Genomic DNA, 72,089 nt, shown 5'->3' with positions numbered 1-72,089 from the left:
AGAATGGAGTAAGTGGTCGATTTTTGTACGCTCAGAAAAACCTTGCCTGCACTTTATAAATTAGGCGCAGGTAGCGAGAGATTTGGGGGGTGGGGGGGAGGGGGGGAAGGGAAGTTAGAGGATTTTACAAAGCATTAAACACTTCACTTTTACCAATAAAGAGCCATTATCAATAATAAATGATAAATAAATCAATAAATCAACCAATAAATCAATCAAAAAAAAAGAAATAATAAAAAATCAATCAATAAATAAAAAATTTAAAGTTTCTACTCACCTACTGCAGCACTGGGAGTCCTCCAACAGCCTGCTGAAGAGCTGGTCAGACGGGCCCCACCGTCGACGAGGTGCTGGTCAGGCGGGCCCCGTCGCCGAGGACATAAGGGCAGGCAGGCCACACGGCTCGGGATAGGGAAGACGTCCCTTCAGCCAGGGATAGGGTCGCCCGGAGACAGGATTTGCTGGGAGGGCCAGGAGCTACTGCGCACATGCGCAGCCTCCATTGCGCATGCACGTAGCTGCCGGCACTCTTTTTGGCGCAGGGCTGTAGCTCCGCCCCCAGCTGCTTGTGTTGCGCTGCGTTGACTGTGAAACAGGCCTGCTGGACTCGGAGAATCGCGAGGTAAGTTTTAGGTGCTTTTTTAATTCTAAAAAATAGGTGGGCCTCTTGGAGGACATCTGAAACCTGGGCCCAAAGGGTGATAGAAGTTTGGAACTCTCTTCCGCAAATGGCAATTGATGCTAGATCAATTGTTAATTTTAAATCTGAGATTGATAGCTTTTTGTTAACCAAAGGTATTGAGGGACACGGGCCAAAGGCGGGTACATGGAGTTAGGTCGCAGATCAGTCATGATCTGATTGAATGGCAGAACAGGCTCGAGGGGCTGAATGGCCTATTCATATTCCTGTGTTCCTATTTGTAGACATTGTTTCTTTTTCATTCAGACTTTTACTCTCATTGTTAGACAAATAAATTCAAAATAAAATGAAAGAATAAATTGATTCAAAAATAAAAGCAATAATGTGCAACATGATACCGGTTGCATAGATGTTCACATTTACTTTTAAATGAGTTTTTATATAGACTAGAGTGCAAACCCAAGTGAAAGCAAATATAATGAAAATCACTAGTACGCTTTACACTTTATACACTTTCAAGCAGGAATAATTGGATAGTCAGATTACTTATTGCTGCAGAGATAGCAATTCTATTACAATTGGAAATGTCACTCCTAATTAGTGTTAAGAGGCAGTGGCCTGCATTTAAGTCTGAAACAAAAGCAATGCAGAACCATAGTGTTATAGACAGAGGTTTGTCAATATTAGGGTGATTCTTCTGCTTCTTCTATCCATTCTTCTCCATTGAAAATCACCTAATCCAAATGATCTGTTTATATTTTTCAGATATCCACTCACTCAGTATCCTGTACCGATTTATTATTATCTTTCTCCCTGTTTATGCCACTCCCCATTTGAAGGCGCAGGAGCACAGAATAAATCCTTATAGTCACTGTATGCTTCTGTAAAGCATGTTTTTTTAAATGTTGCAATGTAACAAATTGTTTAAGATCAGCAAAATTTAAAAATCTGGCCCAGAATTTCCTTGGAGCTGCTCCCACGCCGCTGCTGTAAATTTGTCAGTTTCAATGAAATGAAAATCCAGCAGGTTCTGTAAAGGGCGGATGAGATGCTCTACCAGATTACTGCCCAGTTGGTGAAGATGAAAATCTATCCCAATGTATCAATAATATATTAAAAATCTTGTGTCTGCATACACATCTGGTCTACAAATTCTTATTTCCTGTTGTCATGTTTTTCATGTCAACTTATCCATAATAAATTCCTTTGTCGACATTGTATAAAGCCCTGGTCAGCCTGCACTTAGAGTACTGTTTACGGTTCTGTGTCCATACAATAAAATGACATAGAAGCACTGGAAAAACTGGAAAAAAGACTTACAAGGATGGGACCAGAATGAAGTAAAGATTGAACAGATTGGGGTTTTTTTTCTTTTGATGAGAGAAGACTGAGAGGAGATCGACTGTTGGACTTTAACATTATGGAGAGATTGGACAGTGTAGATGTGGAGAAAATGTTTACACTTGTGGGAAAATTCGAAACTAGGGGCCATAAATACAAGATAGTTACGAATAAATCCAATAGGAAATAAAGAGAAATTTCTTTACTCAGAGAGTGATTGGAATGTAGAACTTGCTACCACAAGAAGTGGTTGAGATAAATAGCATTCAAAAAGGTAACTAGATGAGTACATGAGAAAAAAGGAAATAGAGGTCGTGGGGTTGGGAGATGCTGTCGAAGAAGCTTGGTGAGTTGCTGCAGTGCATCTTGGAGATGGTACACACTACAGCCATGGTGCGCCGGTGGTGGAGGGAGTGAATGTTTAGTAAGATAAGAACAAAAGTAGGTTCAGGAGTAGGCCATATGGCCCCTCGAGCCTGCTCCGCCATTCAATAAGATCATGGCTGATCTGATCGTGGACTCAGCTCCACTTCCCTGCCCGCTCCCCATAACCCCTTATTGTTTAAGAAACTCTTTTTCGGTCTTAAATTTATTCAATGTCCCAGCTTCCACAGCTCTCTGAGGCAGCGAATTCCACAGATTGACAACCCTCTGAGAGAAGAAATTTCGCCTCATCTCAGTTTCAAATGGGCAGCCCCTTATTATAAGATCATGCCCTCTAGTTCTAGTCTCCCCCATCAGTGGAAACATCCTCTCTGCATCCATCTTTTCAAGCCCCCTCATAATCTTATACGTTTCAATAAGATCACCTCTCATTCTTCTGAATTCCAATGAGTAGAGGCCCAACCTACTCAACCTTTCCTCATAAGTCAAGGCACAAGTAAGGAGTGTGATGGAATATTCTCCACTTGCCTTCACTCAGAGGGTTAAGGTGGTGGATGGGGTGCGGGCTGCTTTGTCCTGAATGGTGTCGAGTTTCTCGAGTGTTGTAGGAGCAGCCCTCATCCAGGCAAGTGGAGGGTATTCCATCACATTCCTTACTTGTGCCTTGTAAATGGTGGAAAGGCTTTGGGGAATTAGAAGGTGAGACACTTGTCGCAGAACGCGCAGCCTCTGACCTGCTCCTGTTGCCACAGTATTTATGTGGCTGGTTCAGTTAAATTTCTGGTCAATGGTGACCCCCAGGATGTTGATGGTGGGGGATTCGATGATAGTAATGCCTTTGAATGTCAAGGAGTCTTGGTTAGATACTCGCTTGTTGGAGATAGTCATTGCCTCACACTTGTGTGGTGTGAATATTACTTGCCATTTACCAGCCCAAGTTTGAGTGTCGCCCAGGTTTGCTGATTGTGAGCATGGACTGCTTCATTTTCTAAGGAGTTGCGAATAGAACTGAACACTGTGCAGTCATCAGCGAACGTCCCCATTCTGACATTATAAGAACATAAGAACATAAAAAATAGGAACAGGAGTAGGCCATACGGCCCCTTGAGCCTGCTCTGCCATTCAATAAGATCATGGCTGATCTGATCATGGACTCAGCTCCACTTCCCCGCCCGCTCCCCATAACCCTTATTCCCTTATCGTTTAAGAAACTGTCTATTTCTGTCTTAAATTTATTCAATGTCCCAGCTTTCACTGCTCTCTGAGGCAGCAAATTCCACAGATTTACAACCCTCTGAGAGAAGAAATTTCTCCTTATCTCTGTTTTAAATGGGCAGCCCCTTATTCTAAGATCATGCCCTCTAGTTCTAGTCTCCCCCATTAGTGGAAACATCCTCTCTGCATCCACCTTGTCAAGCCCCCTCATAAGCTTACACGTTTCGATAAGATCACCTCTCATTCTTCTGAATTCCAATGAGTAGAGGCCCAACCTAATCAACCTTTCCTCATAAGTCAACCCCCTCATCTCCGGAATCATCCTAGTGAACCTTCTCTGAGCTGCCTCCAAAGCAAGTATATCCTTTCGTAAATATGGAAACCAAAACAGCACGCAGTATTCCAGGTGTGGCCTCACCAATACCCTGTATAGCTGTAGCAAGACTTCCCTGCTTTTATACTCCATCCCCTTTGATGGCGGGAAGGTCATTGATGAAGCAGCTGAAGATGGTTGGGCCTAGGACACTGCCCTGAGGAACTCCTGCAGCAATGTCCTGGAACTGAGATGGTTGACATCTAACAATCACAACCATCTTCCTTTGTGCTAGGTATGACACCAGCCAGTGGAGCATTTTCCCCCTGATTCCCATTGACTTCAATTTCACTCGGGCTCCTTGATGCCATACTCGGTCAAATGCTGCCTTGATGTCGAGGGCAGTCACTCTCACCTCACCTCTGGAATTAAGATCTTTTTTCCATGTTTGGACCAAGGCTATAATGAGGTCTGTAGCCGAGTGGTCCTGGCAGAATCCAAACTGAACAATGATGAGCACGTTAATGGTGAGTAAGTACCACTTGATAGCACTGTCAACGACACCTTCCATAACTTTGCTGATCATTGAGTGTAGACTGATGGGACAATATTTGACTGGTTTGGATTTGTCCTGCTTTCTATGGACAGGACATACCTGGGCAATTTTTCACACTGTTGGGTAGATGCCAGTTTTATAGCTGTACTGGAACAGCTTGACTAGAGGTGCAGCTAGATCTGGAATGCAAGTCTTCTGTATGACAGTGTCAGCTGTGGCTCAGTGGGTAGCACACTAACCTCAGAAGGTTGTGGGTTTAAGTCCCACTCCAAGGAATTGAGCACATAAATCTAGGTTGACACTCCAGTGCAATGCTGAGGGAGTGATGCACTGTTGGAGGTGCCATCTTTTGGATTGGACGTTAAAGCGAGGCTCCGTCTGCTCTCTCAGATGGACATTACAGATCCCATGGCACTATTTCAAAGAAGAGCAGGGGAGTTATCTCCAGTGTCCTGGCCAATACTTACCCCTCAATCAACATAACAAAAACAGATTATCTGGTCATTATCACATTGCTGTTTTGGGGAGCTTGCTGTGAGCAAATTATCTGCCGCGCTTCCCACATTACAACAGTGACTGCACTCCAAAAGTACTTCATTGGTTGTAAAGCATTTGAGACATCCGATGGTCATGAAAGGCACTATATAAATGCAAGTCTTTCTTTGTTCATTGGGCAGTACGATGTTTCGGGGCCCAAAGCCTTTGCTGTATCCAGTGCGCTCAGCTGCTTCTTGCTACCATGTGGAGTGCATCAAATTGGCTGAAGGCTGGCTTCTGTAATGATGGGGACCTCAAGAGGAGGCTGATATGAATCATCCACTTGGCACTTCTGGCTGTAGATGGTTGCAATTGCTTCCGCCTTGTCTTTTGTTCTGCCAACGTTGAGGATGTGGATTGATTTAGAACAGATCTAGTAGCTTAAAACTGGGCATCCAGAGGAGCTGTGGGCCATCAGCAGCAGCAGAATTTTATTCCACCACAATCTGAAACCCTCATGGCCCAGCATATCCCTCACTCTACCATTACCATCAAGCCTGGGACCCACCCTGGTTCAATGAGGAGTGCAGAAGAGCCTGCCAGCAGCAGCACCAGATGTCCTAAAAATGAGATACCAACCTGGGGAAGCTGCAACACAGGACTATCTGCATGCAAAGCAGCAGAAGAATATCGATGATATTATTTGCGCTGAAAAGCATTTCTAGCCGCTCCACATACGCTCTAAAACTTTCACGGTCGCATTGAAACTCCCCCAAATGCCCTATTATTCCCAAAGGTGCAGCCATCTGGACTCTGGCAATTCAAACAAGTGTGCTTGTAATTTACCTTGGATTTGTAGCTGTTAATCAAAACAGAGAAGCTCTCAAAGTTTCTCTGTCGGTTGGCTGAATCCTCCACCAACAAAAATTGCAGTTTTTTTTTATCCACTTTATCCCATCTTCATCACCATTATTATATCTTCAGTAACTCACAAACACGCACAGCCTTAAGATGGCAGAACACACCGGAACTCAGTCAGATGACCTGTTCCCCTCTTTATTATAAACAGCACTGGCTACAGTGCCACAGGAGTCACAGGTGGAGCTATATATATTACATTGACGTTTAAGGTTGATGACCTTTTATCAGAACTGGACAATATTACAGATGTAATGTAAGGTTTTAAGCAAGTACAGGGGCAGGGAAGGGGAGTTGGGAGGAAAGAACAAAAGGGAAGGTCTGTGATAGGTGGAAGGTAGGAGAAATTGAATGAGAAAAGGGATGATGGTGCAAGGTGATGAAAAGCGGGTGTTAATGGGACAAGTAAAGAAACAAGCAGTAGGGGTCCCAAAATCGTGGAGGTTAGCACCACTTAAAGCTAGCCTGCAGCACTTAAAGGCAACCTGCACTTCTTAAAGGGGAGGTATATTGTGGCTGGAGCAGGTCATGGAAGTCTTCTACAACTGATTTTGACATGGGAAACACTCAATAATGGCACAACATGGGAGAGAGCATACTCTAACGTTTTCCGACACTGCACTGAAGGCCTTGGTGGAGGAGGTGGAAAGGAGGAGAGAAGTGCTGTATTCACAGGGGGGTCAGGAGGCCCTCCAGACAAACTATGAGAACTAATGACTCCTGGCAATCAATGCCAGGAGTCAAGCCCCGAGGGCCTGAATGCAATGTCGCAAAAAGTTCAGTGGCCTCAAATGAGCGGTCAAGTTCAGTGAATGCATCTTCCATATCCCACCAACTGCACCGCTAGCCTCAGCAACTGTTCAATGCATCACATCCCCATCACTCACCTAACAACAATCTTTATCAATCAGGACTCATACATAACATTCATAGCTTCACCTCACCGTCACACAATTAGCACTGCTGCAAGTCTTACACCACATCTTATAGCTTGCACACATTTATTCGTTCATGGGAGAGGGTGTCGCTGGAAAGGCCAGCATTTACTGCCCATTCCTAATTGCCCCTGAGAAGGTGTTGGTTGTGGGAGCGAAGGTCCCTTTTACCCACATACCTCGTTGTTCGCTCTGCGGACACTGTGAGATAGCACATAGAAACATGGAAAATAGGTGCAGGAGTAGGCCATTCGGCCCTTCGAGCCTGCATCACCATTCAATAAGATCATGGTTGATCATTCCCTCAGTACCCCTTTCCTGCTTTCTCTCAACACCCCTTGATCCCTTTAGCCGTAAGGGTCATATCTAATTCCCTCTTGAATATATCCAATGTCCAATGAACTGGCATCAACAACTCTCTGCGGTAGGGAATTCCACAGGTTAACAACTCTCTGAGTGAAGAAGTTTCTCCTCATCTCGGTCCTAAAACCCCTTATCCTAAGACTGTGTCTCCTGGTTCTGGATTAAAAGTTCAAATGGTAGGATGTGCAAGAGTCATTCAGCCATATCTGATTGTGTCAACTTGATAACTCTGTTTAGCTTTTATTGCAATAGTAAAGCAATTAGAAGAGTTGGATGACTAGTTCTTAAGTTTAAGATGTTATTCTGTGGCATTTGTATGTACATTTGAGGTGCCATGATTTATTGGTAGTATGCATGGAATGTAGTGCTCAAAGGCAAAATGTAGTATAAGAAATGTAAGTGAACACTGTTTTAGTAGCATACACTGGAATCATGAATAGTGTGATGTCTCAGCAGCTAGCATACACTGGTTTTGTGAAGTTTGTGTCTCAGTAGCTTGCTCATACTGGAATGATGTAGTATGAAAAAGACCCGAGTTCTGGTTTTGTGTAGTAAGAAGTTTCAATAAAGATCTACATTACTACAACTGAGTGTGTATATAACCAGATATTTAAAGCAACAAAACGAAAAAGAATAAGAAAGCAGTCCAACAGTGGTGAGCTGTCTTTTTGAACCGCTGCAGTATGTGTGGTGAAGGTACTCCCACAGTGCTGTTAGGGGGAGAGTTCCAGGATTTTGCTCCAGCGACGATGAAGGAACAGTCATATATTTCCAAATCAGAATGATGTGAGACTTGATGGGGAATTTGGAGGTGATGGGTTCGCAAGTTCCTGCTGCCCTTGTCCTTCTAGGTGGTAGAGGTCACAGGTTTGGGAGGCGCTGTCGAAGAAGCTTTGGCGAGTTGCTGCAGTGCACCTTGTAGATGGTGCACACTACAGCCATGGTGCGCCAGTGGTGGAGGGAGTGAATATTGAAGGTGGTGGATGGGGTGCCAATCAAGCAGCTTGCTTTGACCTGGATGATGTCGAGCTTCTTGAGTGTTGTTGGAGCTGCACTCCTCCAGGCAAGTAGAGATATTCCATCACACTCCTGACTTGTGCCTTGTAGATGGTGGAAAAACTTTAGGGAGTGAGGAGGTGAGACAATCATCGCAGAATACACAGCCTTTGACCTGCTTTTGTTGCCACAGTATATATTTATACATATGTATACATGCCACAGTATATACCAGGCCAACATCCCCAGCATCGAAGCACTGACCACACTTGATCAGCTCCGCTGGGCAGGCCACATAGTTCGCATGCCAGACACGAGACTCCCAAAGCAAACGCTCTACTCGAGAACTCCTACATGGCAAATGAGCCAAAGGTGGGCAGAGGAAACGTTACAAGGACACCCTCAAAGCCTCCCTGATAAAGTGTGACATCCCCACTGACACCTGGGAGACCCGGGCCAAAGACCGGCCTAAGTGGAGAAAGTGCATCCGGGAGGGCACTAAGCACCTCGAGTCTCATTGCCGAAAGCATGCAAAAATCAAGCGCAGGCAGCGGAAAGAGCGTGCGGCAAACCAGTCCCACCCACCTCTTCCCTCAACGACTATCTGCCCCACCTGTGACAGAGACGGTGGCTCTCATATTGGACAGTACAGCCACCTAAGGACTCATCCTAAGGGTGGAAGCAAGTCCTCCTCGATTCCGAGGGGCTGCTTATGATGATGATGATATATGTGGCTGGTCCAGTTATGTTTCTGTTCAATGGTGACCCCCAGGATATTGATTTTGGGGGATTCGGTGAAGGCAATGCCATTGGATGTCAAGGGGCGGTGATTAGATGCTAGAGAGAGCTATACAGATTTCACTTAGCAACAGCCAGGGTTCGCAACCAACCGGCCTTGGATATTTTCAGAATAGAATGATTAGATTAGAAATGTTATGTTTATGATAAGAATATCTAGAGAAGGGTTATGCATATCACAGCAAGGCCACGGTATTTTACATACATCTAATGTTGTTGATGTACGTTGAAGAAAATGTAGACTTGTGTCTCTGCATTATCCAGTAGCCAGAGACTACCATTAGGCAATGCCAGTTCCAGTTTGATAAGAAAATAATGTATAAATATAAGCTTTATCCTTTATTCTAGCAGTACGAGTAGGAACGCATGTCTACGTTCGGGGTGTTATATTTGTGACTGTACTCTGCTTGTAAATTGCTTTTTATGTTGAAGTTAAGGAATTAAATTATTATAACCAGCAGATTATTACCAATCAAGTGAACAACAGAAGGAAAAAGCTAATCATGAACACCTTTCAGAAGCTAAATTAACCGAGTTCCATATGCCAACATGTTCTACTTTAGAAAAATATTTTATATCCTTCTTTGTCTCTAATAATCCTGGCTTCTTCTTAGTGGCATTGCTATCTGTTTACTTTGCCTTTTATTTTCTATGGGCTAGAAATTCTGTTGCTCCCCATTTGGGGCGATAACTTTTGAAATCTGAGAAAAATATCACCAAGCAATAATTCTTTTTTGCTCCCGGGAACTTCAGCCTTAGCACTCCGAGGGAAGTGGAGCATTAAATCAAGCGCTAACCTCTTCTCCTAGGGTGCTAAAGTGTGTGAGAGCGAGCGCTGAACAATGTGCAGTACAGTGCTACTGGCATCAGAGGCTCCTTCCCTTGCTTAAAGGGAAGGGCCAGTGATGGTTTGCAACATTCTTCCAGTCAGACCTGCGTGACTGCCATTACAGCCCTAATCACTCTCAAAGAGTGGAGGGCTTGGACATCGCGCAGCAGTACGGCTTCAAAAACTTTCAGCAGGCACCAGACTGGTGCAAAGATCAAAGTTTGGCCTACCTGAATACCACTGCCTTTAATTATCGCTCCACAAGCAGTCAGCCATGGTGACAACACTGCCTCATAGGATCATAGAAATTTACAACACAGAAGGAGGCCATTTGGCCCATCGTGTCTATGCCGGTTGACAAAGAGCTATCTGGCCTAATTCCACTTTCCAGCTCTTGGTCCGTAGCCTTGTAGGTTAAGACACTTCAAGTGCATATCCAAGTACTTTTTAAATGTGGTGAGGGTTTCTGCCTCTACCACCCTTTCAGGCAGTGAGTTCCAGACCCCCACCACTCTCTGGGTGAAAACATTTCCCCTCAAATTCCCTCTAAACCTCCTACCAGTTACTTTAAATCTATGCCCCCTGGTTGTTGACCCCTCTACTAAGGGAAATAGGTCATTCCTATCCTCTCTATCTAGGCTCCTCATAATTTTATTGCTGGTGTTGTTGACGCCCAGCAATGCAGCAGGGGGTGGGAGCGAATTTCACATCCAGGGCAGTAACGGGGCGCTGTGCACTTGACGATGTCACGATCTACACAGTACTAGAGACCAAGGCTGAATTCGCCGCCCCCAGCCGGTAACCCCTTAGTGCCCCGTTACCGTCCCCCTCAGGGGCTAACGGGAGGCGCAAAGCAGCCGAGTTTCTCCCCCATGTCCCTTATCAACTTCCTCATACAGGATAACGCAATGAACAGAATCCCAAAAACCATTTCCCCATCTGACAGATAGCAGTGTGCTTAACTCTATCCTGATTATTTCAAAGTTGGTTTCTATATGGAGTATGTTTTAGTGCTTTCATGAATTAAAAACTTGTCTCACTCTCTTGAGCCACATTAGCCATTTCATGTTGTACTGTTGTTGATAACTGAGCTTGTCTGAAACACGTTCATCAGTGCAAATTCATCATGCATTCACATATGGCAGATGATTTAGAACAGGTAAATTGGCCAACCCTCCTCAGTGGTGATGCGCCCGATGTTGAATATAAATGGAAAGTTTTTAAGAACAAGATTAAAAATTTGGAAAACAAACATGTACCCAAAATCAAAAGAAGGAAATGTGGTAAGAAAAAGCTAAGTTGGCTGACTGGCTATGTACAAAGTCAAGTAAGATGTAAACAGAAATGTTTCTATAAATTAAAGACATTTAGCACTCAAATAAATGGGTTGAATACAAAGAACAACTAAAGAAAACAAAGGCTGCTATTAGATCAGCTAAATGGATAATGGAGAAAAGGATTGAAGACAACTGTGGCAGTAATGGGAAGAGCTTTTTTAGTTATGTTAAGAGTCAGAGAACTATCAAAGACTGTATCGGGCCACTGAAGGGTGTTCAAGAACAGGTTACAAAGGACACTGAGTATGGCGGAAATATTAAATGAGTACTTTGCATCAGTATTTACCCTTGAAGATGATGCTCGAATATTAGAATTTAATAATACTAGTTTTATCAGTAACGTTAACATAGATAAGCATATTGTTTTAGAAAGAATTAAGAACTTAAAAATAGATAGAGCAGCAGGGCTGGATGATATCCACCCGAGGGTCCTCCGGGAGATGGGACATGTTCTGTGCGGCCCCCGGCCTGTATTTTTCATAGCTCACTGCACTCTGGAATGGTTCCTACAGATTGAAGAGAGACTAATGTTGTCCCCATTTTTTAAAAAGGTGACAAGGTAGACCCGGGTAACCACAGGCCCACTGGTTTAACTTCAGTAATAGATAAGATGCTTGAATAATCAGAAGGGATGCAATATATGAATACTTGGATAGGGAAGGACATATTAGGGACATCCAACATGGTTTCATAAAAAAGAGGTCAAGTCTCACAACTCTAATTGTATTTTGTGAAAAAGTTACAAAGTTGGTGGACAAGGGAAGCCCAGTAGACATTGTCTAATTAGATTTCCATACAGCATTTGACAAGGTACCACATAAGAGACTTCTCTATAAGATCGGAGCCTATGGTATTAATGGAAATATATTGAGTTGGATTCAGAACTAGCTGGCAGGATGCAGGCAAAGAGTAGTTATTGATGGATTTAGATCTGTTTGGAGACCGGTCATCAATAGTGCTTTTAAAATTTTTTAATAATGATCTGGATTCTCGGGTTGGGGGCACAATTTGCAAATTTGAAGATGCTACCAAGATCTGTGCAAGTGTTAGAACTGTAGAAGAGGCTTGTCCGTCTGATTCAGGCAAATCTTAATGTGTTGGGAGATTGGGCTCAAGACTGGAAAATGATGTATAACTTAGATAAGTGCAGTGTTATGCATGTGGGCAGGGCAAATGCTCAACATTCATACACCCTCCAGGGAAAGGCATTAAAGATGGTGGAGGTAGAAAGAGATTTGGGCATTCTAGTGCATACATCCTTAAAGGTACACCAACAATGCCGTGCAGCAATAGCTAGGGCAAATAGGTTGTTGGGGTGTATCCATAGGACAATTGAGTATAAGAGGAGGCGTACTATTTTGTCCTTGTACAAGATTTTGGTCAGGCCGCACTTGGAATACTGTGTCCAGTTTTGGTCTTCTCACATGGTGGTTGATAATGAGACTCTGGAAAGGGCACAGAAGAGGGCCACTAGACTAATTCCAAGTCTAAAGCATCTTAGTTATCAAGGTAGGCTAAAAGAGTTGGACTTAGGGGGGATATGGTACCTTAGTGCAGTATAGACTTACAGGGGATATGATTGAGGTTTCTAACATAATGAAGGGAATAGACGGTGTTCCAGCTGAGATTATTTAAATTAAATAGGTTAGGCAGGACCAGGGGTCACAAATTTATGTTGTATTAGGCTAGATCAAGGTTAGATGTCAGGAGGTGGTTCTGTTCCCAGAGAATAGTATACCTCTGGGACAAGCTGCCGTTCCGTGAGGTGGATGCAGACTCACTGAATTCCTTCAAGCAAAAGCTGGATTTGTTTCTGGCTGCGGCAGAGATCACCTCTTACAGAAGATCGGTACTGCAGGGAATTTAATGGCCAGTGTGACCTCCTGGACTAGTTTCGATCGCCTCGATGGGTCGGAGAGGAATTTCCCAGTTTTATTCCCCCAAATTGGCCTGTTTTATTTTACCTGTTTTTTTGCCTCTCCCAGGAGATCACATGGTTTCGGGTGGGATGGAGTGTATATGTTGTGATACACAAGATATTGCAATTGTGTGGGATAGGCTTGATGGATCAGATGGTCTTTACCTGTCTGTCATTGTTCGTATGTTTGTTTGTATGTTTGTACTTCATATGTAACACATTTACATTTGCACACGCACACACATTATTATGTCAAACATGACATCTGATCCAAGCCATTCTCGGGCTTTCAGGTGATCTTATCAAAAGATCATAAAGATCATGCGGTGCCTGGAGATCTTTGCTCATCTTCCTCTCCATGGTCCCGATGTCTCGGGTAATGGCCAGGCTATGAAATGCAGTTTTCGTATTGTCTCTGTGCTTATATTTGACAGTGAGACGATTTGTTCAAAACAACTGGAAGGGTTTATTAAAAACATACATACATGCACATTAGCAGCAGTGATCAGTTACTTAGTTACAACAGATGAGGTTATAATAAAAATGATATACGTTACTTCCCTTTGGCTGGCTGGTTAGACACACGGCTTGTGTCCAAGAGAGAGAACAACCTGTGTGGCTTGAGTTTTTAAATCCCTTAAGTCCATTGTCCCTCCGAAAACCTCATGATTGGATCTTGGCTCCAGGGCAGCTCCTTATTGGCTCTCCTCACACATGTGGCTGTCTGGAGGCCAATACACAAAAGCCATGCGGCAACCTGTGGGGGCTTTCATTTTGTTTCTTTTGTTTCAAAATTCAGCTCATGCTGGCAACCTGTGAGCTTCCATTCTGTTTCAACACAAACAGGCCTTTCTGTATAATCTACACCTTCAACATTTACACATATACAGAATCAATTAATAAACACTTTTATTCTTACAGACTCCCCACCTTGAAGGGGAAATATCCTTATTGACCCCTCATATTGAGAGGGAGAAAAAGAAAAGTGGGTGGCCTGACTTGGTCCCCACCTCATAAGGTGTAGGGGATTTATTATAGTCCATTACTATCTCCAGCGGAGACTCTCCCCTTCCCGTATCTTCAGTGCACCGTCGCTTTTTGAAACACATTGATGATTGATGATGTTCGTGAGTCATGCTGCAGCTCCCGCGTCTCCATCTTCCCTCGGCTTCGGTCTTGGCCGGTGTCGTCCTGACAATCGTGAGAATCCGTAACATGGTCTGTGGGAAACAAGATCGGTACAGTATTTATTCTTTGGTAGTTTTTAACTGATTAATGTGAAACCACTTCTTGTACTTAACGCCCTTTTTCCCCGGTAACTGAATCAAATAGACTGCGGGGTTCAATCGGTCTATAATCTTATGGGGTCCCCACCAACTGGGCTCAAAGGCGTGCTTCTTTTTCCCATAATTTGGAATCATTACTGAGGCTCCCAATTCGTATTCAAAGGGACGCACTTTCTTGTCAAAGTACTTTTTAATTTGTCTTTTTGACTTCTCCAATTTGGTGGCCACAAATCGATTGATCTGATCGGTGTGATCTACCACTTGTTCCAGCCACTTGGAACTTGATGTTTTCATTGTCAGGGGACTCATCTCTGTTAGTGTTAGCTGGCCTGGTGTTCTCATGAGCCTCCCTGTCATGGCCTGATGTGGGGAGACCCCTGTTGTTCTATGAGGTGTGGACCTCATTGCCATTAAGCACATTGGCAGCATGTTAGCCCATTGAATGGGGTGGTCTGCACACAATTTTTTTAACATTAACGAGGGTCCTGATCGCCCTTTCGACCCCTCCGGACAACTGGGGGGTGGTGAGCACTATGTAATTTGTGTTTTATCCCCAACATTTCCTGCAGGTGGGTAAAAATTTTACCAGTAAAGTGTGAACCTTGATCGCTGTTCACTTGTACTGGTACTCCCCACCTACAAAACACATGATTCAATAGTGTTTTGGCTGCTGTGATTGCGGTGTTAGAGCAGCAGGGGAATGCTTCGATCCATTTAGTGGATTGATCCACCACCACTAGGGCATGCTGAAAATTGCCTTGTGCCTGTGGAAGTGACCCAATGAACTCTATCTGGACGTGAGTCTATGGCCCTTGAGGTGGGGGTGCGCTTTGAAGCAACGCTCGGCTAGTGCATGCGGGGGGATTGTATTGCAGGCACAGTAGGCATCGTGCCACCTATTGGTCAATTGTTTCCCTCATGGAAGGCCACCAAGCTGTGCAAGCTTGTAGAAGATTACCAGGGCCGAATAGTGCCCTGCTGTGGGGTGTGAGTGAAAGAGGGAAAGCAGTTCCTGACCTACCTCTGGTGGAACACACATCACCGGGCAGGCGTTTGGCTTTCTTTTGAACATCAGCAACTGCTCATCTGAGTCAGGGGCAGTGGCTAGTATGGTATTGGGAGCCCAGGATTGGAAAGCAGCTAATGTAAAGCCTCTTTTTAAAAAAGGGGGCAGACAAAAGGCAGGTAACTATATGCCGGTTAGTTTAACATCTGTAGTGGGGAAAATGCTTGAAACTATCATTAAGGAAGAAATAGCGAGACATCGAGATAGGAATAGTGCAATCAAGCAGATGCAGCATGGATTCATGAAGGGGAAATCATGTTTAACTAATTTACTGGAATTCTTTGAGGATATAACGAGCATGGTGGATAGAGGTGTACCGATGGATGTGGTGTATTTAGATTTCCAAAAGGCATTCAATAAGGTGACACACAAAAGGTTACTGCAGAAGATAAAGGTACGCGGAGTCAGAGGAAATGTATTAGCATAGATAGAGAATTGGCTGGCGAACAGAAAGCAGAGATTTGGGATAAATGGGTCCTTTTCGGGTTGGAAATCGGTGGTTAGTGGTGTGCCACAGGGATCGGTGCTGGGACCACAACTGTTTACAATATACATAGATGACCTGGAAGAGGGGACAGAGTGTAGTGTAACAAAATTTGCAGATGACACAAAGATTAGTGGGAAAGCGGGTTGTGTAGAGGACACAGAGAGGCTGCAAAAAGATTTGGATAGGTTAAACGAATGGGCTAAGGTTTGGCAGATGGAATACAATGTCGGAAAGTGTGAGGTCATCCACCTTGGGAAAAAAACAGTAAAAGGGAATATTATTTGAATGGGGAGAAATTACAACATGCTGAGGTGCAGAGGGACCTGGGGGTCCTTGTGCATGAATCCCAAAAAGTTAGTTTGCAGGTGCAGCAGGTAATCAGGAAGGCGAATGGAATGTTGGTCTTCATTGCGAGAGGGATAGAGTACAAAAGCAGGGAGGTCCTGCTGCAACTGTATAGGGTATTGGTAAGGCCGCACCTGGAGTACTGTGTGCAGTTTTGGTCACCTTACTTAAGGAAGGATACACTGGCTTTGGAGGGGGTACAGAGACGATTCACTAGGCTGATTCCGGAGATGAGGGGGTTACCTTATGATGATAGATTGAGTAGGCTGGGTCTTTACTAGTTGGAGTTCAGAAGGATGAGGGGTGATCTGATAGAAACATTTAAAATCATGAAAGGGATAGACAAGATAGAGGCAGAGAGGTTGTTTCCACTGGTAGGGGAGCCTAGAACTAGGGGGCACAGCCTCAAAATACGGTGGAGCCAATTTAAAACTGAGTTGAGAAGGAATTTCTTCTCCCAGAGGGTTGTGAATCTGTGGAATTCTCTGCCCAAGGAAGCAGTTGAGGCTGGCTCATTGAATGTATTCAAGTCACAGATAGATAGATTTTTAAGCAATAAGGGAATTAAGGGTTACGGGGAGAGGGCGGGTAAGTGGAGCTGAGTCCACAGCCAGATCAGCCATGATCTTATTGAATGGCGGAGCAGGCTCGAGGGGCTAGATGGCCTACTCCTGTTCCTAATTCTTATGTTCTTATGTTCTTATGTAGGCTGTTGGTTGAGGAAGGGGTTTGCCTTCCTCGTGCTCGGCGCTTACAACAGCATATGACCAGTATTGCTGCTGCAGGCATTTTAAATCTAGGTGATCTGTTGGGGAGACCTTGCTAAGAGCATTGCAGGGCTCAACAACTATATCCTCTATCTCCCCATCAATCACAGCATCCTTGGCTGCTCTGTCTGCTCTGGAATTTCCCTCACTACATGGATCCCCTTTTCTATGGGCTGCTACCTTTCCTATGAAGCAGGGCTGGGATTGCTGTTTAAGATATGACCAGAACAGGGGTAGCCAGGACCCATGGACCAGGGCCTTACCGTCTATCGTACAATAGTCATTTTTCTGGTATGGGGCAAGGAGAGCATGGTGTTTATAGCATAGACACTATCGGACCAAATATCCACGGGTCTATCTGAGCTTTCCTTCACAGCAGTTAGAAGTGCGGCGATTTCTGCATATTGTGAAGACTGTCTGTTGCATCTTCGCTGGATGTTTCTGGCAATACCATAGCATATCCGGTGTGAGGGGATCCTTCAATGTGATATGAGGACCCATCGATGTAGACATCTGGGGCACCCTGTTTGGGCTCTTTCTGCACAGGATGGGTCTCAAAGTTAATCAGGGGTAACGGACATTCATGCTGGTCCCCCTCATAGATCAGAAATTGTGGCAGCAAGGTGGTGGGTTTGGAAATGGTATTAATGTCTCTTTCCATAAATTCCAATATCCATTTGCAAAGGCGCTGCGAGGAAACTAGCAAATCTGCAGGTTTCATCAGTAGTTTCAGTGGTGTGTGTCTGCTGTGCAGGATTGTAGCTTGTAACCCAGTAATAAAGGTAAAGTGATGTATCGACCAGGAGACGACCAGTAGGTGGCGCTCGCATGCGGTATACGTCTTTTCTGCCCCCTGCAGGATTCGAGATGCATATGCAATGGGCTGCAGTCGATCAGCTCGCATTTGGCACAGAACTGCAGTGAGGCTTTGCTCTGTGGCCCCGACCTCCAAATGGAAGGGCTACGTGGGGTCAGGAGGGATCAGACATGCGGCCTGTATCACTGCAGTTTTTAATTTAGCCACAGACTGAATGTGGGTATCAGTCCATGCCGGGCGTATGTCATCACCCTGCAGTTTTATTAACTCATACAGGGGCTTTGCACTCTCTGCAAAGTCTGGGATAAAGTTCCTTTGATACCCCACCGAACCCAAGAATGATCGTAAGGCTGTTTTCGAAGTGGGTAATGGCAGTCGCTGTATTACCTCCACCTAGTGAGAATCGGGGGATGATCCGTCTTTTACTAATTGAGCCTAACGGGGATTCACCTTTAGTCCCGCCTGAGCCAACAATGTCAATAGTTCGTGCAAAAGGGACAGATGCTCCTCCATGCTGTCGGTTGCCAGCAGTAGGTCGTCTATGCACTGCAGCAAGCAGATAGGGCGGGAAAAGTCTTTTAAAATTGCAGCCATTCTTTTGTGAAATATCGAGGGGGCATTGTGGAACCCCTGAGGCAAGCATGTTCAGGTGTAGCTCTAGTCCTCAAATGTGAATGCAAATTTGTACTCTTCTTCCCCTTTAACAGGGATACTCCAGAATCCATTGGCGATGTCAAGGGTCGAGAAGTACTTGGAACCAGCAGGTATTTGAGATAATATGGTAGGAGTTTCTCTTACTATCGGTGAGCAGGCTGGTGTTACAGAATTTAACTTTCTGTAATCAATAGTCAGTCGCCAACTGTTATCAGGCTTTTTAACCGGCCATGTGGGTGAATTGGTCGTGAAAGTGCCTGTCCCAAGAACACCCTGCTCGACTAGGTATTTTATGGTGTCTCGGATGTAAGGGTGACTCTCCCTTGGGATGGGGTATTGTTTAGTGAATGAGTGGGGAGGTTCCTCAACAGATTCCTCACCTGCCATTTTTCCACAGTCATGCTTACATGTGGCAAACACTGCTCGGTGTTCCCGAAATAATTTCGCCACAGCTTCATTTTCACTCCCTGGAGCGCCATACTCAGATGGCTTTTTAATAGCAAAAACCGAGTGAGCATCTGAAATTTCTATCACTCCTGCTTTATCTCCCAATCCCATCCAAGCACAGTCCTGATTATAATCTATCACCGCACCATACTGATCCAACACATCAGTCCCTAAAATTCCCCTTCCATTGGGGGTGGTCATCAGCATAGGTGCTGGGACCTTACAGGTGAGGCCTCCCAACTGAAGTTCAGTGGCCTTCCCTGTATGCGCGGTGGTTGTATCACCGTTAAACCCTTTAAGGGCCATACAACCCTTGCCTGCTGCCGCATGGCATTCAGGGTATGGATTGTGGATGATGGTAACGGCTGAGCCAGTATCGATAAGCATAAACTGCTATGAGCCCCCTTTTAAGACAACAAGGACTACTGGTCTCCCGCTACCATTATGTCGGAACCCCACTTCCGACCAATCTTTGGGGGGCCAAACCCAGTCATAGGGTCGATCCTGGAATGGATCCCTCTATTGTCGATTACATGCACCGGTAAATAATTTTGCATCCTCCCCGTGGCAATTTGTGTTTGTTCAAGGGTTATCAATTTATCCAATCTTTGATCCGTCCCAGAGGGCTTGGATTCGTCCCTCGGGAGGTATCTATACATTGCACCATGGTTCGATACTGGTCTGGGTCTACTGCAGTCTTTTGCTAAGTGGCCTACCTTCTTACAATTAAAGCACTGTCCCTTCAAGGGGTAGTTTTGAGATCCCTCCATCATTGACACTGGTTTATTTGCAGTGGGTGGTGACTTCCCCCTTAACTGGTTTTTTACCATCTCCCAGGCTATTTGAGCGCTGGTCTCTATATCTGTCCACTGATTGGTGGGCCTCATGGCTATTTCCAGGATGGTTTTAACTAAAGGGTGGAGTTGGGTCAGCAACATCGATTTAAATTGTTCCTGATTCTTTCCTACTGTAGCATTTGCGGGTGCCTAGTTCTGCGTACGTTGATAGATATCATACAGACGATTACTGAAGGCTCTAGGGGTCTCTTCTGGGCGCTGCTTGGTCTGATTAAGCAGAGCCACCGTTCAAGTTTCGGATCCCTAAATGGTTTAAGATCTCGGTCATGAGTGCATCAGCCGCTGCGGCAGGCTGGAGGACTGCTTCTGTCAGATTATGTTTTAGGGAAGTGGAACAGGCCAAGAAGAGGACTCATGTTAAGTCTCTCTCTTCGAACTCGGGGTGACCCCTCCTGAAATTTGCCCACCTCCTATTAACTTCCAGTGGGTTGTCCCTATTATTAATGGGCCCCAACTCGTGGCTACATGTCGTGGTGTCAGCGCCAGATATGGGTCGTGAGTTGGTATGGTTACTGGTAATATTGCCGTGCACATTACGTCGTGAAGAAGTGGTTACTACGGCTACGATTGGCTCTTGTGTCTCCAAGGTAAAATCCCCATTCTACACCACCACCCTGGGGATTTTACTGACTTCCTTCCTCTTCCCAATCTGTTTCCCCCTTTTCCCCTTCTGCTGTCTCTGTTATGGCTGCCTATGTTACTGCGGTTACCAGGGCCTGCTGCTCCCCTAACTTACTTTTTAGCCTCGCTATTTCTAGTTGGCACTGGGAGTGATCTGCCTCCCTCTGTGGCTTCTTAATTACTTCCCTTAATGCACCTCTAGCATCTTCTATCTCTTGCTGGAGCCTCAAGTTTTCAAATTTATATTTTTTTAACTCTAATTTGTTTTCATTTCCTTCAACAACGGCTGCGGTGGCATTTAAGTTTGAGAGACTTTGTTGCTGTAGCAGTGAAGCTGCCTCTTTCTAATTGCTTAATCCTGTGGTTTAAGTGGCCAATTTCCTGTCTTAAATGCTGTATTTCTCCCTCTTTTAACTGCTTCACAAGTTGGAGGCCTTCTTCCTTTTGCTGTTTTATACCTTCAATCTCTCTTTCTTTTAACTGAATCTCTTTTACTTGCAATTCTTTTAAATCTTGTAACACTTTGATGTCTTGCCTCATTAATTCTCCTGGCACAATAAAAAGTGCTAAACGCCACGAGACTGTTTGCCCGTTTTGATCTCAGCTCTCCCCTATCTACTCTCTCCTGGATGAGTTTCACCATCTCCCCAAATGATGCAGGTCTACCCTCGTGTTGTGCCTGTGCCCTTAACTCTTCTGCGTCTTGTATCGGGAGCTTTTTGGACAACCTCTCCTGATAAACAAACTCACCATTACTTTTTATTGTTGGCTTTCTGTTCATGACCGATCCCTTCATCCTGTGTCTTTTGAATATAACTACTGGTGGGTCCCCACTTAAACAGTTCCAACCCACCCCACTTAAACAGTTACAACTATCGAGACGACCGGTCTCCGAAGACGCAACTCCTGATCCGCTTAATTGTTTCAATTATAATCGCAACACAGGTTAGAATCACAACTCCCGAGATTTCCAATTGTTCAAAAGAATCATCAAAAAGCAGTCTCGCCAGTTGCCAGCCTTCTCCACCAATTTTGTAGGATTTCTAAATCTCTCTGGGCTTACATTTGACAGTGAGACGATTGGTTCAAAACAATTGGAAGGATTTATTAACAACATCATAGGCGGTCTGTCGAATGAGGATGACTTGCTTCCACCAGTTCACAGGTGTTTCGATGAAGGACCCGATGTTCCAGTCCTGAACTCCAATTGAGGGGGTGGAAGATGCCTGGGCGTGAATTTTTTTAACGTGTGGTGACCGTTGTTGCACACCAGCCACCACACAGTCTTGACAGAGATAGGCCTTTATCCAGTGGCAAGGGTTAACCAGGATGACTGGAGACCTGCTCTGCTGCACGGACCTAGTGCCCACACATATTGCAGTGTGGGCTGGCCCGTGCTGCCCCTGGGCCCTCGGCTCTTCTGGGTCCCGTACCCTCATCTGTCACACTTCCGCCACAATCTCTCGCCGCTCCTCCGCCATACACATTCACCACATCTCGTCACAAACACTTGCCGCTCAACCGCCCCGACCTTCCCACTCCTCTGTACCTGGGCCCTGCCGATGTTCCTGCCCACACTCCAAAACGGCGACCAGGGTTTTGATGACACCATGCACAGAGCCATCTTTGCCACCCAGAGTTACGTGACAGACAAGGAGGCATCATGCTGGTCAACGTATTAAAGAAAACTCCCTTCTTTACATATGTCCTAACAGGCATGGGCAGACAAAATAATTTTTTAAAGCAAAAGTACTCAGAGCAGTGGAATGGCCATGTGGCAAAACACAATATCGTGGGTTCTGACAAGGTTTGGGCTATGGAGGACTGAACACAGACGTCTGGTGTTGAGGTGGTGCATAATCCTACAAACTGTGGTGGATTAGCAAAGAGTTCAATGAGTCAGCCAAAAAGTTCATGAAAGACAATGACAGCAGCTTCAGTTATTCTGAGTTTCCCCACCAGTATTTTCCAGTCAATTGCCTTAAATTATCTTCACAATTAACCAGTTACCAGTCCCATTCTGTTTCTGCTGGTATATTTGGTGCAGTTCCCTGACCTCACTGTCACTATCCTTCACAAACTCTATCTTATCCAAAACTCTAGGGTTCATTTTCTACACACATTAAGACTTACTCACCCATCATGTCCATATTGTTATTCACTTCTTAATTCCTGTACCCCAATAAATCAATAGGGTCTGCCATGGTTCAGTGGGTAGCACACCTCACCACTGAGTCAGTAGGTTTATGGGTTCAAGCCCCACTCCAGAGATTTGAGCACAACTGAGGGAGTGCTGCACTGCTGAAACATAGAAACAGAGAAAATAGGTGCAGGACTAGGCCATTCGGCCCTTCTAGCCTGCACCGCCATTCAATGAGTTTATGGCTGAACATGCAACTTCAGGACTCCATTCCTGCTTTCTCACCATACCCCTTGATCCCCCTAGTAGTAAGGACTTCATCTAACTCCTTTTTGAATATATTTAGTGAATTGGCCTTAACAACGTTCTGTGGTAGAGAATTCCACTGGTTCACCACTCTCTGGGTGAAGAAATTCCTCCTCATCTCGGTCCTAAATGGCTTACCCCTTATCCTTAGACTGCGTCCCCTGGTTCTGGACTTCCCCAACATTGGGAACATTCTTCCTGCATCTAACCTGTCTAACCCCGTCAGAATTTTAAACGTTTCTATGAGGTCCCCTCTCATTCTTCTGAATTCCAGTGAATACAAGCCCAGTTGATCCAGTCTTTCTTGATAGGTCAGTCCCGCCATCCCGGGAATCAGTCTGGTGAACCTTCACTGCACTCCCTCAATAGCAAGAATGTCCTTCCTCAGGTTAGGAGACCAAAACTGTACACAATACTCCAGGTGTGGCCTCACCAAGGCCCTGTACAACTGTAGCAACACCTCCCTGCCCCTGTACTCAAATCCCCTCGCTATGAAGGCCAACATGCCATTTGCTTTCTTAACCGTCTGCTGTACCTGCATGCCAACCTTCAATGACTGATGTACCATGACACCCAGGTCTCTTTGCACCTCCCCTTTTCCTAATCTGTCACCATTCAGATATTAGTCTGTCTCTCTGTTTTTACCACCAAAGTGGATAACCTCACATTTATCCACATTATACTTCATCTGCCATGCATTTGCCCACTCACCTAACCTATCCAAGTTGCTCTGCAGCCTCATAGCATCCTCCTCGCAGCTCACACTGCCACCCAACTTAGTGTCATCCGCAAATTTGGAGATACTACATTTAATCCCCTCGTCTAAATCATTAATGTACAGTGTAAACAGCTGGGGCCCCAGCACAGAACCTTGCGGTACCCCACTAGTCACTGCCTGCCATTCTGAAAAGTCCCCATTTACTCCTACTCTTTGCTTCCTGTCTGACAACCAGTTCTCAATCCAAGTCAGCACACTACTCCCAATCCCATGTGCTTTAACTTTGCACATTAATCTCTTGTGTGGGAACTTGTCGAAAGCCTTCTGAAAGTCCAAATATACCACATCAACTGGTTCTCCCTTGTCCACTCTACTGGAAACATCCTCAAAAAATTCCAGAAGATTTGTCAAGCATGATTTCCCATTCACAAATCCATGCTGACTTGGACCTATCATATCACCTCTTTCCAAATGCACTGCTATGACATCCTTAATAATTGATTCCATCATTTTACCCACTACCGATGTCAGGCTGACCGGTCTATAATTCCCTGTTATCTCTCTCCCTCCTTTTTTAAAAAGTGGGGTTACATTGGCTACCCTTCACTCCATAGGAACTGATCCAGAGTCAATGGAATGTTGGAAAATGACTGTCAATGCATCCACTATTTCCAAGGCCACCTCCTTAAGTACTCTAGGATGCAGTCCATCAGGCCCTGGGGATTTATCGGCCTTCAATCCCATCAATTTTCCCAACACAATTTCCCGACTAATAAGGATTTCCCTCAGTTCCTCCTCCTTACTAGACCCTCTGACCCCTTTTATATCCGGAAGGTTGTTTGTGTCCTCCTCAGTGAATACCGAAGCAAAGTACTTGTTCAATTGGTCCGCCATTTCTTTGTTCCCCGTTATGACTTCCCCTGATTCTGACTGCAGGGGACCTACGTTTGTCTTTACTAACCTTTTTCTCTTTACATATCTATAGAAACTTTTGCAATCCGTCTTAATGTTCCCTGCAAGCTTCCTCTCGTACTCCATTTTCCCTGCCCGAATCAAACCCTTTGTCCTCCTCTGCTGAGTTCTAAATTTCTCCCAGTCCCCAGGTTCGCTGCTATTTCTGGCCAATTTGTATGCCACTTCCTTGGCTTTAATACTATCCCTGATTTCCCTTGATAGCCACGGTTGAGCCACCTTCCCTTTTTTATTTTTACGCCAGACAGGAATGTACAATTGTTGTAGTTCATCCATGCGGTCTCTAAATGTCTGCCATTGCCCATCCACAGTCAACCCCTTAAGTATCATTCGCCAATCTATCCTTGCCAATTCACGCCTCATACCTTCAAAGTTAGCCTTCTTTAAGTTCTGGACCATGGTCTCTGAATTAACTGTTTCATTTTCCATCCTAATGCAGAATTCCACCATATTATGGTCACTCTTCCCCAAGGGGCCTCGCACAATGAGATTGCTAATTAATCCTCTCTCATTACACAACACCCAGTCTAAGATGGCCTCCCCCATAGTTGGTTCCTCGACATATTGTCTAAAAAGCCATCCCTTATGCACTCCAGGAAATCCTCCTCCACCGTATTGCTTCCAGTTTGGTTAACCCAATCTATGTGCATATTAAAGTGCCATCTTTCGCATGAGATGTTAAACCGAGGCCCTTTCTGCTCTCTCAGGTGGACCTAAAAAAGATCCCAAGGCACTATTTTGAAGAAGAATAGGGGAGTTATCCCCGGTATCCTGGCCAATATTTATCCTTCAATCAACATAACAGGAAACTGATTATCTGGTCATCATCACATTGCTGTTTGTGGGAGTTTGCTGTGCACAAATTGGCTGCCGTTTTTCCTAGATTGTAACAGTGACTACACTTTCAAAAAAGTACTTAACATACACACATGCACATTAGCAGCAGTGATCAGTTACTTAGTTACAACAGATAAGGTTATAATAAAAACGATGTACGTTACTTCCCTTTGGCTGGCTGGTTGGACACACAGCTTGGTGTTTTAGCTGGTCTTCAGGGATGTCTTGTGCCATGTGTCCAAGAGAGAGAACGATCTGTGTGGCTTGAGTTTGTAAATCCCTTAAGTTCATTGTCCCTCCGAAAGCCTCATGATTGGATCTTGGCTCCAGGGCAGCTCCTTATTGGCTCTCCTCACACATGTGGCTGTCTGGAGGCCAATACAAAAAAGCCATACGGCAACCTGTGGGGGCTTTCATTTTGTTTCTTTTGTTTCAAAACTCAACTCATGCTGGCAACCTGTGAGCTTCCATTCTGTTTCAACACAAACAGGCCTTTCCGTATAATTTACACCTTCAACATTTATACATACACAGAATCAATTAATAAACACTTTTATTCTTACAGTATTGTTCAGTATAGGCAATGACACAAACATCTCCAAGGGAAAGCTTATTAATTTACTACACTTCCCTGACTTTCACAAGAATGTACATTAGTACCAGATTGCACCCAGGTGATGTATGTCAATTCATTTAAGAACAATGATTTTAGAAAAATTCCCATTTGGAAGTGTAATTTTCCTGTTTTCATCTTACATCCTTATTCACTTCCTCTCATTCAATTTTATACATTATTCACCATTTCATTTGTGAGACCTGGAGGAATTTTACTGTCTAATACAATATTATCATAATATCTTTAAAACATACATCAAATGTTCCTACTTGGTCCATATGCTAACACATTGGCTGGATTTTGCTGGGTCTCACCGGCACGGTGTGGGGGGGACCCGGCAGATGATGGAAAAGCCAGAAGATCAGGGTTCCTGGAATGTTCCACACTCTGCGTGTGACGTCAGGGGCGGGTTCCTCACCTGGAAGGTACCTTAATTGATATTGGTTGGTTTCCAGTCATGCTTGGAACTCGGAGAAGTTGGCCACAAGACCAGGTAAGTGCTGGGCCCAGGATAGTGGGGGTGGGTGGGGGGTAGCCCAAAGAGGAATCTTATCCCTGACCTCGGCGGGGGTCGGGGGGCGGGGGGGGGTATGGTGAGCTCGATCCCAGGAGGTCCGATCCCTATCCTTGGGACTGAGTAGCGAACCTGGAGGAGAGTACAATTCCCGACCCTAGGACCAAGTAGGAGTAGCGAACTCAGGGTCGGGGGAGATGTTCCAGGCCCGGGGGTGGGGGCTCTGATTTCTGACCATGGGGCCCTGTAGCAATCCTGGAGGAGGGTTCCGATTTCTGATCCCGGGGCTATGTAGCGATCCTGGGGGGTGGGGTCTTCCAGGCCCAGACAGGAGGGTGGGGGGATCTGAACCCCGAACCCGGGGAGAGCCAGGTTGATAGTGGTGGACCTTGGGGTCTGGGAGGAAGCACTCCTGCTGGCCCACAAGCATTGCTCCCCAAGTCTGAGGCCACCTTGTTTCTGCCACTGAGAATCCCGTGTCCAAGGATCCCCGGCCACTTGTAGTAAAACCCGAAAAGCATGTTAAACTAGAAGCATCAGGCTTTATTATCATATTTAACTTGCCAAAACAACCCCTTGGCAACAGGTTGGCAGCCTGCACCTCACCATCCCCCCCAAGGCCCTCCTGAGTTAAAGGTGAAAGTGGGCGGGTTGGGGTTCACATTTTTTCAAATTTCACATCCTCCCATGTCTCCATTTCACCCGCACTTACCTCTGAAAATTCCAGCCATTTTGTTTGTTCAATTTTATTTAATTGACCCTCTTCTTGGATTTTTATTGTTTTAAAAGAACCCCAAAATTGCCAGAGAGCAATTCAATCTGCAGATAAGCGATGTTAGTCACCTTTAACACAACAGTCCAACCCCAAAGCTTCTTTCTGAATATATAGTTTGGATGGAACCACATAGATTGGACCTTTTCAAAAATAAAATGTGATTGTCCCCTTAGATTTCAGATAAATTTCCCTTCCCGAGAGCTTGAACAGCAACTCTTATCAATTTATCTAATCAATTTTAATTTCACAAACAAATTATGCCCAGGCTTCATGGTTTTACAAGGAAGACTAAAGTAACAATTGTGTTTGGATGCAAGTCGTTTATCTTCCACTTCGAGCAATGTTTCTTGGAAAATAACAAACAATGCCAACTAGGTTAAAGTCTTTAGTCCAATTTTTTCACCACGCTGTGACATTTGACATCTGAAGATAAATCCTTTAAACTGCTGGATCGCTTGCTATGCTATCAACCTCCATATGGTCCGGGAAATCGTGATTTCCTGTTTATAGGAAAAAAGAAACCGAGAATCTATTGTGGCTCTGCTTAAGAGCCCAATGGGTTAATTTGACAATTCAAAATTTCCTTCTGTCACCGTGGGGGAATATCCACTTAAATTAAGAAACTTAAATTTAATAATGCCCCATATAAATTTACATTCAACAATACAAAAATGGTTCCTTGCTGAATTAAGAAAATAGTTGTCAGCGGAATGGGTTAACTTCTTTGTAGGTTTATAAGAAGGCGGAGCAAAACATTGCCAAGCGCCATTGCACCACTTCAAGGCAAGTTAAGAAAACTTTACCAAATAACAAAATGCCATCTTTTAATACTTTTTTCCTCAGTCTTTGTACCTTTTAAAATTTGCACAAAATTTGCTGATGCACTTAAATTCACAAATAAATTTCAGTTTTTCCTTTAAGGTTCTTTTCACTCAACAAATCTCATGTTTTATTTTTATTGGCACAGAACCTAGCAATTTTAGTGTCAGTTACAACTTTAAGTTTCTTTTTTCCATTGCCTTTTGAATTGTCAACTCAGCAGCTAATTTTGATGCTCCATCTAATGTTCTTTTCATTCATTTGATGAGTTCCAAAACCTTGTGCTGCTGCTACCACAGCCCCTGTCTGGGATTTGGCTAGCATATAGCTTAGATTACCTATTGTGTTCCTAACACAGATGAGGCTGCACACAGGGAGGTTAAAGTAACAGTGACCTCAGTCTTTAATAAGGCATTCCAGAGTGAGGAACAGGCCTTAGGGGCCGGCTGATATAGAGTACTCCCAAGGGATGCTGGGATCCCTTGGGACTTCAGGGGATGAACTCCCTGGTGGCAGAACATGGGAGTGCATGCTTTACAGATACACAACATCCTCCCCCTCCCCGCAAAGTCAAAGTGAAAACAAGGTGAGGCAGTCGGGAGCCTTTCTTTCCCTGGTGGACCGTCTCATTACAAATGTCTGTTCTGGTGTGTTGGCTGTGCCCTCGCTGGGCTGGTGTGTTGTTGGCCCTGAAGAGCTGCGAGGTGAGCCTGGCCTTGCTGGGCTGTTGGGCGTGATGGGTTTGATTTTCTGGTCCGGCGTGGTGTCGTTGATCCTTTGGGTGTGTGTTGTGGGCTCGAGAAAGATGGTGTCTGCTGTTCAGGGCAGTCTGTGAACCGCAGCCTCGTTTGATCCAGGTGCTTTCTGCAAATTTGTCCATTGTCTAGTTTGACAACAAATACCCTATTCCCTTCTTTAGCTATCACTGTGCCCATGACCCACTTGGGATCATGTCCATAGTTTAGCACATACACAGGGTCGTTCAGATCAATTTCCCGTGACACAATGGTGCGACCATCGTTTACATTTTGTTGCTGCCACCTGCTCTCTACCTGATCATGCAGGTTGGGGTGAACCAGTGAGAGTCTGGTTTTAAGTGTCCTTTTCATGAGTAGCTCAGCCGGGGGCACCCCTGTGAACGAGTGGGGTCTCGTGTGGTAGCTGAGCAGTACTCGGGACAGGCGGGTTTGGAGTGAGCCTTCTGTGACTCGTTTAAGGCTCTGTTTGATGGTTTGTACTGCCCGCTCTGCCTGCCCATTGGAGGCTGGTTTAAACGGGGCTGAGGTGACATGTTTGATCCCATTGCGGGTCATGAATTCTTTAATTTCGGCACTGGTGAAACATGGCCCGTTGTCATTGACCAGTATGTCAGGCAGGCCGTGGGTGGCAAACATGGCCCTCAGGCTTTCAATGGTGACGGTGGCAGTGCTTCCCGACATTATTTCACATTCAATCCATTTTGAAAAAGCATCCACCATCACCAGGAACATTTTACCGAGAAACATAGTCGACATGGATCCTCGACCATGGTCTGTAGGGCAAGGACCACAAACTTAGTGGTGCCTCTCTGGGCGCGTTGCTCAACTGAGCACATATGCTGCATTGCTGTACACAGGACTCCAAGTCAGAGTTGATACTGGGCCACCACACGTGGGATCTGGCTATCGCTTTCATCATTACTATACCCGGGTGTGTGCTGTGGAGATCCGAGATGCCCTTTGTGGGTAGCACTACGCGGTTACCCCACATCAGGCAGTTTGCCTGAATGGATAGCTCGTCCTTTCGCCGCTGGAACGGCTTGATTAGCTCTTGCATTTCAACAGGGATGCTGGCCCAGCTCCCATGCAGTACACAGTTTTTTACGAGGGACTGCAGAGGATCTTGGCTGGTCCAAGTCCTAATCTGGCGGGCCGTGAACAGGTGATTTATCATTTTCAAACGCTTCCATGACCATAAACAAGTCTGCGGGCTGAGCCACCATCAACAAGTTTGCAGGCTGCACCATTTCCACCCCCGTGGTGGGCAATGGTAGCCGACTGAGAGCATCCTCACAGTTCTCGGTGCCTGGCCTGTGGTGGATGGTATAGTTTTACGCTGATAGCGCGAGTGCCCACCTTTGTATGCGGGCTGAGGCATTAGTATTTATCCCCTTGTTTTCAGCGAACAGGGATATGAAGGGCTTGTGATCACTTTCCAGCTCAAATTTGAGGCCAAACAGGTACTGATGCTTTTTATTTACCCCGAACACACATGCTAATGCCTCTTTCTCAATCATGCTGTAGGTCCTCTCGGCCTTAGATAAGCTCCTGGAAGCATACGCGACAGGTTGCAACTTCTCCACAACGTTAGCTTGTTGTAATACACATCCGACTCCGTACGACGACGCGTCACATGCTAGCACAAGTCTTTTACAGGGGTTATACAATACAAGCAGCTTGTTGGAGCATAAGATGTTTCTGGCTTTCTCAAAAGCAATTACTTGTTTTTTTTCCCCATACCCAGTTCTCACCTTTGTGCAATAACACATGTAGGGACTCTAAGAGGGTGCTTAACCCCGGAAGGAAGTTACCAAAATAGTTGAGGAGTCCCAGAAACGACCGCAGCTCCGTGATGTTTTGTGGCCTGGGTGCGTTCCTGATAGCCTCTGTCTTGGTGTCTGTGGGCCGATTGCCGTCCGCCGCAATCTTTCTCCCCAAAAACTCCACTTCTGTTGCCATGAAGACGCTTTTCGACCTCTTCAGCTGCAGCCCTACGCGATCCAGTCGTTGGAGGACCTCCTCCAGGTTTTGTAGGTGCTCGGCAGTGTCCCGACCTGACCAATATGTCGTCCTGAAAGACCACCGTGTGTGGTACCGACTTGAGTAGGCTCTCCATGTTTCTCTGGAAGATCGCTGCAGGCGACCGAATTTCAAACGGGCATCTGTTGTAGATGAACAGTCCCTTGAGCGTGTTGATGCAGGTGAGGCCCTTCGAAGACTCCTCCAGCTTCTGCGTCATGTAGGCCGAAGTCAGGTCGAGCTTGGTGAACGTCTTGCCTCCTGCCAGCGTTGCAAATAGGTCGTCTGCCTTAGGTAACGGGCATTGGTCCTGTAGCGAGAAACGATTAATAGTTACTTTATAATCGTTGCAAATCCTGATCGTGCAATCACTTTTGAGTACTGGAACAATCGGGCTGGCCCACTCACTGAATTCCACTGGGGAGATGATACCCTCACGTTGCAGCCTGTCCAGCTCGTTTTTCACTCTCCCTCATCATGTGAGGTACCGCTCGCACCTTGTGGTGAATGGGTCGTGCCTCTGGGAGCAGGTGGATCCGCACCTTCGCCCCAGAAAAGTTTCCAATGCCTGGCTCAAAAAGGGAAGGAAATTTGTTAAGAAGCTGGGTACATGAGACCTCATCGACATGTGACAGCGCTCGGATGTCATCGCAGTTCCAGTGGATTTTGCCCAGCCAGCTCCTTCCAAGCAGTGTGGGGCCATCACCTGGGACAATCCAGAGTGGCAGTTCATGCACCGTGCCCTCGTAGGTGACCTTGACCGTGGCGCTGCCCAGGACAGTGATAAGCTCTTTGGTGTACGTTCTCAGTTTCGTGTGGATGGGGCTCAGGGCTGGTCTGAATGCCTTGTTGCACCACAGTCTCTCAAACATCTTTTTACTCATGATGGATTGGCTAGCGCCAGTGTCCAGTTCCATGGCTACGGGTAAGCCATTCAATTTTACGGTTAGCATTATAGGTGGACATTTCGTCGAAAATGTGTGCACCCCGTATTCTTCAGCATCTGCCTCCTCTCTCTGAGGCTCGAAATTGCTTTGATCCACCATGGACCGATTTTCCTCTGCCACGTGATGGTTAGCAGGTTTTGCAGAGCTTGCAGCTCATTTGCAAGCTCGTTGGAGGTGCCCCATTGTTCCACAGCTCTTGCAAACATACCCTTTGAAGCAGCATGAATAGGCTGAATGCAAGTCTCCACAACACCAACAAGGTGTGAATTGCCTTGCATTCATCCTTTGTTGGGGACTCTGAGTCATCTGGGTCACCTGAGGCCTGCTGGCAGTTGCAGACTCTTGGTTTCTGCCCTGTACATTTCTGCTCGCAAACACAGTTCCAGTTAATTTATGAACACTTGTGTGCTGAGAGATTTGTTTGGTGTTATCACTGGTGGACATAAACACCTGTGCTATCGCAATGGCCTTACTGAGGGTCGGTGTCTCTACAATCAAAAGTTTTCATAGAATGGTCTCATGGCCAATGCCCAGTAAAAAAAGTCTCTGAGCATTTGCTCCAGGTAGCCATCAAACTCACATTGTCCTGCAAGTCGCCTTAGCTCAGCGATGTAGCTCGCCACTTCCTGGCCTTCAGATCGCTCGGACATGTAGAACCGATATCTCGCCATCAGCACACTTTCCCTCGGGTTAAGATGCTCCCGAACCAGTGTACACAGCTCCTCATACGACTTATCTGTGGGTTTCACCAGAGCCAGAAGATTCTTCATGAGGCTGTAGGTCGGTGCCCCGCAGACTGTGAGGAAGACCGCTCTCCTTTTTGCAGCACTTCCTTCTCCGTCCAGCTCGTTGGCTACAAAGTACTAGTCTAGCCGTTCGACATAGGCTTCCCAGTTCTCACCCTCTGAGAACTTCTCCAGGATGCCCACAGTTTTCTGCATCTTTGCTTTGGATTCGTATTCTCGTCGCCAGTTATTGTGTTCCTAACACAGCTGAGACTGAGACAGGGAGGTTAAAGTAAGAGTGACCTCAGTCTTTATTAAGACACTCCAGAGTGAGGAACAGGCCTTAGGGGCCGGCTTATATACAGTGCTCCCAAGGGATGCTTGGATCGCTTGGGACTTCAGAGGATGAGCTCCCTGGTGGCGCAACATGGGAGCGCATGCTTTACAGATACACAACATTACAATTCCTGATTTCTAGTTGCTGGCGTCCTTTATCCCTCTACTTTTCATCTCTTGTGTCACCATGTCGTTTGCAAACGTGAGCTGCATTGTGTAACAACTGGCTGCCTTTATAATCTTCTGTCCGCACCCTCAATGAGGGTACTTCGTTATTATCATTTAACATTTTATTTTTACAGTTGTTTTCTGTTTTTTCCGGCGTGGGTGTTAAAAAAGGGTTTCCAGATTGCCGGCTTCTCGCCCATTCTCAAAGCACCTAGTTTCCATTTTTGAAAATGGGCGTAACCGCGAGCGATATAAAATGGGTGGTAGTGTTACATTTTTTTGACCTTCTGCCGTAAAGTGTGGACGTCCTTAGCAATGGTATGGCAACATTCGATTCCCACGATTCAGGAGGTCAAGTGTCATCATGACATGCACAGAAGAGGAGACAGAGAGAGAGGGAGCTCAGAGGGACTGAAGGCGTGTCTGGATGTGGTGTGGCTGCTTTGGGAGGAAGGAAGGAGACTTTAGAGCTTCACAGCAAGTAGGCAAACAAAAATTAGCTGTTACCAGCCACATATTTGCCCAAATTTGGCCTATAATGGAGAGAGAGGAGGAGGCATAACAGCATGCTGTGGAGTCTGACACTGGAGAGAGCAGTGAGGTGGGAGAGGAGCACATTGGAGGGCACAAAAGAGCCAAGAGGTTCTCGGACGAGGCAAATGCCTTCCTCCTGCAGGAGGTTGAGTCTCACTCGGATTATTTGACACAGGGAGGGTGTGGGAAGCCCACCCTAAAGGTATGCCAGAAGATATGGACTGAGATAGCAGAGGTGGTGTCGTCGCCGACCAACCAGATGCGTGAGGGCAACCAATGCCGCAAACGATGGAACGAGCTTGTGGGATCCGCAAGAGTACATATTACATTGATTTACATGTCCTTATGTATTTATATAATTTGATTTATAACAGTCATGAGTGACTTTTATCAGATGTGAGGTCTTTCACTTTAACCGGGAATGTTTTACTCAAAGCCTGCGGTCACAGTGTACGTCTTGAGGTAAAGAATGATAATTTTCATAATAATCATGATTACATCTGTCAGTTATGTGTTGTATCAGTCTCTGTGACAGTACCTAGCAATGATCTCATGCAATGATCTTATGCCATGTCGTCCTGTCACCTTTCACAGAAGAAGCTATCGACGATGAGGTCCGTGCAGAGGCGAACGGGTGGGGGCCACCAGTCCCCAGCACCATCACTGAGATGGAGGAGCGTGTGCTTGCACTCGTGGGGAAGCACCCCCGGACAGCCATGGACGCATCTGCAGACCCTGAAGTGATGTCACGTGAGTAAAGGTTACACCATTGCGTGATGTAAAGTCAATAGGTGCCACACCCACTCATATCCGAACAATCATATATGATAGATGATTTCTAAAATTGTCATAGAAATAATGATGGCCTAATGAAAATCATTGGAATGCAAATGTGTTGATGGTCATGAAATGTGATGTCTGCGATGATTTTGAGAGCGGTGGTGCTTTTGTCGTGCATATGCTGTGTGTAGCGTTAGACTCACCTTGTGACCCTAGCACCCCCTTCTCCTCTCATAACCTCATTTGTGTTTTTCAGCTCAGCCAGCTGCACATCCCCAAGCAAGGCCACAGAGGCCAGAAGGTGGGGGCAGGGCAGGAGTCGGCGGACGATCCTACTACATCTGGTGCTGAGGGGCTCCGATTCTCGTCCGTCAATCAGCTGGGTCTGTTCTCCATGGATGAGAGCACGGATTTCGAGGAACCTGCATCGCCACACTCCAGAAGCCACCCTAAGGCCATCTAATGGTCCTCCGGTCATTCCCACCTCCACTCTGGAGGTACCGGCCCCAAGCACCTCGCCACAGGGCACCCCATTTGTCCCCAGAACGGCGCCAACCCCGTGGAGGTTCCGTGGACATGACAGGTCTGTTACACGAGCGCGACATGAGAGCGAAGAGATGGTACAGTTGTCCAGCAGTATTGTAGATATTGGTGACCAGCTCATCGAAGCATTGGGGGGCATATCCTGACACCTGGCCAGCATGACCGAGTACATTCCGCGCATGGCGAAGACCCTGGATGCGATAGCCAGGAACACTGCTGCCACAGGCCTCCCAGTGGTTCCCGAGCGCAGCACTCCACCCCTAGGTTCCACACCACCACTGCGAACGACAGATGAGAACAAGGAACAAGATCCTGCTTCTGCATCAGAGAATGTTGCCCCCTCGGCACCTCCCGCTCCCATACCCGTGCAACGACCGCCTCTGCCTTCATACCCCCCCAATGAGGCACCACCTGAGGAGCTCCTCGGCCAGGCGCCACGGAGCGAGGAGGGGAAGGGGAGCAGAAGGGGAGGGGGCAAGGAAAGTGAGGTGCCTGTCCGCAGGTGATGGCTGTGATATATCTCCATCTGGGTGTTTGCAATTTGTTGCAATGTATGGGGGCTGGGGACCACGCTCCTGCTTTGCCTTTGTATTCTGTGTTGCTGGACATGTTGAACATGTGATTTATGTCAATGGTGGAAAAAGTGGGGCGTGGGCGGGGGTCAGGTGTTATTGCCTCTGATACTTATGATTTCAGACCAATGTTGCTATAAAATTTTTGTTATTGAACATAATCTTGTTGCACATTGTCTCAGATAGCTGCATCGTTACACATTGGTGATTCCTTAACATCAAAGGGTTAAACGCAACTTAACATCAATCAACGTAAACTTTAACTGGCACCAAGCAGTGTGTCAGCATTGTCACTCACATCAACGCTCTTTCAGGCAAATCGTTCAGATCTCAGCTCCTCATGTAAGAGTGGGATTTTAAAAATGCCAGCCACACCGCTGGCGTTCGTTCAGAACAGTTCCACTTTTTGTGGGCGGTTTTTTGGGTGAACGATATTGTGGGCGATATGTGTGCGAGGTGGTGAAATTGATGCCGGGCGATCTCATTACTGCTAGTTTAGAAAAATATGTTCTTTACGACAAAAAAAAGCGGGCGGACGGTATTATTGAATCTCGCCGTTAAATCAGTGTGGAATTAACGCAGGGCGATATTATGGGCATTGATTTTGCCCATTCTGATGATTCCGCCCAAAAAAAGTGCGCGGGCGGTAATATTTTTTCCTAGCGTTAAGCACATGGGGAAAGTAACACTCGGCAATAAGTTTCCTAAAAATACCCGCCAGTTTCCATTTTGTGGCTAATTGGATGATATCTGGACGTTATATGTCATTTCAGTGGTAAAATGGGTGTTAAGTGGGCGTTAAGCATGCAAAAAAAGTGGAGGTTCTAGTCCTTGGCCTTTATTGGAGGTGATTGGTCTCCAATCTCCTCACTTACAACAACCTCTCCCTTTCTATGATGCCGATAAGAGATTGAGGACTACATGCTTAGTACAGTGGTCCTTCAGCCACTGTCACGTTAAACACCATATAATTTGGCATCTGCTGTACTCCCTTTTCAAATTGAAAACTACTCACGTGTATATGTGTTCTTTTATCCTGAGTCCTGCTGCATTGCCTTGGTTTGTCGACAGTGGATGTAATCTACCTCTTGCCCCAGAGCTCGTTCGCTTTTGAGTTTTTGATGGTTGAGGTTCAACTTCAGTCCCGTCTTGATGCTCTTGGGGCTGGATTTTCATTTCTGCTCATTTCAGTCAGTATTGGCGGGGGCGGGCGGGGGGGGGGCGGGGGGGGGGGGGCGGTGGGGGGGGCGATAAAGTTTGCGCCCGGGAGCAGTTTGCTCCTCAGTCAGCAAAATTCGGAAGCTGGGCCCTGAGTGTCGGGCGGAGCACTAAGGGAAACGTTGCACATTCTCTTAGGGCGCTAGGCCGGCTGAGCAAGCGAAAATCCCGAGCTAAACAGCTGGCCTTGGAGCGCTGTAAGAGAGGCCTGGGGAGGGAAAAAAACCTGAACAAAAAACACCAATAACAGTTCCAATAAATAACTCACGCCACCACAACATAAATCGCAAAAAAATAAAATAAAAACCATCACACTTGCCTGAGGCCGACATTTACTTACCTCATTGGAGTCGCTACAGCTCGGACCACCCGCTTTCACAGGCAGTCCCAGTATGGCGCTCTACCGAGTGCTATGGATCGGGCGGGAGGCAAATATTGAGCTGGTGTCGCAACCAGGGGCGTTGCACACTGGCTTGCTTCTTCTAGGCCGTAATGCTTTGTGTCCTGCCGAAACCAGCACCGAAGATCCCGGCGGGGTACTGGAAGCTGGCCACTCGCCCGGAAGAGTTTACTGCCTTTGTCTTCACAAGGATTGTGCGGTGGTCACTCCTACCAATACTGTCATGGACAGATGCATCTTTGACAAGTAGATTGGTGAGAACGAGATCAAGTAGATTTTTCTCTCGTGTTGGTTGCCAGCTAGTCAACCATGACAGCTACATCACCCAAACAGATTGCACAACACTCACTGACACACTTCCCTCTCTCTTGTAGGACAAGGTGACGTACAACCAGAGGCAGCAGGAGCTAACTGGTGGTGAACAGGTACGCCTACATGTACTTACCCCCATGGAGGAGACAGTGCTCGTCATCATTGGAATGGCTGTTGCTGAGGCTATTGCCAGCAGCAGGTCTGAAATCATAGAAGATGACGGTCTGCTCATTTCTAATCCTCCATCTCACATCACACTTCCCCTCATCCCTCAATCTCTTCCCATTTACAAGTTGCAGATGGTGTAAGCATGCATCTCTTGCTTTCCCCACCTCCCCTCACCACAACCATGTGCCTTTCTCCTTTCAGATACCCAAGATCAGGCAGTGATGGAAGAGCAACAGGTGGAAGAGCATCAAGACAGTGATGATGAAGAAACATCTTCACTCCATTTCACACTTGCAACCACCAGCTCAGATACTGATACTGCCCTTAATTTAGATAGCATAGATCTGCACTTGGTGAGACACTGGGCATGAATGGGCTGCAGCCAGGGCGGGGGGCGCAGATAGCTCAGGTGCCAGCTCACTGGAGGGTGAGGTCACTCACGATTTCTGCCAAATAGGACTCAGATAATACTTCGAAGGGGCAGGCTACAGAGGAAGGCTGATGGGTGTGCACAATGAAATGCTTGTTGCATTGGGAAATCACCCAAAAACCTTGCATTCAAGTCGAGAAGGATGGAAGAGTCCGGCACCAGCTTGGCACAGGCCTTCGCACAGAGCTTGATACATTGGGAAGCCTGCGTGCAACTGTGTTAAGCTGTATTCTTTTCCCCGCAGGCTGTAATTTGACATTTTATTCAATGTGTTGTACCCTTCAGTGTGTATTGGTCTGTGTGTGTTATTAAAGGTGTGCCTTTTACTTCTTTTTAAACACAATAAAGCCATACCTGCTTCCTACCTTGAAACCGATTGTCTTCCAAGTCTGTCACAGTCCCTTCATAATTCCAGTGTCTAGAACCAAGGGTGTGGGAGCGATTCGGAACCGCTCATATAAGGTCAGAAGGGAAAGCTGACCCCCTGCAAACCACCCCTTACAATGGTAGTGGTGGCCAACTCTATTAGCATACTTGTGGATGCAACCATGATGCAGCGTCTGATGCTGATGTCTCCGCTTCCACTGAAGCAGAAACTGCAACCACTCAATGTCTGAGTGCTGCAGTGGAAGCTTAGACTTCCATCATGCAAGCTCAGTTTGCTGTCATGCAACCTCAGACTACTGCAATCACGGCTGTGGATTATCGTGTGCAAAAGGGCTTGCAGGGTGTTACATTAGTCCAGCAACCTCTCCTCCAACAAATTACTAGGATTGCGCGGGCCCATGGGAGTAGCAGTGACTCCATGGAGCACGAACCTGCTGGCAACTCTCAGGATGTCAGCTTTGGTCCTCCCTCCCCTGCCATTCCACTAGTGCTCTTGTTGTTGCTCATCAGCCAGCAGTCCAGACTGCCACCACCCATGCCAAGATGGTGCAGTCCACAGCCGAGCCTTCGAGAACCAGTGTTGCTCGAGGACGTCCTTCAAGGCCATCTGCAGTGCCCTCCACTGAAAGTCAGCTGCCTTCCACCAGCCATGCTGCAGCTACTGGGGTAGCACTTTGTAGGAGCACTAGGACAGACAAAGGCACATGGAAGACAGGCACTAAGGGAATGCACAAGGGTGATTAGTTTACTTTTCTATACAATATGGCATGATTTGATTTATAATTTGGTTTTGAATTTTTAATTAATGTGGCTTTTATTTTTGCGTTATGGTCAAGGGGACACAGTGATACTCAGCGACAGAGGGAAGGGAAGGGAAGGTGTGTGACTGTTGGAGAATAGGGAATTGAGATTGCATTTACCGGTATCACACTCGGACAGCCCGGCCAGAAATGAGCTGTCAAGGTTGCCTCTTCCCTTTCTCTTCCTCCTACTCCTCTTCCTCCTCTTCATGGTCCTGCTCCTCAGCTGGTCGCCATCTTGCTGGTGGCAAGGGCGTGCCCTCATGCTAGTGAGGTTGTGCAGCATGCAGCAGACCTCCACGAATTTTGACACCTTTTCTGCCGAGTACTGTAGGGCTCCTCCAGAGCGGTCCAAGCAACAGAAGCATCGTTTCAGCACACCAATGGTCTGCCCTATCACATCCCTTGTGGCAGCATGGCTTTCATTGTATGCCTGCTGCCCACATGTGTATGGGTTGCGCACCGGAGGCATGAGTCATATCATCAGCGGCTAGCCCTTGTCGCCCAGTAGCCACACTTTGTTTTGCTGTGGTGGGTCAAATACAGATCACTCAGTAGACTGCCGCAGAATTAAGGCATCATGACTCCTGCCAGGATACCATGACCTGCATGATTCACTATTTATAGTCGCACGCCAGTTGAAGGAGTGGAATCCCTTTCGGTTGCAGTGCATTTCAGAGTTGACATGCGGTGCCCGCAAAATGACATGCGTGCAGTCAATGGCACCATGCACCATGCGGAAGCCTGCAATCCTAGCGAAGCTGAGTGCTCGCTACACCTGCTGCTCTCTGGCAAGAGAGAATGAAATGTATTCAGCTCGCTTGGAATACAGCTATTTAGCTCTCTTGAAATACAGAGCCTCAGCAACCTCCCTTATACAATGATGGATGGCCATCTGCGAGACCTTGCAAATATCTCTAGCTCCAGACTGGAAGGAGCCCATGTATAAAAGTTCATGACCACCGTCACCTTCACAGCCACTGGCAATGTGGTTCTCACCCTGCTCTGCGGTTGTAGTTGTGGCTGTAGCAGGTGGCAGATTTCAGTGAGGACATTCCTACTGAAGTGCAGATGTCTCACACTAATGTGGGGCAATCAAGATCCAGTTTTGTGCAAAGTATATGTGTGTGTGTGTATGTGTTTAGGTTGTTACACCTGTTATGTATGGAGAAAGAGTCAGACTGAACATTGTGAGCTCAAAGTAAAGTGTGACCTTCGTCTTTTATTGCAGGTCTCCAGAGTGCCTCTCCAACCTGTGAGGCCTCCTTAAATACCTGTGCTCCCAAGGGATTATGGGATCCTTTGGGACTCCAAGGGATGAGCCCTCTGGTGGCTGTATAGAGTAAATACAAGTTTATATATATAACAACACTCCCCCCCCCCCCCCCCCCGCCAAAGTCAATAGTGTAACTATTTACAATGTGAGTCAATCTGGGAGCTTCTTGCCCTGGTTGATCGTCTCGGTGTGAAAGCTGGTGTTGTTGAATCATTTGTTGGGCCCTTGCAGGGCTGCTGTGCAGCTGGCCCTCGCTGGGCTGCTTGGTGTTTTGGGTCTGTTGGGCTGCTGTGGATGATGGGTTCTGCATCGTGGTCAACCGTGGTGCCGGTTGCCACTGGTGAGTATGTTGGGAGATCAAAAAAGGTAGAGTCCAAGGCGGGTTGCTCAGGATAGTCCGTGAATCTGAGTTTGATTTGGTCCAAGTGTTTCCGGTGAATGAGTCCATTTGAAAGTTTGACCCGAAACACCCTGTACTCCTCTTTGGCCACGACAGTGCCGGGAAGCCACTTGGGACCTTGTCCATAATTTAATACAAATACAGGATCATTGATTTCAATCTCACGTGACACATTTGCGCTATCATGGTATGTATTTTGTTGAAGCCGCTTGCTCTCTACCTGTTCATGTAGATCAGGGTGATCTAACGAGAGCCTTGTCTTAAGTGCTCTTTTCATGAGCATTTCAGCAGGTGGAATCCCAGTGAGCGAGTGGGGTCTCGTGTGATAGCTAAGCAGGACTCGGGATAGGTGAGTCTGCAGCGAGCCTTCAGTTACCCTCTTCAAGCATTGCTTGATGGTTTGCACTGCTCTCTCCTGATCATTGGACGCTGGTTTAAACGGGGCAGATGTGATATGTTTGATCCCGTTACAGGTCATGAATTCTTTGAACTCAGCACTGGTAAAACATGGCCCGTTGTCGCTCACCAGGACATTGGGTAGGCCGTGTGTGGCAAACATGGCTTGCAGGCTTTCAGTAGTGGCAGCGGACGTGCTAGCCGACATTATCTCACATTCAATCCATTTGGAGTACGCTTCTACAACCACAAAGAACATTTTACCCAAGAGCGGGCCTGCATAGTCAACATGTACCTTAGACCACGGTTTGGAGGGCCAAGACCATAAACTTAGTGGCGCCTCCCTGGGTACATTGCTTAACTGCGAGCATGTATTACATCTGTGAATGCAGGACTCTAAGTCCGCATCGATACCGGGCCACCACACGTGGGATCTGGCTATCGATTTCATCATTACGATGCCTGGGTGGGTACTGTGGAGGTCATTGTTGAAGGTGTCTCTGCCCTTCTTGGGTACCACTACACGATTGCCCCACAGAAGGCAGTCTGCCTGTATAGACATTTCATCTTTGCGCTGCTGGAACAGCATTATCTCTTCCTGCATTTCCACTGGGTCACTGGATCAGCTCCCATGAAGCTTTTGACTAGGGATAATAAGGGGTCCTGGCTCGTCCAGGTTTTGATCTGCCGGGCAGTGACGGGTGATTGCTCACTCTCAAATGCTTCCATAACCATGGCTAGATCTGTGGGTTGCACCATTTCCACCCCCGTGGTGGGCAATGGCAGTCTACTGAGAGCATCAGCATAGTTATCTGCGGAAAACGTGAGCGCCCACCTCTGGATGCGGGCCGATGCGTTGGTATTTATCCCTTTACTCTTGGAAAACAGGGATATAAGTGGCTTATGGTCAGTTTCCAAATTCGAACTTGAGCCCAAACAGGTAATTGATGCATTTTCTTTACCCCATAGACACATGCTAACGCTTCTTTCTCAATCTTGGTGTAGGCTCTCTCAGCCTTAGACAGACTCCTGGATGCATAAGCAACCGGTTGTAGTTTCCCGAAATCATTAGCTTGTTCTAATACACACCCGACGTCATATGATGACGCATTACATGCTAGTACCAAATGCTTACATGGATCATACAACACAAGCAATTTGTTTGAGCATAACAACTTTCTCGCTTTTACAAAGGCATTTTCTTGGCTTTTGCCCCAAACCCATTCACCCCTTTTCATAGTAAGACATGCAGTGGCTCTAACAGCGTACTGAGACCAGGTAAGAAGTTACCAAAGTAGTTCAAGAGTCCCAGAAACGACCGCAGCTCCGTCACATTCTGTGGCCTCGGTGCATTCTCGATTGCCTCCGTCTTCGCGTTGGTGGGCCTGATGCCATCCGCCGCAATCCTCCTTCCCAAAAACTCCACTTCAGGCACCAGGAAAATGCAATTTGAGCATTTTAACCCGAACCCCATGCAGTTGAGTTGACTACGAATCTACTCCAGGTTCTGCAGATGCTCGGCTGTGTTCCAATCTGTGACCAAGATGTCATCCTGGAAGACCACCGGGCGTGGGACCGACTTCAGTAAGCTTTCCATGATTCTCTGGAATATCGCCACCACTGATTGAATTCCAAACGGGCATCTATTATAAATAAAAGGACCTTTGTGCATGTTAATGAAGGTGAGGGCCTTCGATGATTCCTCCAGTTCCTGCGTTATGTAGGCTGAAGTCAGATCCAGCTTCGTGAACATCTTTCCTCCCGCCAGCGTTGCAAAGAGGTCGTCGGCTTTGGTAGTGGGTATTGGTCCTGCAGGGAGAAACAATTGATAGTTACTTTGTAACTGCCACAGATTCTGATGGTGCCGTCTCCTTTGAGGACAGGAACGATCAGGCTGGCCCACTCGTTGAACTCGATCAGTGAAATGATGCCCTCTCGTTGCAGCCGGTCTAGCTCGATCTCTACCCTTTCTCTCATCATGTACAGTACTGCTCTCGCCTTGTGATGGATGGGTCGTACCTCCGGAATTAGGTGGATCTTCACTTTTGCTCCTTGGAATTCCCCAATGCCTGGTTCGAACAGCGAAGGGAATTTGTTTAAGACCTGGGCACACGAAGTGTCATCAGCGGGCGATAGCGCTCGGACGTCGTCCCAGTTCCAGCATATCTTTCCCAGCCAGCTCCTGCCGAGCAGCGTGGGACCATCGCCCGGTACCACCCAGAGTGGTAGCTTGTGCACCGCTCCATCGTAAGAGACCTTTACGGTAGCACTGCCAATTATTTCATGTAAGTTCTTAGTTTCGTACGAATTGGAGTTAAGACTGGCCTTGAGGTCTTGTTGCACCACAGTCTTTTGAAAGTCTTTTTGCCCATGATTGACTGGCTTGTGCCCGTGTCCCGTTCCATTGACACCGGGAGTCCATTTAGTTCAACATTCAGCATTATCGGGGGACAATTCGTAGTGAATGTGTGCATCCCATGTACCTCTGCCTCCTTGGTGTGAGGCTCTGGTTCATCGTGATCCTCCGTGGATCTGTCCTCCTCTGCAGCATGGTGGTTTACAGGTTTAACAGGATTAGCAGCTCACCTGCACATACGTTGGAGGTGTCCCATTGCTCCACAGCCCTTGCAAACATACCCTTTGAAGCGGCATGAATGGAAACGATGATCACCTCCGCAGTGCCAACAAGGCGTTAATGGCCTAGCATTCATCACCCTTGATGGTGGACTCTAAGACATCTGCGGACGTGCAGCTGCAGGTATTTTTGACCTGCCCTGTACGTTGCGATTTGAAAACAACATCACTTTGTTCACAGTACTTGTAGCAGCACTTGTATGCTGAGAGATTTGCTTTGTATTGTCACTGGTGGCAATAAACGCCTGGGCTATCGCTGTGACCGTACTCAAGGTTGGGGTCTCTGCAGTCAAAATTTGCGAAGTATGGTTTTGTGGCCAATGCCAAGTACGAAAAAGTCTCTCTGAGCATGTGCTCCAAATTTCCTTCAAATTCGCAATGTCCTGCAAGGCATCTTAGCTCGGCGACATAACTCGCCACTTCCTGGCTTTCAGACCTTTTGTAGGTGTAGAACTGGTACCTCGCCATTAGAACGCTTTCCTTCGGGTTCAAATGCTCTCGGACCAGTGTGCACAAATCATCGTACGATTTTTCCGTGAGTTTCGCTGGAGTAAGCAGATGCTTTATGAGGCCATATGTTGGTGCCCCACAGATGGTGAGAAGGATCACCCTTCGTTTGGCAGTGTTCTCTTCCCCATCTAGCTCATTGGCCATGAAGTATTGGTCGAGTCGCTCCACAAAAGCTTCCCAATCATCTCCCTCCGAGAATTTCTCCAGGATGCCCACTGTTCTCTGCATCTTTGGGTTCGCTATCTGTATCTCGTCGCCAGTTGCTATGTATGGAGAAAGAGTCAGACTGAACACTGTGAGCTCAAAGTAAAGTGTGACTGTAGTCTTTTATTGCAGGTCTCCTTGAGTGCCTCTCCAACCTGTGAGGCCTCCTTAAATGCCTGTGCTCCCAAAGGATTATGGGATCCCTTGGGACTCCAGGGGATGAGCCCTCTGGTGGCTGTACAGAATAAATACAAGTTTACATATATAACAACATCTGTTAATGGTATTCCAAGTTTTGGGTTGAGAGAGACTTATGTAATAGTTCAGGGGCAGTACCATGCTGGGTTCACACGCAGACTCATGAGTTTAGTGGTGGGTTGTGGTGAGAGATCTTATCTTCACATTGATTCATTGGGTTGGGCTGTTTAACATGGCGAGAGATCATATGCTTGCATGGACTCACGATTTTGTAAAATTTATTTAAAAAATTAAGGCATGGCAGATGAGGTTGATATTTCCGGGAAGGTGGGAAGACAGCCAGAAAAACTCTGGTAGATAACAGAAACAAATATATCCAGGAGAAGCTAGGAACTCATGCTTTATTAGTTAAAAGTTGTCAGAAGAAGAACGGTAATGATTATAAAGCAGGTGTGCTGCTGTTTCAACTTCAGGAGGTGGAAAGATTAAGGGTCCAATTGGAGTTCAGGTTGAGAATCAACTACTAAAGGATAAGGCACAGAAGGATGAGGGTAACAGGAATAACAATGAAAAACGGCAATATGCTGCAGGGATCAGTGGCATTCATGCAAATGCAGGTAGCAAACAAAACACATGAGGCTACTCAAAACAGGCAGTCGGAGGAATTTAAATACAAATTAAAGAAAGCAATAAGGCATTCCAACAAGGGCCTTGTCATGATAAATGTAATTAAGAAAAAGAGCAGCTTAAACAGCAACTAAAATCCCATTGGGGAATCGTTCATGTCATAAGTCAGTATGGTGCAATTGGGGACATGAGAGTGGGGATGAATTTATGGACTGGGATGGTCTCGCATTACTGGGAAGGGGATGATGTCCGAGATCAACATCATGATCAAAGCCCTTACATGCACACTTAAACGAGAGGTGGGGGAGGTGAAGGGAACACAGACCGCAGAGAACCCCTAAACGGGTTTGCAATTACAGAATTAGTAAAATCTATTCCTAAAATAAGATTAAGGGCAGACCCAGGGCTTCAATAGCAGTGATAGAACAACTGCGGAATTCAATGCGTGTGATGTTCGAAAGAAGGTGTGGATGGTATTTGTCATTAATGTACTTTTGGGATCACTCTCGACAGATGCTGCCTGGCCCGCTGCGCATTTCCAGCATTTTTTGGTTTTATTGCAAAATTTCAGTGGCGGGTTATTCACTTTGTGGATTTCCAGCATCCACAATATTTTGCTTCTGTACTGAAGTCTTGCATGCAGGAGAAATAAAAATGAACGAAACAACTGTAAAAAAAATCAATAAGATGCTTGACATCAAAAAAGTTAGTTATCAATGACTAATGCACACAGCTGAGGAAAAGGTGGCTCAATGAACTCCTCAGCTACCGATGGAAGTGCCAATTGGAACTGCTGAAACAATCTCCGTGCAAGCAAATTCTCCTTTGTTACTTGTACCCTGAAATTGGTTGAATCATGAGGCCACACCTGGTAAATGAAAAACTGCACCCCTCCGCAAAGAAGGCAATAGGCAACCACTTGCTGATTAAGACAACCATCCCCATTGGCAACCCACCCCCAAATTGAAGACCTCCTGCCGTGTCCCCTTCCAGACCCTACAGAAATTGCCCCATCCCTCCCAACCCATGTGTAAAATTTAAAAAACACAACTCTCCCGACTAACTGGAAAAATCTCCATGAGCACCTACCCTCACTCCTGAATCCAAGGCAATAGTAATGCTCTGGAACCCTCCCCCACTGAGGCAAAATTCACACACTGCCATCCCCATATTGCCTACCCTATTGAGGAAAAAATAGCAAACAGTTATTGCCCTCCATTGAATTAAGAAGCCTCCATTATCATGACTCCTCACTTACAAAAAAAGATGACTGGCACCCTCCCTTTACTGTTCCCTTCATTCTTCCCCCACCCTCCAATCCTTTTCCCCTCCTGTCCAAATTCCCTCCCTCTCTCTTTCTTCCTTCACTCCTCATTCCCCACCCTGCTCTCCTCTCCTCCTCTCCCTCAACCTCTCCTGTCTCTTCCCCGCCTCTCCTCCCTGTCCCCCTTTCCTCTTCCCCATCTCCTCCTCCTGCCCTCTCCTCTCTCCGCATTCATTCTCTCCTTGCCCTTGTCCCATCTTCTCATCTACGCCCTCCTCCTCTCTTTTCTCCCTTCATTCCTCCTCTGCTATCTCTTCCTCTACCCTTCTTCTCTGCTTAATTATATTCCCACTCTCTAAGCTTGCCTTAAAAGTGCTCTTGGTCTTGCCCCCGTGTGCAACATCATGGAAGGATATCTAGTGTTCTAGTGTTATCACCAGCATGCATTTTAATTGTAATTATATAAGTACCTGTAGTAGGAGTTACTCTTGTAGTGGAATTAAGTTGGCCTTTTCACTGTTAATTGTATCAGGCTATGTGACGCACAATAGCTGCTATTTTAGAGTGAGAGTATATTGCTGTGTGATTGCGTATTTTGGCTACTGGTTTCCCACATCTTGCTCAAAATGCGTTCTGAAAATATATTTCACGTCACGTTTTCCTCTGCAGTTAAAATTTCTAGGGGGAGAAATTGGGCTCCCAGTAGCGCCTCTGGGGGGGGGGGGGGCAATAACAGGGTGCAAATAGGTTTGCGACTGGGCATGGCGAGATCAGCGACTCCCGCTAAATTCGGCGGGAGATTTGCAGCGGCGGTATGCCCGGAGATCGTGATGTCATTGCCATGTGAATCATCCTGCTAGCGCCCCGGGCCCGAACTTGCAATCCGCCCCTGCCTCGCCAGGCAAAAACACTGACAGCTGCAAGAGACGACCATTGGGAGGCCGGGCGCTTTGGGGTGCTGCTTAAAGGTGAGGTGGCCAAGGTAAGTAAAAAAAAATTCAAATCTCTCATTCCAATTTTTTACCTTGTTTCCTGTTCACGATCGATCAGCCCGCCACTCTGTTTCAGTGCATCGGGTTGATCGGGCCAGATTGCCGCTGCCGTCAGGGAGCAGGGAAGTCTTCTTTTGTAGAGCCTGCAGCAAAAGAGAATAAGTAGCCTTCCAACGAGGCAACGCTGCACGGCCCATTGTGCAGCACTGCACAGCTACCGCCCCGCCTGATGCCTCTTGCACTCCAGGAAGGAAATGGAGTGCTTGATTTAGCGCAATCGCTTAATTTTTTTTAAAGTTTGAAAACATTAGCGCCTGCCGCTAATTTTTCAAACTTTTAAAAGTTAGCTCCCCATACCCAATTTCTCTCCCATAATGTCTAAAAAAGGATTTAATCATAATAAAAAATACATGTTCACAATTACATGATTAAATTTATATAAATAGGCTAAGTGAATGGGTAAAAATTTGGCACATGGAGTATAATGTGGGAAAATGTCAGGTAATCCACTTTGGTAGGAAAAATAAAAAAGCAAATTATTATTTAAATGGGGAGAGATTACAAAATGCTACAGAGGGATAGAGGATCATCCATGATCATATTGAATGGCAGTGCAGAGTCGAAGAGCCGAATGTTCTACTGCTGCTCCTATTTTCTATGTTTCTGTTTCTATGTATATGGGGGTCCTTGTACATGAAACACAAATATCTAGCATGCAGGTACAGCAAGTAATTAGGACGACAAATGGAATGTTGGCTTTTATTGCAAGGGTGGATGAAATATTAAAGTAGGGAAGTCCTGCTACAACTGTACAGGGCATTGGTGAGACCACACCTGGAGTACTGCGTACAGTTTTGGTCTCCTTATTTAAGGAGGGATATACTTGCATTGGAGAGAGTTCAGAGAAGGTTCACAAGGTTGATTCCTGAGATGAAGGGGTTATCATATGAAGAAAGGTTGAGCAGGTTGGACCTATACTCATTGGAGTTTAGCAGACTGAGATGTGATCTTAGTGAAACATATAAGATTCTAAGGGGGCTTGACAGGATAGCTGTTCCAGTACAGCTACAACACTGGCATCTATTTGACAATGTGGAAAACTGCCCAGGTATGTCCTGTCCACAAAAAGCAGGACAAATCCAATCCAGCCAATTACCGTCCCATTAGTCTACTCTCAATCATCAGCAAAGATGTCATCAACAGTGCTATCAAGTGGCACTTACTCACCAATAACCTGCTCACTGATGCCCGGTTTGGGTTCCGCCAGGACCACTCAGCTCCAGATCTCATTACAGCCTCGGTCCAAACATGGACAAAAGAGCTGAATTCCAGAGGTGAGGTGAGAGTGACTGCCCTCGACATCCAGGCAGCATTTGACTGAGTGGCATCAAGGAGCCCTAGTAAAACTGAAGTCAATGGGAATCAGGGAGAAAACTCTCCACTGGCTGGAGTCATACCTAGCATAAAGGAAGATGGTTGTGGTGGTTGGAGGTCAATCATCACAGCGCAGGGGTTGCTCAGCACAGTGTCCTAGGCCCAACCAGCTTCAGTTGCTTCAACAATGACCTTCCTTCCATCATAAGGTCAGAAGTGGGGATGTTTGCTGATGACTGCACAGTGTTCAGTTCCATCCGCAATGCCTCAGAATAAGGAGCAGTCCATGCCTGCATATAGCAAGACCTGGACAACATTCAGGCTTGGGCTGATAAGTGGCAAGTAACATTCGTGCCACACAAGTGTCAGGCAATGACTATCTCCAGCAAGCAGGAGTCTAACCACTACCCCTTGACATTCAATGGCATTACCATCGCCGAATCTCCCACCATCAACATCCTGGGGGTCACCATTGACCAGAAACTTAACTGGACCAGCCACATAAATAATGTGGCAACAAGAGCAGGTCAGAGGCTGGGTATTCTGCAGCAAATGTCTCACCTGCTGACTCTCCAAGGCCTTTCCACTATCTACAAGGCACAAGTCAGGAATGTGATGGAATGCTTGCCACTTGCCTGGATGAGTGCAACTCCCACAACACTCAAGAAACCTGACACCATCCAGGACAAAGCAGCCACTTGATTGGCACGGCATCCACCATCTTAAACATTCACTCCCTCCATCACTGGCGTACCGTGGCTGCATTGTGTACCATCTACAAGATGCACTGCAGCAGCTCACCAAGGCTTCTTCGACAGCACCTCCCAAACCCACGACCTGTACCACCTAGAAGGACAAGGGCAGCAAGCACATGGGAACACCAACACCTCCACGTTCCCCCTCCAAGTCACACACCATCCTGATTTGGAAGCATATCATAGTTCCTTCATTGTCACTGGGTCGAAATCCTGGAACTCCCTACCTAACAGCACTGTGAGAGCACCATCACCACACAGACTGCAGCGGTTCAAGAAGGTGGCTCACCACCATCTTCTCGAGGGCAATTAGGGATGGGCAATAAATGCTGGCCTTACCAGTGACGCCCACATCTCGTAAATGAATAAAGAAAAAAAGATGCAGAGAGGATGTTTCCCCTCGTGAGGGATTCTAGAACTAGGGGATAAGGGGTCACCCATTCAAAACAGAAATGAGGAGGAATTTCTTCTCTCAAATGGTTGTGAATCTTTGGAATTCTCTACTCCAAAGAGCTGTAGAGACTGGGCCATTGAATATAGTTAAGGTGGAGATAGACAGATTTCTGAATGATAAGAGAGTCAAGAGTTATGGGGAGAGAGCACGGAAGTGGAGTTGAGACCAAGATCAGATCAGCCATGATCTTATTGAATGGCGGAGCAGACTCGAGGGGCCAGATGGCCTACTCCTGCTCCTATTTCTTATGCTTGTTCTTATGTACTGATATATTTTGTATCTTTTAATGCCTTCATTAAAGATTTGCTTGAAGGTCTCAGTCTCTTCCTATTATTTTTGCCTAGAACTATGCCTGTGTAAGCTGAATTTGCATTGTTCAACTGAGTATGTGTAATGTACCTAATTTCCCAGGGTCAGTACTCTTAAATCAGCTGTACTGATGGAATATTTTTCGTTAGATCCTGAAACTTTCTACTAAGTCACGTTGATTTAAATGATTTTGTAAAACAAGGAAAAGTTTCAAAAGCTTTGATGTAAAATTTATATTGACTGCTTTGTAAAAACAAAGGAAGTGTGTGTAAGAGCTTGATAACTGTTCTGATTGTACACGTTTTGTAGATTTTGTTTTGGATTCTATTTAGAAAGTGTATTAATCTGCGGGGGTAAAAGAGAGCGACAGAGAGAATTGATGTTAGTTCAATTAATAAAAATACCAGCTGAATTTTGAAGCTAAATCATTAGCACATCTTGGTGAGAGTTAAAATGCTAATTGCTAATTATTGTTTACACTGTGTGTGTGTGTGTGTGTGTGTGTGTGTGAAGGAGAGATAGACATGTAGACAGACTGGAGTAATATAACTCCACCAAGCGGGCTACTGTGGTAATGCAACTACTGCTGTAGATACAACAAAAGTCACATGATGTATTGAAGCCATTTTATAAAGTCTGTGTGTTTGTGATATTGTAAAGAATATATCACATTGATGACGTAAGATAGGATAATCTGATTCCCTAGCTGAAATTTGTGTTGGTGGATAATCCAGCCAACCAACAGAGCGACTTTGAGAGCTACTTTGTTTTGCAGAACAGCTTAAAATCCAAGATAAATTACAAGCACACTTAGCTGAACTGAACGGCTAGAAATGTTTTTCACCGTGAATAATATTGTTGAAGTCCCCAATGATGAAAACCATAACCGGGTGGTGTTGGAAAGAAAACGGGCTATTTTCCTGACAGAAGCAGGCCCCGTGTTGTATGAAACCCTGAAAAATGTGCTTGTTCCTGTTATGTTTGTACTTTTTGGATAACTAGCCACTAGATGGCATCACTGTTGGCGGCCATTGGTCTGCACGCATGTGTTTGCAGCCCAAGTAGAAGGGCCAGCCATTTTGTATATTAGTCACTTTAGGCCTTAATAAAGCAGAGCCAAGGTCATAGCTCTTGGAGTCTAACGGTACTCAGTCTAACAGTTATTGCATACACAACATTTGGCGACGAGACAACAAGAACCTTTGCATGCAAAAATGAGCACAATTGGATTGTTGGAGCAATTTGTGGGAGGAGAAAATTGGGCAGACTTTGTGAGCCATTTGAGCCTGTTCTTCATGGCCAACAAAATGGAGGAGGTCAGTGCCACAGATTGGCGCCGGGCGGTGTTCCTCACAGTTTGCGGTCCAAAAATTTATGGTACACTGGTACAGGACCACCTTAAGCAAGATGAAGGCATCATCATCTCGAACGCACGTTCACTCAGAGGGCCAGAATGCGGTAGAATTCGTTGCCGATCTGAGACGTCTAGCGGGACCATGACCGGGGCACAACGGACATGATTTTTGCAGCGCGACAGCTGCAGGAAAAATGCAGGGAACAGCGCCAGCCCTGATACATGGCCTTCTTCGACCTTACAAAGGCTTTTGACACTGTCAACCGCAAGGGTCTATGGAGCGTCCTCCTCCATTTCGGATGCCCCCAAAAATCCTCCGCCTGCTCCACGACGACATGCAAGCTGTGATCCTTACCAAAGGATCCATCACAGACCCAATTCACGTCCGGACCGGGGTCAAACAGGGCTGCGTCATCGCCCCAACTCTCTTCTCAATCTTTCTCGTCTACATGCTCCACCTCACAGTTAGTCCCGCTGGAGTGGAACTAAACTACAGAACCAGTGGGAAGCTGTTCAACCTTCGCCATCTCCAGGCCAGGCCCAAGACCACTCCAACCTCTGTCGCCGAGCTACAGTACGTGGACGACGCCTGCGTCTGTGCACACACAGAGGCTGAATTCCAGGACATAGTCGATGTATTTACCGAGGCATATGAAAGCATGGGCCTTACGCTTAACCTCAGGTGGTACATCTTACATAGTTACAAAGTGAATACAAAGAGTTTGCATACATGACATCATTCCCCCCTGCTCTTTGATGCGAGTTGATTACAGGTTAAGGCGACTCGGAGCCCTGCGCTCCCTGGTTGACCGTCTGAGTGTCGCTTCTGGCCTGGGTGAGTTGGTTGGGCCACTGCTGTCTTGCAGAGCGACTGGTTGGGCTGGACTGTTGGGGATGGTGGGATCATCCTTGTGGTTGGCAGCGAGGTCTGTTGTCGATTGGGCGTGTGTTGGTGGGTCACTGAAGATGAGGTCCTCTTCTGTTGGTTCCTGGTTATCTGTGAATCGTAATTTGGTTTGGTCCAAATGTTTTCTGCACAGTTGACCATTAAGCAGTTTGCCAACAAACACTCTAATCCCCTCCTTGGCTAATACAGTGTCAGTGACCCAGTTGGGGCCCTGACCGTAATTCAGCATAAACACAGAGTCATTTACAGTGATGTCGCGTGATACAGCTGTGTGAGCATTGTATGTGTTTTGCTGATAACGCCTTGTTTCCAGCTGATCAATGAGGTCAGGGTGTACTAAGGAGATCCTGGTTTTAAGTTCTCATTTCATTAGTAATTCTGCAGGGGAACCCTGGTAAGTGAGTGGGGTTGTGTCCTGTAGCGGAGCAGTACCCGGGACAGGAGTGTTTGCAAGGAGCCTTCCGTGACACGTTTCAAGCTCTGCTTTATGCTTTGGACTGCCCGCTCTGCTTGGCCGTTGGATGTGGGCTTGAACGGGGCAGACCTGACATGCTTGATGGCATTACTGGTCATGAATTCATTGAATTCTGAGCTGGTGAAGCACGGACCATTGTCGCTGATAAGAATGTCGGGTAAGCCATGGATAGCAAACATGGCCCTGAGGCTTTCAATGGTGGCTGCGGACGTGCTGGATGCCATTATTGAACATTCAATCCATTTGGAGTAGGAATCCACAACAACCAGGAACATTTTTCTCAGAAAGGGGCCCGCATAATCCACATGGATCCTGGACCATGGTTTTGAGGGCCAGGACCAGAGACTAAGTGGAGCCTCCCTGGGAGCATTGCTCAATTGTGAGCATGTGTGACACTGGTGCACGCACGACTCCAGGTCCGAGTCAATGTCGGGCCACCAGACGTAAGACCTGGCGATAGCCTTCATCATGACTATGCCTGGGTGGGTGCTGTATAGGTCACGTATGAAGGTTTCCCTGCCTTTCTTTGGCAAGATAACGCGGTTGCCCCATAAGAGGCAATCCAAATGGATCGACATTTCGTCTTTACGATGGGGAAACGGCTTGATCTCGTCTTGCATGTCTCTAGGGACCGCTGACCAGCTCCCAAGGGATAGCAGAGGATCCTGGCTGGTCCAGGTCTTAATTTGGCGGGCCGTTACGTGTGACCCTTCGCTTTCAAAGGTATCCAGGCCAGTAGCAGGTCTGCGGGCTGTGCTGTTTCCACCCCAGTGGTGGGCAACGGTAGTCGGCTGAGAGCATCAATGCAGTTTTCAGTGCCTGGCCTGTGGCGGATCACATAGGCAGACAGTATTAGTGCCCATCTTTGGATTTGAGATGAAGCATTGGTGTTTATGCTTTTGCTTTCCGAAAACAGTGAAATTAGGGGTTTGTAACTCGAACCTGAGTCCAAACAAATATTGTGCATCCTTTTTACACCATAAACACTGGCTGAAGCCTCCTTTTCGACCATGCTGTAGCCTCTTTCGGCCTTCGATAGGCTTTTAGACGCATATGCAACCAGTTGGAGCTTTCCCACTGCATTGGCTTGCTGCAAAACACACCCGACACCATACGACGATGCATCACATGCTAAAACTAGACGTTTACATGGGTCATATAATACCAGCAACTTATTCAAACACAGCAGGCTTCTGGCCTTCTCAAAGACGGCCTCTTGATTTTTACCCCAAGCCCAGTCATCTCCCTTGCGTAACAGCTTGTGAAATGGTTCCAGCAAGGTACTCAACCCTGAAAGAAAGTTACCGAAATAGTTGAGGAGTCCCAGGAACGAGCCCAGCTCCATTATATTTTGTGGTGTGGGTGCATTCCTGATGGCCTCTGTCTTCGGTCCGTGGGTCTGATGCCATCTGCCGCAATCTTCCTCCCCAGGAATTCTACCTGTGGCGCTAGGAAGACACAGTTGGATCATTTCAACCGGAGTCTAACTCTGTTTAGTCGACTTAAAACTTCTTCCAGGTTGTGTGGGTGTTCAGAGGTGTCGCGGCCAGTGATGAGGATGTCGTCCTGAAATACGATGGTGCGTGGAACCGATTTCAACAGGCTTGGCATGTTTCTTTGGAATATGGCTGCAGCCGAGCGAATCCTGAACGGGCACCTGTGGTACACCAACAGTCCTTTGTGCGTATTAATACATGTTAATTTTTTTGATGACTTATCCAGCTCCTGGGTCATGTAAGCGGAGGTTATATCCAGCTTGGTGAACGCCTTTACCCCTGCTAATGTCGCGAAAAGGTCATCGGCTTTGGGTAGCGGGTACTGGTCCTGTAACGAGACTCGGTTGATCATTACCTTGTAGTCGCCGCAGCTTCTGACCGTGCCATCGCTCTTTAGTACCAGAACAATCGGGCTGACCCACTCGTTGAACTCGACTGGCGATATGATTCCCTCGCGTTGAAGTCTGTCCAATTCGATCTCCACTTTCTCCCTCATCATGGAGGGGACCGCTCGAGCCTTGTGATGGACGGGCCGTGCCTCGGTGACCAAGTGGATCTGTACTTTCGCGCCTGTGAAGTTGCCGATAACTGGTTCAAATAAAGATGGGAACTTGCTCAGCACTTGAGCACAGGAAGCATTATCCACTGATGATAATACTTTGACGTCTTTCCAGTTCCACCGAATCTTCCCCATCCAGCTTCTGCCAAGCAGCATTGGCACAATCCACAGTGGCAGCTCGTGTGCCTCTCCATCATAGGATACTTTAATGTTTGCACTGCCAATAACTGGTATCAGTTCCTTGGTGTAAGTGCGCTGCTTTATCGAAATCGGGCTCAGCTTGGGTCTTTGTGCTTTGTTGTTGCCCCACAGCCTTTCAAATGCCTTCTGGCTCATAATTGACTGACTCGCCCCCGTGTCCAGCTCCATGGATACAGGAACGCCATTTAATTTGACTTTTATGGAGTAGGCCATTCGGCCCTTCGAGCCTGCACCGCCATTCAATGAGTTCATGGCTGAACATGCAACTTCAGTACCCAATTCCTGCTTTCTCGCCATACCCCTTGATCCCCCTAGTAGTAAGGACTACATCTAACCCCTTTTTGAATATATTTAGTGAATTGGCCTCAACAACTTTCTGTGGTAGAGAATTCCACAGGTTCACCACTCTCTGGGTGAAGAAGTTTCTTCTCATCTCGGTCCTAAATGGCTTACCCCTTATCCTTAGAACCCTTGTTCTGCAGCTTTTGCACGCATAGTCTTTAAATCGACATTGATGGGCCGCATGATTACCCCCGCAACACCAGCATTGTGTTAATGATTTCGCATTTACACCCCTTGGCAACCTAGCAGCAGAAGGCATATAGGCTCTGCTCTGTACAGTTCTTATTAGTTCAACAGTTCTGCCTGCAATCGGTGTTATTTTATGTACAGTACTTGCCAGTGAGCTTCGATTCTGGTAGGAAGTCATCTGTATGGTATCGCGAATTAGTTCAGTCAGCTCATCGTATGTCTTATCCTTGGCCTTCGTGGGTGCCAGAAAGTCCCTGACGAGACGGTAGACCTCGGACCCACAATTGGTCAGCAGTATAGCCTTGCGCTTCTCCGCCAATGCGTCCGTCTCCCCTGCCAGGTTGTTTGCCACAAAATATTGCTTGAGCCTTTCCATGAAGGCATCCCAATCATCACTCTCTGCGAAGTCTTTTAGTGTGCCAAAGGTAGCCTTAATCGCGTGAAAGTCCGTATTCTCGTCGCCAGTTATTATGTCTGCAATTACTGTCGAATAACTCCACGAGGCCTTGTACTGTGAGCAAGAACTTTGTGACTTCAGTCCATTTAATACAACTGCAAAGTAAGGGACAGCATGGCTGGCTGCCTTTTATATGGCCCATGCACACCAGGGTAGGAAACTCCTGGGGCCTCCAACAGCAGCACCCTCAGGTGGCACATCTTACATAGTTACATAGTGAATACAAAGAGTTTGCATACATGGCAAGTGCAAAGTGATACATTTTGCTGAAAGAACAAGGAGAGGCAGTATAAACTAAAGGGTACAATTCTAAGGGGGGGTGCATGAACGGAGTGACCTGGGGTATACGTGCATAAATCATTGAAGGTAGCAGGGCAGGTTGAGAAAGCAATTAAAAAAGCATATGGGATCCTGGGCTTTATAAATAGAGGCATAGGCCCCGAACTTGATGCACTCACCATCCGCTGCTGCCCGCTGCTGCTGACTGCCGCCGAGTTTTCTGGGCAGTCTCCCCTCGGTGCCAGTTTCCTCTCGGCTCCCCACCGACAGGGGTGGGGCCGCTGGGAACCACCCGCTGACATCCGCTAGCGCGCAAGGTGTGTAAGTGGTCTCTCGCCCGCCGAGCTAACAGATTGCTGCAGGTGGGAGTCGGCGGCAGCAGGGGGAAGGACCGCTGCATGGAGGCAAGTCTAACCTCAATTGTAAGTATGAAGATCTGCAAAAAACGGTTAGTAAACTTCTTTTATTTACTTTTTTTTACAGCGATTCAGGTGGATGGGGTCCCCTGAAGGTTTTCCGGTGGTTTTTTTTGTATAAATTTTTATTTTTATTTGTTCCCCCTCCGTGGGCCCGACTCAATCCTCGGTGGCATTTGCTGGCGAGATTGGGAGCTCCTGCCCGCTGCCGCCCACATTCGGGCCTAAATCGTGTTTTGCCACCGGGTGATTTTTGTAGGTATTTTTGAGGAATCTCCCTGCCAAAGTACCATCAGGTATCTCAGTGGTCCTTTGGGCGGCACTTAGCTTTGACCAAGTTCGGGCCCATAGAGTACAAAAGCAAGGAAGTTATGATGAACCTTTATAAAACACTGGTTCAGCCTCAACTGGAGAGTTGTGTCCCATTCTGGGAACCCCCCTTTAGGAAGGATGTGATGGCCTTATAGAAGATGCAGAAAAGATTTACAGGTATGGTTCCAGGGATGAGGGACCAGCTATATGAATAGACTGGAGAAGCTGGGGTTGTTCTCCATAGGGCAGAGATGGTTTCGAGGAGATTTAACAGAGGTTTCAAAATCATGAAGGGTTTAGACAGAGTAGCTAGAGAGAAATTGTTTCCGTTGCCATAAGGGTCGAGAACCAGAGGACATAGATTTAAGGTGATTGGCAGAAGAACCAAAGGCGACATGAGGCAAACCTTTTTTACACAGCGAGTGGTTATGATCTGTAATGCACCGCCTGAGAGGATGATGGAGGCAGATTCAATCGTGGCTTTTAAAAGGGAATTGGATAAGTACCTGACGGAAAAAAATTGCAGGGCTACAGGGAAAGGGCGGGGGAGTGGGATAAGCTGAAGTGCTCTTGCAAAGAGCCAGCATGGGCTCGACTGGCCGAATGGCCTCCTTCTGTGCTGTAACCATTCTATGATTCTATTGGTGGCAAACTCCACCTGGTTAGGTTATATGTAGATCAAGTAATCCTGAGCGGAACAGGCAAATTTCTGGAATGGGTCCAGGCACTAGGACCCTCATTAACCTATTCAAGGTGCCTGATGCCTATGCTGATGGCAAGGTTGCCTCTACAGTAGATTTGCTAGCTTTCCATGATTGGCCTGATGTCGCCAAAAATTGAAGATTAATCTTCAGGAAATTCCTATGAGGAATCCAAGAGAAAAATCATAAGGGTATTAAAAAAATTGTATTTTGTTTTATTTGCTTTAAGCACTTTCATTTATTAATTGTAAAAATATTGGAGATGATAAAATTGCTGAACAGTCAAAAATCATCCAATCGTGTAACAAAGAATCTGTTCACTTTACACTTGGTCTCAGAATGTGGTGCATTGCAAGCATGGACGTGTTGGGCGGCCAATGGTGGGACTGTGGGGGCAAAGAGATTGGAAGAGAAATCGTGTGATGAAATCTCAGGAATACGTCTAACCTGAATTGTCAACCCTACTCTATAGTGCCTGAACTAATTTACATTATTTAAATTAATCTGTTAATGTTGCCAACAGTAATATTTACACTTTGAGTTTCAAAATAAATTACTAATAACGTAACAGAATAGCGCAAAAATCGCTCTTTATGACAATCTTCAACAGAAGAAATCTGCCCATGTTGCTTTGATCTTGTGAAATTTGCTGTACTGTGCATTTGCAGCCAGGATGTGACATACCTCTTTGAACCACCTCCACCTTTGTGGGATACTTTCAGTTTATATCATGTATGTACATGCTGTTTGTAGCCAGCAGATGGAGTCATTGTTGGAGGCCACTGAACAGCACGCACATGGTGCTGCTCTGGTATAAAAGGCCGCCATTTTGTGAGTCAGACATTTTGGGACTAAATAAAGCACAACAAGGTCGTACCTTGCTTAGTTAAACAGTACTCAGTTTGAACCTTTATAGCATACATAACATTTGGTGATGAGAATACAAGAACCATTCTTTGCAAAATGAGCACGATTGGATTTTTAGAGTGATTCGTGGAGGGAGAAGATTGTGCAGACTTTGTGAGCTGTTTGAACCAGTACTTCATGGCCAACAAAATGAAGGGGGTCGACGATGCAGATCGGTGCCGGGCCGTGTTCCTCACTGTGAGCGGTTCAAAGATCTACGGTCTGATAAAGAATCTACTCATGCCGAGTGATCCCACAGAGAAAACGTACAAGGAGTTGTGTACATTGGCACGGGAGCACCTCAAGCCAGACGATGGCATCATCATCTTGAGATACAGGTTTTACACATACGTTCAATCGGAGGGCCAGAGCGCTGCGGAATTCGTTGCCGACCTGAGACATCTAGCGGGACCGTGCAAGTTCAGGACGGAGTTGTCAGACATCCTGCGGGACTTTTTTGTTGTTGGTATTAACCACGAGGTGATCCTGCACAAACTTTTGGCAATGGAGGGATTGGATTTAAAAAGGGCCATCCAAATTGCTCAATCATGTATGACGACGGACAGGAGTTTAAAGCAAATAGCGGTGAAGAACCGAACCTCGGCAAGTACTGTAAATGCGATTGATTTGGCATTCGGCAGAGCGGCAAATGGCAGGGCCTATCCGGCTGCTTTCGCGAAATCTGTGGCTGCCCAAAGTCCGTCAGCGGGAAGGTATCTGACTTCTCCGTGTTGGCGCTGTGGGGGAAATCATCGGCATCAGCAGTGCCGAGTTAAGCAAAATAGTTGCAAAGGCTGTCTGAGCGTGGGGCACCTCCAGCGCAATTGTCCGCAGATGAGCAAGCGAGCTGCAGCACACCACGTGGAGGATGAGAGTCAGACTCGTGCGGATCCAGATACGCAATCTAAGATGCCAGAGGAGGAAGTGTATGGACTGTACTCTTTTATAACCAAGAGTAAACCAATTTTGATTAATGTGAAGTTTACCGGGATAGCGGTATCGATGGAACTGGACTGGCGAGTCAATCGATCATGAACGAGAGCACATTTAATAAGTTGTGGGATACTAAGACTGCGAGGCCCAGGCTGAGCCCTGTTAACGCCAAGCTGCGCATGTACATCAAAGAACTGATAAAGGTAATTGGCAGTGCACAAATTAATGTTTCGTATAACGGTGCGGTTCACGACTTACCACTGTGGATTGTTCCAGGCAATGGCCCAACGCTGCTTGGCAGGAGCTGGTTGGAGAAAATCAGATGTGACTGGAACGACATAAAGGCATTGTTGTTGGAGGAGGATACATGTGCCCAAGTATTGAGCAAGTTCCCCTCGCTGTTCGGCAACTTCACGGAAGCAAAGGTGCAGATCCACGTGGACTCAGATGCAAGACCCGTCCATCATAAAGCTCAGTATATGATGAGGGAGAAGGTCGAAATTGAACTGGACAGACTCCTGCGTGAAGGGATTATATCACCAGTTGAATTTAATGAATGGGCCAGCCCCATTGTTCCTGCGCTGAAAAGTGATGGCACAGTCAGAATCTGTAGAGACGACAAGGCTACAATCAACAGGGTTTCGAAACAAGGTCAGTACCTGTTACCGAAGGCCGATGACTTGTTTGTGACGCTAGCTGGAGGGAAGTCATTCACAAAACTGGACTTGACGTCGGCCTATATGACGCAGGAGTTGGTCGAGACGTTGAAGAGTCTTACGTACATTAACACGCACAAACAACTGTTTATTTACCACAGGTGCCTGTTTGAAATTCGCTCGGCTGCAGTCATGTTCCAGAGGAATATGGAAAGTCTACTTGTTATGCATTTAATCCTTTGTAACCTGCATGACACCTGACCACCAGAGGGAACACCTTTTGGAGTCCCAAGGGATCCCAGCATCCTTTGGGAGCACAGTATATCAGCAGGTCACCCACGAGGTACCTGCACACTGGAATCTTATTAAAGGAGCTAAGGTCACATTTGCTCATTACACACAGTACTCAGTTTCGCCCTTTATTATGAGTGTATCAATTGGCGACGAGATAACGAACAACTGCGCGAAAATGCAAAGAACAGTCGGCATCCTGGAGAAGTTCTCAGAAGGGGACGATTGGGAGGCCTTCGTGGAGAGACTCGACCAATACTTCGTGACCAATGAGCTGGAAGGGGACGAGAACGCTATCAAACGAAGGGCGATCCTCCAAACTGTCTGTGGGACAACAACTATGGCCTCATGAAGAATCTCCTGGTCCCAGCAAAACCAACAGAGAAATCCTACAAAGAATTGTGTACGCTGGTCTGGAAGCACCGAAATCCTAAGGAAAGTGTTTTGATGGCGAGATATTGGTTCTACACATGTCAACGATCGGAGGGCCAGGAGGTGGTGAGCTATGTCACTGAACTAAGGCACCTCACAGAACATTGTGTGTTTGAGGGATTCCAGAACAAATGCTCAGAGACTTTTTTGTACTGGGCATTGGACATGAGACAATCCTTCGCAAACTGTTGACTGTAGAAACTCCGAATCTAAGGAAAGCCACAACGAAAGCCTAGGCATTTATGTTCACCAGCGACAACACCAAGCAGATTTGGCAGAATAAAGAAGTTTCGGCCAATACTGTGCATAAAGTAACGTCGGTCTCGAGCAGAAATGTACATGGCAGAATGTACACGCTGGCTGCTGCGACCCGACCTCAGATAACCCAAATCCGCCATCAATAGTTAATGCGAGACAGTTAACACCTTGTTGGCGCTGTGGAGGTGATCATCGGCCCCATCAATGCCGCTTTAAGCACTATGCGTGCAATGGTTGTGTAATGTCTGTAAGCTTGTAATGTTTGTAGCTCCACAATGTGGATGTGGATGTATTGTGTACTGCAAGTGCAGGGTTAATAATAAACAGAACTAGGCAGATTTCCGGAGACTTCCGAGAGAGCTGTCAGCCATGTTAGGAAGCTGTGTGTGCTGTGCTCTGTGAATATATCACAGTTGGCAACGAGGATGGGATTTATTGGATGATTTAAAGCTTAATTTTTGTTGGTGAAGGATTCAGCCAGCTGACAGAGAGACTTTTGAAGTTTCTGTCTTTGGAAAAAAGTTACAAAATCCGAGGTAAAATACAGCACACGTTGTGAACAGCTAAAGATTAAAATGGCAGGTGTATTGGGACATTTGGGTGCATATAGACACGACCAGGAATGTTTTAAAGCATATGTGGATTGGCTAGAATTGTATTTCATTGCAAATAACAAAATCGAAGTTCCAGACAATGCAGTCCAGAACCGGGCTGTGTTGGAACGTAAGAAAGCGATCTTCTTATCGGAGGCAGGTCCGGCATTATATGACACTTGTGTAAATCTGCTTGTGCTTGACGAGCCAAAGGACACAATGCTTAAAGAGATTTTAATGAAGCTGGAGCAGCACTATAACCCCAAACGGTTAGAAATTGCTGAAAGCTATTGTTTCGAGATTCGGAATCAAAAGGCTGATGAATGTATCAGTAATTACATCGTAGCATTAAAAAAGCTATCGATGCACTGTAATTTTGGAAACTTTCAAAACCGAGCATTACGGGATCGTTTGTTTGTGGGGTGAAAAATGATGCGATCAGAAGGAAGTTATTGACGACAGATGACTTGACTTTTGAGATTGCTTGTCAGACAGCGAGGTCGATGGGCATGGCCAAACAATATTCCCAAGAATTAAATAATGATTACGGTCATCAGTCAACCGAGGTAAGTCACCTGCAGGTTCAAAGTAAAAGATGGGCATGGCCGAAAGTCTCAGAAACTGGAAATTTTACCAGAGCGTCAAAGTCGTGCTATAGGTACCTGGGACAACACATTGCTCAAAGTTGTCCATATGTGAAGGCAGAGTGTTTCTTCTGCAGAAAGACTGGGCATCTTGCGAAGGCATGCCAACTGAAGGGTAAACCAGTTTTCAAAGCTATGAGTCCAGCGTTCAAAACTATGAGTAGAAATCCCAAGAGACTATATAGCATGGAAGAACAACAACAGGACGAGGAGATGTTAGAGTTACACGTCATCAGGAGCACGAGGTTAACAGACAGTGTTTCGAAAAGCATCAAAATCCATAGATGTTGCGGGATTCAAGTTACCAATGGAAATTGACACGGGTGCCTCCGTGAGTGTAGTACCGGAATCACTAAACCGCGACAAATTGCGTGATTTCCAACTGGAGAAATCCAAGATAGAGCTGCGGGGCTACTCGGGAGAGAAAATTCCTGTGGTAGGTCGTATCACTGTACCGGTGAAATATAAAGATCAATTTCAGAACTTGCCTCTAATAGTAGTGAAAGGAGAGAAGTCTGCCCTACTAGGAAGAAATTGGTTTAGCTCACTGAAGCTGGATTGGAGTAAGATTTTCTGTGTGAAAGCGACATTTTCATCAACGGATGATGTTATCAAGAAGTATCCGAAGGTATTCTGCGAAACGGGCAGTCTGATCCAAGGCTTCAAGGTGAGAGTCAGGGTACAGAAGGACGTTAGATCGGTTTACTACAAGCCACGTTCCGTACCATATGCACTCAAGGAGAAAGTTGAGCAGGAACTCAAAAGACTAGAGACTGAGAACATTATTTGTAAGATAGATCAATATAATTGGGCTACACCCATTGTTGTTGTACCTAAGTCCGATGGTAAGGTAAGATTGTGTGGTGATTATAAAGTAACCGTAAACCAGGTTCGAGAGGGTAATGTCCCCAAAACATTGCCGAATATAGAAGATTTGTTCACAACACTGACAGGTGGTCAGATCTTCTCAAAACTGGATCTTATGAATGCCTACTTACAACTTGAACTAGATGAGGAGTCCAAGTCATGTTGGACTGTAAATACTCACCAAGGCCTATATCAATTTAATAGGCTACCGTTTGGAGTGTCTTCCGCCCCTGCCATATTCCAAGGGGTGACAAACCAGATTTTGCAAGGTATTGAAGGGGTAGTATGTTATTTGGATGACATATTAATTTCAGCACCAAATAGGTAAATTCAGAATAACATATTGAACGAAGTCCTCAAACGGCTAGAGAAGCACAGAGTACGAGTGTCTGCTCGTAAGTGTGAGTTATTTAAAAACTCATTGGATTATTTAGGGTACAGAGTAGACAAAGATGGTTTACATCCAACCATGGAAAAATTGGATGCAATTAGAAATGTACCCACTCCCAGGAATGTCACTGAACTTCGCTCATTCTTGGGTCTTTTGAACTATTATGGGAAGTTCCTACCAAATTTGGCTACAGTATTACATCCACTGAATGAATTTTTGAAAAAACAGGTCCATTGGAAGTGGTCAAAAGAATGCGATACAGCATTCAGGGAGTGTAAAAGCAAATTGGTAGAGAACACCATGTTAGTTCACTATGACATATCTAAGGAGATTAAGCTACCATGTGATGCCTCTCCATATGGAATTGGGGCAGTAATCTCTCATGTATTAAGTAGTGGGGAGGAGAGACCAATTGCTTTTGCTTCACGCACTCTCAGTGCCAGTGAGAGTAATTATGCGCAAATTGAAAGGGAAGCTTTGGCATTAATTTTTGGGGTCAAGAAATTTTACAAATATTTGTATGGTCATAAGTTTACCATTGTTACGGACCATAAGCCCCTAACAGCAATCCTCCATCCAATGTCCCCAGTTCCAATATTAGCTGCAGCCCGAATGCAGAGATGGGCTTTGATTTTGTCAGCATATACATATGATATTGAATACAGACGATCAGCTGATCACAGTAATGCTGATGCAATGTCTAGATTGCCTTCCCCATCACAAGTTACACTGATAGGGAAGAAGTGTTTTATTTTTCATACATTGATGAACTGCCAGTCACAGCTGAAGAGATTGGTAGAGCAACCAAACGTGACCCAGTGATGTCAAAGGTGTATGAGTATATTACAAATGGATGGCCAAACCATGTAACAGACAAAGATACACATCCATTCTTCATTCATAGGAATTAATTATCAGTCGATAAAGATTGTATCATGTGGGGTGCAAGAATGGTTATACCAAATAAATTCAAGTCCAAGTTATTAGGAGACCTCTATGATCAACACCTGGAAATGTGCTTGACCAAGAGTTTTGCACGCAGTTATTTATGGTGGCCAGGTCTTGTTAAAGATATAGAGTACATCGTGAGTCAGTGTACGACATGTCAATCGGTAAGCAAGCAACCACCACCAGTACCATTACAGCCATGGAAACGGCCTCCCAAGGTGTGGCAAAGGCTACATATTGATTTTGCTGAGTTAGAAGGACAACAATTGTTCATTGTGATTGGTAGCCATTCGAAGTGAGTTGTGGTGTTTCCAATGTGGAAAATAACAAGTAAAACATTGGACATTTTACGAAAATTATTTTCTTCATTTGGCCTCCCTGAAGAGATTGTTTCGGATAATGGACCACAATTTCATTCAGAAGAATTTGCACAATTCACGAGCAAAAATGGTGTGAAATATACCAAGATTCCACCATACCATCCTGCTTCGAATGGTGCAGCAGAGCGCACTGTACAAATTGTAAAACGTGCCCTCATAAAACAAATGTTAGATCCAAATCCAAGGAAACGACAGTTGTCAATGGATCACAAATTGGCTAATTTTTTGGTTACATATTGAAATACTCCTCATACAACTACTGGTAGAACAACAGCAGAGTTGTTTCTCAAATGACAGCCTCGAACCAGATTCTCGTTGTTACAGCCAAATTTGGCACAGTCCGTAGAAGAGACACAATTAAGACAGAAAGAGAATCATGATAGAGGTAGATTAAAAGAGAGAAGTGTGAAATTAAACCAGAAGGTGAGAGTGAAGAACCATCACCATAAATGGTTAAAGTGGTTACCAGAAAGCGTGGTGAAGATATGTGGTCCTCGCATATATTTGGTAAAGATATTTGATAATGGACAGGTTAGGTTTGTTCATATTGATCATATTTTACCTACAGACGTGGAAGGAGTTGAAGGTGGGAATGATTCAATTATTTCTGACTCTTCAGATAGTTTTGATACACCAGGAGCAAATCCTAAATCCAATGTACTGGAAATAAATCCAGGAGAGAATCAAAATGAAAGTCTAAGTCCGAGTCAGGAAAACAAAGAGCCTGAAGTTAGAGTGAGTTCAAATGAAAATCAAGGAAATTCCGTGGAGGAAAACGTTCCTCAGGATGAGCCTCGAATGAGTGTGAAATCAACACCATATTTGGAAGGTTATGTTTTTGAGAGCGAAGGTATCCTCTTCGAAACAGAAAACAAGTGGTAAAGTTAAATTTGTAAATATGGGGAAAAAAAATGTTTATATCCTGTGTTATGTATAAACATGAAAGTTATGTGTGGTGTCTCTGCACCTGTGAACCCAGTGTTCCAGGTCTGAGTCAATCACCGGCCACCACACGTGTGACTGGGCAATGGCCTTCATTAACATGATGCCAGGGTGCTCGCTGTGGAGTTCCCTGATGAAAGCTTCCCTTCCTTTCTGGGGCATGACTACCCGGCTGCCCCATAACAGGCAGTCGGCTTGGACGGAGAGTTCATCCAACCGTCTCTGAAACGGCCTGTGAATAAAAGCCTAGTTGATCCAGTCTCTCCTCATATGACAGTACCGCCATCCCCGGAATCAGTCTGGTGAACCTTTGCTGCACTCCCTCAATAGCAAGAACGTCCTTCTTTTGATTAGGAGACCAAATTGTACACAATATTCCAGGTGAGGTCTCACCAAGGCCCTGTACAACTGCAGTAAGACCTCCCTGCTCCTATACTCAAATCCTCTAGCTATGAAGGCCCACATACCATTTGTCTTCTTCATCGCCTGCTGTACCTGCATGCCCACTTTCAGTGACTGATGAACCATGACATCCAGGTCTCGTTGCACCTCCCCTTTTCCTAATCTGCCGCCATCCAGATAATATTCTGCCTTCGTGTTTTTGCCCCCAAAATGGATAACCTCACATTTATCCACATTATACTGCATCTGCCATGCATTTGCCCACTCACCTAACCTGTCCAAGTCACCCTGCAGCCTCTTAGCATCCTCCTCACAGCTCACACCACCACCCAATTTAGTGTCATCCGCAAACTTGGAGATATTACACTCAATTCCTTCATCTAAATTGTTAATGTATATTGTAAGGAGCTGGGGTCCCAGCACTGAGCCCTGTGGCACTCCACTAGTGATTGCCTGCCATTCTGAAAAGGACCTGTTTATCCCGACTCTCTGCTTCCTGTCTGCCAACCAGTTCTCTCTCCACGTCAATACATTACTCCCAATACCATGCGCTTTGATTTTGCACAACAATCTCTTGTGCGGGAGCTTGTCAAAAGCCTTTTGAAAGTCCAAATACATGGGGTTGGGTATGTGCTATAACAGGCTAATGAATTGGGGATTTTGCAACCGGTCGCTTATGTGTCCAGAGTTTGTCCAAGGTCGAAAGGGCCCAAATCATGGTTGAAAAAGAGGCTCTGGCGTGCGTTTACGGGGTAAAAAAAATGCATTTTTTTGACCTCAAGTTTGAGCTTGAAACTGACCACAAACCACTCATATCGCTGTTCGCTGAGAGCAAAGGTATTAATACCAATGTCTCTGCCCACATCCAAAGATGGGCATTCACGCTGTCGGCATACAATTATGTATTCCACCACAGACCGGGCACAGAGAACTGCGCAGGTGCTCTCAGTCGGCTGCCTTTGCCCAGCACCGGGGTGGAAATGGCACAGCCAACGGACTTGCTAATGGTCATAGAGGCATACGAGAACGAGAAGTCCCTCATTGTGGCCCGCTAGATCAGGACCTAGACCAGCCAGGCTACTTTACTGTCCTTGGTAAAAAACTGTGTCCTCCATGGGAGCTGGTCCGGTGCCCCAGTGGAGATGCAGGAGGCAATTATGCCGTTCCACAGACACAAAGACGAGTTGTCCCTGCAGGCGGACTGTGGGGCAATCGCATGGTCTTGCCTAAGAAAGGCAGAGACACATTGATATGTGAACTGCACAGCACCCACTCAGGCATTGTAATAATGAAAGCCATAGCCAGAGCCCATGTGTGGTGGCCCGGCATCGACTCAGATTTAGAGTCATGCGTGCGCCAGTGCAACACTTGCTCTCAGCTGAGCAATGCACCCAGAGAGGCACCGCTATGCTTGTGGTCGTGGCCCTCCAAACCGTGGTCGAGGATCCATGTAGACTATGCGGGCCCATTCCTCGGCAAAATGTTTTTAGTTGTCGTGGACACTTACTCAAAGTGGATTGAATGTGCAATAATGTCTGCAAGCATGTCGACCATTGAAAGCCAATGAGCCATGTTTGCCACGCACGGCTTGCCTGATGTCCTAGTCAGCGACAATGGGCCATGCTTCACCAGTGCTGAATTCAAGGAATTCCTGACCCACAATGGGATCAAACACATCACATCTGCCCCGTTCAAGCCCGCATCCAATGGCCAGGCAGAACGGGCAGTTCAGACCATCAAGCAAAGCTTGAAATGTGTGTTGGAAAGCTCCCTCCAGACCCGGTTGTCCCGAGTGGTGCTCAGCTACCGCACCAGACCCCACTCACCCACCGGGATTCCCCCAGCTCAGCTGCTCATGAAAAGGGTGCTTAAAACAAGGCTGTCTCTTGTCCACCCTGATCTCCATGATCTTGTGGAGGGCAAGCGGCAACAACAACGTGTGTACCATGACCGCGCAAATTTGTCACGCGATATTGAGATCAATGATCCTGTGTTTGTGCTCAATTATGGACATGGTTCCAAATGGCTTGCTGCGATGGTCACAGCCAAAGAGGGGAGTAGGGTATTTCAGGTCCAATTGGCCAATGGACAAACGCACAGAAAACACCTGGACCAAATCAAATTGCAGTTCACCAACAGCTAACAACCCGAAGAAAACACCACCAACTTTGACCTTCCAACACACACACAAGTGGCAACTGACATCATGGTTGACCACAAAACTGAACTCATCATCCCCAGCAGCCTATCAAGGCCGGCTGCCCAGCAGCCCAGTGAAGAACTGACCAACTCACCCACACCCGCATTTATACCGAGACGATCGACAAGGGAGCGTAAAGCCCCAGATCATCTCACCTTGTAAATAAGTGTACTGTTGACTTCATGGGGGAGTGTTGTTATGTATTTAACTCTTCGTAACCTGAATGACACCTGACCGCCAGAAGGCCCACCTGTTGGAGTCTCAAGAGATCCCAACATCCCTTGGGAGCACAGTATATAAGCAGGCCATCCACAAGGTACCTGCACTCTGGAATCTTATTAAAGGAGTTAAGGTCACACTTGCTCATTACACACAATACTCAGTTTCACCCTTTATTATGAGTGTATCACTACTGATGTCCGTTTCCAGAAACGTTGAGTTCCAAGATGACATCCTGATCACCGGTCGTGACTCCAAGGAACATCTGAACAACCTGGAAGAGGTTCTACTGCGTTTGGACAGAGTGGGACTCAGACTTAAATGCTTGAAGTGCGTCTTCATGGCACCGGAGGTCGAATTCCTCAGGAGAAAAATTGCCGTTGATGGCACCAGACTTACTGACGTGAAAACCAAAGCCATCAAGAATGCACGCAAGCCACAGAACGTGACGGAGCTGTGTTCGTTCCTGGGTCTACTCAACTACTTTGGTAACTTTCTACCTAAATTGAGCACCTTACTTGAACCACTGCAAATGCTATTGAGAAATGGCAACAACTTGGTGTGGGGCACATTGTAAGACACAGCTTTCGAGAAAGGCACCAATCTGCTTTGCTCGATCAAGCTGCTGGTACGTTATGACCCATGTAAACATTTAGGTTTGGCCTGTGACGCATCGTCATATGGAATTGGTTGCGTGTTACAACAAGCCAATGAGTCGGGGAAACTTCAACCTGTCGCGTATGCATCCAAAAGTTTGTCTAAAGCAGAAAGAGCCTATAGTATGGTAGAAAAAGAAGCTTTAGCATGTGTGTACGGTGTTAAAAAGATGCATCAACACCTGTTCGGTCTGAGTTTTGAATTTGAGACTGATCACAAGCCGCTTATTTCGTTGTTTTCCGAGAGCAAAGGTATCAATACCAACGCTTCATCCCGCATCCAAAGATGGGCGCTGACATTATCTTTCTATGATTATGTCATTCGCCACAGACCTGGCACAGAGAATTGTGCCGATGCTTTGAGCCAGTTGCCGTTGCCCACACCGGAGATGGAAACGCCACAACCGGCAGATTTAATGTTAATCATGGATGCTTTTGAGAGTGAAGGTACTCCTGTCACGGCTCAACAAGTTAAGACCTGGACCAGCTAGGATCTGATATTAGCAGTGGTAAAGGGTTGCATCCTCTCAGGGGATTGGTCTGCCATACCTAAGCAAATGTGCGAGGAGGCCAAACCGTACATTCGTCGCAAGGACGAACTGTCTATTCAAACAGATTGCATATTGTGGGGCAATCGTGTTGTAATGCCTAAGAAAGGGAGAGAGAAGTTTGTGCATGAGTTACACAGCACACATCCTGGTATAGTTATGATGAAGGCCATCGCCAGATCCCACATATGGTGGCCAGGAATTGATTCTGAGCTGGAAGCATGCGTGCATCAGTGCAACACCTGCATGCAGCTCAGCAAAGCACCAGCAGAATCGCCGCTGAGTCTATGGTCATGGCCATCCAAACCTTGGTCTAGGATCCATATGGATTTTGCAGGTCCATTCCTGGGCGAGATATTTTTAGTGGTGGTGGATGCTTATTCGAAGTGGATAGAATTCATAATCCTGTCATCAGCAAACATAGAGAATCTCAAGTCATGTTCGCGACACATGGTCTGCCTGACATAGTGGTGAGCAACAAAGGGTCGTGCTTCACCAGTCAGGAGTTGCAGGAGTTTGTAAAACTTAACAGCATAAAACATGACAAAGGACAAAGAATATTAAAAAAACAAGTCTGAAGGCTCTTAGTTTCAATGCGAGGAGCATTCATAGAAAGGTGGACGAATCAGAAATATAGAAACATAGAAAATAGGTGCAGGAGTAGGCCATTCGGCCCTTCGAGCCTGCACCACCATTCAATAAGATCATGGCTGATCATTCACCTTAGTACCCTTTTCTTGCGTTCTCTACATACCCCTTGATCCCTTTAGCCGTAAGGGACATATCCAACTCCCTCTTGCATATATCCAATGAACTGGCATCAACAACTCTCTGAGGTAGGGAATTCCACAGGTTAACAACTCTCTGTGTAAAAAAGTTTCTCCTCATCTCAGTCCTAAATGGCTTACCCTTTATCCTTAAACTATGTCCCCTGGTTCTGGACTTCCCCAACATCAGGAACATTCTCCCTGCATCTAACTTTTCCAGTCCTGTCAGAATTTTATATGTTTCTATGAGATCCCTTCTCATCCTTCTAAACTCCAGTGAATACAGGCCCAGTCGATCCAGTCTCTCCTCATATGTCAGTCCTAGCATCCCGTGAATCAGTCTGGTGAACCTTCGCTGCACTCCCTCAATAGCAAGTACGTCCTTCCTCAGATTAGGAGATCAAAACAGAACGTAATATTCCAGGTGAGGCCTCACTAAGGCCCTGTACAACTGCAGTAAGACCTCCCTGCTCCAATACTCAAATCCCCTAGCTATGAAGGCCAACATACCATTTAACTTCTTCACCGCCTGCTGTACCTGCATGCCAACTTTCAAGGACTGATGTACCATGACACCCAGGTCTCGTTGCACCTCCCCTTTTCCTAATCTGCCGCCATTCAGATAATATTCTGCCACCAAAGTGTATAACCTCACATTTATCCATATTACACTGCATCTGCCATGCGTTTGCCCACTCACCTAACCTGTCCAAGTCACCCTGCAGCCTCTTAGTGTCCTCCTCACAGCTCACCCCGCCACCAGCTTAGTGTCATCTGCAAACTTGGAGATATTACACTCAATTCCTTCATCTAA

Source organism: Pristiophorus japonicus, chromosome 5 (assembly GCF_044704955.1).
Source record: "Pristiophorus japonicus isolate sPriJap1 chromosome 5, sPriJap1.hap1, whole genome shotgun sequence".
Lineage (NCBI taxonomy): Eukaryota > Metazoa > Chordata > Chondrichthyes > Pristiophoridae > Pristiophorus > Pristiophorus japonicus.
Note: the sequence above shows the minus strand (reverse complement) of the source record.